This window comes from Cavia porcellus, unplaced genomic scaffold, assembly GCF_034190915.1.
Source record: "Cavia porcellus strain 051 isolate PalLab524CR breed Dunkin Hartley unplaced genomic scaffold, mCavPor4.1 scaffold_10, whole genome shotgun sequence".
Classification (NCBI taxonomy): domain Eukaryota; kingdom Metazoa; phylum Chordata; class Mammalia; order Rodentia; family Caviidae; genus Cavia; species Cavia porcellus.
The window spans coordinates 40,738,483-40,810,571 of NW_026947493.1; the positions used below are offsets into that span (position 1 = coordinate 40,738,483).

At 37.5% G+C, this 72,089-nt stretch overlaps 1 protein-coding gene across 4 annotated transcripts; it reads left to right on the forward strand.

Annotated features, from left to right (window-relative positions):
- Positions 1 to 11,362: 11,362 nt before the first annotated feature.
- LOC100718363 (uncharacterized) lies at positions 11,363 to 46,748 on the forward strand. 4 transcript variants are annotated; one of them, XR_010050145.1, is made up of 2 exons: positions 11,363 to 11,858; positions 16,257 to 17,044. XR_010050145.1 is itself a non-coding variant. In XM_063257381.1 (2 exons), the coding sequence occupies exons 1-2, from the start codon at positions 15,528 to 15,530 to the stop codon at positions 16,691 to 16,693; spliced, it is 624 nt and encodes a 207-aa protein (XP_063113451.1). In that variant the 5' UTR covers positions 15,131 to 15,527; the 3' UTR covers positions 16,694 to 17,044. The 4 variants fall into 4 exon arrangements, 2 of the variants coding, with proteins under 2 accessions (XP_063113451.1, XP_003479997.3); XR_010050146.1 differs by lacking the exon at positions 11,363 to 11,858 and adding an exon at positions 13,464 to 16,159 and having other exon boundaries at positions 16,257 to 46,748; XM_063257381.1 differs by lacking the exon at positions 11,363 to 11,858 and adding an exon at positions 15,131 to 15,714.
- The last annotated feature ends 25,341 nt before the right edge of the window (positions 46,749 to 72,089 follow it).

Genomic DNA, 72,089 nt, shown 5'->3' on the forward strand with positions numbered 1-72,089 from the left:
TCCAAGACAATTTGCACCACTGAAGCAAATAATCATGTGATCTCTGATGCTAAATTCTTATTTAAAAATTGCCATGTTCAATTTTTATAATCTTTCATATTCCTAACATTGTTGAGTAAATAATTTCAATTGCCAGTAAGAAATTTGTTGCCAGTTGCCAAAATTAAAATTGCCTTTTAAACTTTATATTTATTTCCTCTGAGTTTTCAGATCAGTGAAAGAATTTCTTACATTGCTACATTAAGTATGGATTTTTATAGAAATAGTTGTGCATTAAAATTTTTAATGCAAGAATCTTGAAATAAATTAAAGCTTTCATATGACATTATAAGGAAAAAAAGGATACAGTCAGTTAACACTCAATGATAAAACAAGTACACTACAAACGAATTTAATATTTTAACCTAGTATTTTTTTTCTATTTGATATTATTAATTTTTCTTAAAGCATTTTACCAATGTTGATAAATTTTCAGTTTACCTTAAAATAAAGTTTACTTTTCTCGTCTCATAGTATATTAAATATACTAAATTGAAGATCCAATATTATATATATGCCATAAATGTTAGATAACAATATATTCATTTTTCTTTCAGGTGAAAATTATGCACTAAACACAACACAGTAGTGAACCAAGGATTTGAAAGAGTTAATTCTGTTATTAAATGACAGTTACCCTCAATAAAGAACTAGGTTACACCCTCCAAGGTGCAAACTCATGAGTTAATTGACTATATTGTGTTAGGAAGTGAACTAGAGCAGCAAAACATTTGTTTTAAAATAAGAATCAAAGAACTAAACATAAAAAGAATTATCATATCCCAAAATTAATTTTCTGAAAAGCAAAATTGCTACTGCCTTTGCCTAATTTCTCTGCTTCACAGTTTAACATGACATAAAATTCTAATTCATGTACATGTCTATATATACAAAAAGGTTTGGCCTCAAGCCCATCAGTTTGTACACCCATGTGAATAAAAGGCAACTCAAGTCTACATCCTGGTGAAGACATAACAGACAAACTGAACAGCTGGAGACAGTCACTAGAAAGACTTTTGGGTAGGAGTGCTTGAAAAATTTTAATGTATCTGCCCAGGGACAGACATATAAAATAGCTACAGAGAGAAAAATAGAAAAATGACTCTGAGAAGATGCATGGTAGCTAAATTCTTACTTTGTCATGTGTGATGATGAGGAAAATTAATCATGTGAGATCATTCTGGTTGATGAAAAGGAATATAGATTCAGGAGAAAATTTTATCTAAGTTCTGATTTATATTCCAAAATACATTAGCTATGTGACTCTGATCATTTATGTAACCCTCTACAGCTTTTGTTTTCTAATCTCTAAAGTGAAAAATAATAATAATACCTTGAAATGTTGTGGTGAGAATATATGAAATAATGCCTGTGATTGGCCTAGTTAAGCACTTCACATATGATACAGTCAGTTGAGTGACAGTTCCTTTCTTTCCAGCTTTCTTGGGTCTTATTAGAGATAAGTAGACACCTCTGATGACTTTCCTTACAAACAAGCAAACCTACAGTATCCCAAGCAATTCATATATATTTTAGTTCCCCTTAAGCCCTTTGATCTATCTGTGTAAGAAATAGTATTGTAAAGCTGCCTGATGATTTGTTCTAATTTGTTTGATTTGTTTTGATGTTCTAAAAAATCCTTGATATTTATTTTTAGAGTTATATTCATACCCCAATATTAAAATAAGGTCCCTTTTCTTAACTATTATGTTCACCATGACCTGTCCCCAATCTTGAGAGAGAGAGAGACAGAGAGAGAGAGGGAGAATTAGGACATGACAAAATAGAATTAAGCAGGTAAGAAAACCTCATCCCTATCTTTATAGATCCTGAACTTCTAAATCCAGGTAAGTACTTTGAGATTGTCCTTAGGCATCCCAGAGATACGGTTCAGATCATTAAAGAAGCCACCCCATGCCCAATGAAAAGAAAATCACATCTGAAATTTTGCCCTCACCATAGTTCGGCCTACCTTAACTCTCTAAAAAGTGAGGCTCAAGCTTTCAAGTACACTAGTCTAGGACATGTAGCGTCTTTAAAGAGGGAAACATTCAGAATAAAGAAATAGAAAAAAAATTTAGCACAGGCACTTCATTTAAGCTCCCAAATTGACTAATTTTAAAGTATCACAAACGAAATAAGCAAATTAACAGCAGAGTATACATATGCCTGTGCAACTGATTCAATGCTGCTGCAGCCTAAGAAGGAACGGGAGGAAGAGAAACAGAATGAAAACAACAAGAGAATAAAGATGAGCAGAAAAAAATCCAGGTGAATGAAGAGAAAAAGAAACCTTGATCATGAAGCTCATTTTATTTACTCTTAAAATAATCATTAGGACTGAGGCCAATAAATCCAGGTTTGCACCAATTAATGATACTAATATTCTATCCTACAATTTTGGAGAAGATGTGTGCTTCCCTAAGGGCAAAGCCTTCACAAAGGTCCAGAGAGTCTGTCACATCAAGCTAGCAGTTTTTCTGATCAAACCCTGTATTCCCAATCTCAGTTCCTTCCAGGTAGCCCTGGAATGACTCCTCCTGGTAAGCTCTATACATATAAAAATTTGGTTTATCTCAGTCTCAGAGAATCCCTGAACCACCTTGGGATAAAATGATGCTGAGATCAAGTAGATCTGGCTGATTTTACAAGCTGTATTTCACAATAAACTGAAACATCAAGGAAAATCCAGAGGACATTCATAAAATACAGTTAACTATAGTCTTCAGGAAACTGAAGATTGATTAAAGCAATGCAGTTTGATTATATATTTCATGGATAAGTATCATAGATTTTCTTTTCGCATAGCTAAGACCTTTTCTTCTCTAATACTTTTTCCTTGCAAAATATGTTCATATAAATGTTCCTGTTTAGGGCTTTAATTTTAAATATAACCTCTACGCATCTTCAATGTACGTGTAACTACTGGGAAATAAAACATCACACATATCCATAAAATGTAACATTGTATTGCTACAGACCAGCATGAACTCCAAAGGGCCAGTCCTGATATGAGACCTGAGTCATGCACCTGTCTTCTGATACTTTTGTCAGCAGGTACAGAACAAATGATTTTTGCCAGAGCTCAGAGATCATGGTATCTCTCAAGCACTTTGCATTGAGAAAAAGAAGGACACAGAAACAGCTGCTTGAAAAATGGATCTTTGTCAGTCCCAAGGAAATTTGATGCCAGATCTACAGCATTATAACCCAATCTGTTTGGTCCACAGATTTTATCCCCCAGTCCGTCTCTTCTCTGACACTCCTTCCATGTTCGTGCTTCCCCAAAAAGCAATGAAATCCTAAAAGTATTCTAAGACTTTGAGCTACATTCTAATCCATAAAAACACATATACAAAAATTAAAATACCTTAGTTTTTGGCCATTTCCTACACACAACTTAGTTTCCTAGGTATCTCAAAATAGCTTCCCTAATTGAAAGACAAGTTTGTGTAACTTTATCAACTCAGCCAATGATTAGTAATGTAAAAAAATCCTGTTCAGAAGTGTTTCATTGTGCACATTTCATTTTGCAGACATTTCTAAAACTTACTTTTTACTTGACAAATAACTATCGTAATAAAAGGGAATATGAATACTTCCTTCTAAATGTCTAACAAACACCAGAAAAGATTGAGCTTTAATAATTTTAACACATATCTTTGGAGCCTTTTGTGAAATTATCTAGAATATTTTGCTTTGTCATAAGTGATTACATAAAGAGATGTTTTTATAGGTGAAAACTGATACTTAAGTAAAAATTTCTCTACAGTGCATTACAAAAATGCAGTCAGGTGAAAGAAATATTAAGCTAATAGGAACCATGGAAATAATTGAGAGGGTTACATTCAGAAGCCTGGTTTTCCTTTGTTTCTAATATGAGAGACCATATAATATTATGTATAGGAATATATCAAGGATGCAGTGCATGTAGGCCTCATGAAAATGTCTCATTAAAATAACTGTTAGTGTACTCATGAAGTATTAAAATCAAAGAATCAAATAATTACATATCATCTGAGGTTCTAGTTTCCTAAATATAACTTTGAATCTCTAGTGAGATAGAAATTTATAAATAAGTAAATACCAGGTTGAGTCACTCCATAGAAGTCTTAGATCTGTGAAACTAACCAGAATTCCCTGGCAGCAGATAAATCATAGGGGTCAAGTCAGATTTCTACCAGTTCCCTTTTACCTTCTCTCTTTCATGAAAACAACACTGGTTTATTTTTAGATAAAGAGGAAGTAGTGTGTATGAAGACAACATTCAGCAGAATTTACATTTATACTTCATAATAACCTATTGATACTATATTTTGTCAGATCGTGTTGATGTAAATTTGTACTAAATTTGACAAATTCTGTCAAGATAGAACAGAAGTCTGAATTACGTGCATCTGACAGGAAGAAATAAATGCAAAAATTGAAATATAGTTCCAAATAAATTCATGAGATTGAATATACATTTCATTTTATAGCCATACACTTTCCCATCTAACCTTCATCTCAATAAAGATGCACAAAGTCTATCAAGATAGTTGCTTCCTTTTGTAGCTGAGATTTATTTGAAAATTTTTTTAACCAAAAAAGCATCCAGGTGGCTTTTTTACAGACAAAAATGTTTCCCTGATTTTCTGATGGTAGTCAGGACTTAGAAACCTGTGAAGTAACTTTGTGATGTGCTAAATCCGTCATGTAACTTCTGGGTTTTGTTACAAAATATAAATATTTTCTCATTTTAGAAATTTCAGTGGTATGTATACACTAACCCAGAATCGATGGACTTGGGAATAACAAAGATTTCATACAGATATTTCAAATTTAATAAATATTTCTTTCACAGTAAATATCAGAAAATTCAATATTTCTATGTTTTAAATATTTCCTGAATATAATGTTTGCATGCTTTCTCCTTTGACAAATGTATGTTAGTCTAATTCTCACATATATTCACTGGTATGTTTAAAGGAATATCATTATGATGCCCTTTACTTAGTTTCTTGCAAAAGAAAAGAAAAAAGGTAAGTATTTAGACTCAAATATATTTTGAAATGACACGCCACGTAATGAAGTATACACACACACACACACATATATATATATATACATTTGTTGTGTTTTATGATTGAATATTTTGTCTATCATTTGGTTGCTTAGTAGTACTCAGAAGATAATTTGTGAAAGAGTAATGCATTTAGTATATGCCTTATACACAAATGAGATTCATACACAAATGAAATACTGCCTTTCTGAGCAAATTAGGAAGTCAACCAAAATGTCAAAAGGAAATATTGTAACATAAAATTGTCATGTCCCACAAACAAGTCTGTCAAATGAATACATTCTGTAAATCCATACCTTAATATGTTTTGTGAGACAGTTGCATTATCTATAGCAAATATACTTTTTAACACAGAGTTGTTTTTTTTTTTAGAAAAACATTTTAAGTGATACATTGTTGTGTGTTATACAGTTACCTGCTGGTAGTCCAACTAATCCTACTTCCTTATTTGGGAAACAATTTGTAAAATATTTGTTCATTTTTCCAATACTAAAGTAAAAAAAAATAATTCACCAGATTTGGCCAAATTATTTTCAAAATATATACAGAAAGAAAAGACCTAACTTTCCCCTGCCTACATGTGAGAGCTTGTCAGCATTCAGCTCCAAGACCTTTAATCCTAGGCTTTAAATAATTTAGATAACAGTTGATTACTCCATTGCAAGAACTGTTGAGCTCTGCAAAATCTGAGTAACATAATATTTTCTACATTAAAAAGGCAATCTCAAATAATAGGCATCTAAGGACAGCACATTTCTTGAGACCAAACCATGCAGCCTATCTTTGCATTTCTATGTAAAGTCTGGCAAATATCAGTGTAGTTTACTACCAAGTAATTCTGCATGCTTGCTTTCATTACCAAGTCATCTAGTCCTACAGCTTAATTTGCTCAATTTATAATCCCTCATCCATACATTTTCTGGGTCTAGAAGTTCCTTTGAATCATAACAACTAAAACTGTTGGTTATGTTACCCAAGAATCCAGAAGTGCATACACTCAAAATTTTAAACTTAAAAGTACACTGCTTTGACATTCACTTCTATTTCTTTAGTAAAATAATTGTTTTATGTTTCTTAACAACCAAGATTCAATATCTGCTGGCTCCATTCACTTGTAAACATCAGCCATTACAAAAGAGCTTTGCTCACTTGGCGAAATTACAATCTGAGTAATGTGAAACAGACAAAAATACAGCAAGAAACATTGGCATTCAATCCCAAATCAAAAAGTGACAAAATTTTGCAATCAAAAATGTCTAGCTGAGTTCTAAATGGATTAAATTCACCCATAAAGCTGACGTATGTAGCACTTTACTTTGATGTAGATGAGTGTCCATATATGTCTGACCATGTGTTCATAATTATCATGTAACCAGATAAATGAAAGGCACACAACTAGGTTACAAACATCAAATACGCTCCGTAATTATCAAAGTTAAGCAAAAAGCCCACTGACTTTAGAGGTATGAAACATTTTGAACCGTTTTCTCCTCTACAACTATTCATCACATTCTTTCCCTTCAGTCCTTAACTAAGCATAGGAATAATCAGTCTGTCTTCACTCTAGCAAACAAGTTTACTTTTTTAATATATTCAGGCTGAAACATCATCAAGTAGAAAATTTACAGACTGCATTCAATATTACCAATAAGTCCCACATTTGACTACTGCTCATACCATTTAGAAACCAGTCCACTTGATGACTGGCCTGACACCTCATCCATCAGCAGGGTGCCCAGAACAGTGGACAGTCTTCCTTGCACCATTTCCAGAGTGGAGGCCCAGCTGGGAAACAGGCTTCTCTTCCAATAGCAATTAGATAGATCTTTAAGATCAGGCCTTGGCAGTATGACCTAAAGCCATCCTTCCTGGCAATAACTTCTCCAGCATCTTCAGAGGGAGAGACTGAGAACAAGGCAAATGAAGAGAAATCCAGGCCTCCGTGGCCTGATTAAAAACTTTGTCCTGTCAAATAAACTTTGCCACCGGAGGAAAGTACTCTATGGTTGATCTGGCTTTAGAAAGATCTGTCCAGGGTTTCTCAATCTTCTTTTCACTCTCTCTCTCTCTCTCTCTCTCTCTCTCTCTCTCTCTCTCTCTCTCTCTCCTCTTGTTTCAAAAGAGGCCTCTGGTCAGCGCTGATTAATAAGTGTTTTTGTTGTGAAGTGTTGAATAAAAGAGGATGGCCGGTGACCCAGTAAAGACTAAACCTTGTGCTGGTTTATTGTGGCAAGCTGAGAAAGGGGCTTTAGGCCCGGGACCCCAGGCACTGACCCGCACACATCCCGCGGATCGCCTATTCATTCTCACAGTCCTACAGTCGCCCGGGCTCCCATTGTTTGCCAAGTAACAATGGAGATTTCGCAGGGAAAGTAAAGCTCTTTTCAGATTTCCCTCTGATGTTTTGCATTTAGGGAAACACCGACCTCCACTTTTTCCCCCGACATTTTCATTCAGGGCAGTTAAAACGGTCCGTTTTCCGGAGAGACTTGTGTGAGTTTGGCCCTTGTTCGCAGAACACCAATGTTAGGCAGAGGCGAGACTGGTGGAAAAGGAGACCCCAGAGATTTCCTTTTTTTTTTTTTTTTTTTTTTTAATAATGCATTTAGAGGACGGAAGCTGCCTGCAGGGAGAAAGAGGAAAGGGGGAGGGGGAAAGAGAAAGAAAGAAAGCTTCCCCTCCCCTGGCCTGGGCAGCGGAGAGCCGGGTGGCCCTGCCAGGGCTCCTCTTGGCTGCGGCGGGTGCAGCGCAGCTCCTGCTCACCGCCTTCCCCGCGCCGCTCTCTGCTCCCGGCTCCAGAGCACTGGGCTGCCCCGCAGGCTTTAGCGCCTCTGCCCGGGCACGCTCAGGGGCGACAGGGCCGCTCGAGGTCGCAGTTGGCCAGGGCCGATGCCCCTGGGCATCAGGCAGGTTCGTCTCCAAGTCTTCCTTCTGCTTTGCTCGCCTGAGCCAGGCCAGAGCTTGCTAACTCCTACCCCTGTCTGGAGAACCAGGACCTGCAGCACTAGCTCGGGGCAGGCTGCGTGTTTGGACCGCAGGGTGAGGCGAGGTCCACAGAATGTGGCCGGGCCTGCCCGGGCCTGGGCCGCTGCTGCTGTCTTGCCTCTGTGGCCTGAGGTGGGCATTTGGCTGACACCACGCGCCGGACTTGGGGAGCAGATCTGCGGCCTCCAAAGACACTGCTGTCTTGGAGCTGAGGGCCCCGGCTCCCCCCAAACACTCGCTAGAGGCCTAGGCGCCAAGGGAGGGTCGCTTGGCCAACCGGTCAGGCGTGCTGGCCAGAGGAGAGTGCGCGAGCCGGCGGCGGCCTGTGGGCAAAGCCGTGGAAAGTCATCTGGTCAGGCGAGGGAAATATCCAGGGCGGGCGAGGGACACAGATCTGCAGAGCTCAGGCCCCGGGAGGGGACGCAGTCTCTATCCCGCAGGCCTGGTTCATCCCTCGACACCACCTTTACTGGCATCTCTGGCCTCTGAGCCCCTAGCTGCGCCTATGGTGCCGGCCCTGGCCTTGGAGGCGGCTGCACCGCACCCTGCACCTGCCGGCAGGTCCTGCCTTCGGCGTGAGGCTCTCCAACCGCGCCTTCGCAGCCCTCGGGGCTGGAAGAGGAAGAGGAGGAGGAGAAAGGGCAGAGAGTAAGGGAGGAAAATGAGGAGGAGGGGGAGACAGTGGAGGAGGAAGTGGAGGAAGACAGGGAGGGGAGGGCTGCGAACCGAGGGGCTGCGGAACCCAGGGCAGCTCAAGGGGTGGAGGGCGCATTGTCTGCCCCCCTCAGTCCAATTGATATGCTAATCTCTTTTCTAATGCCATACAAAGAACACCTTTGCACTTTTAAAAGACTTTTGAACCCTGGCCACAGAAGTTTATTATCCACTAATTAGCAACAACTTTTGGCAATGAGTTGGGTTACATTTTCATAAGCTACTATCCCGGGCAACAAGGTGCACGGGGCTGTAGGAAGTTCGCGCTCGCGGCAAACCTCTAACTGGGGCCGGAAAGCAAAGGTTCGCTCAGGACCCCAGGTGAAGCTGAAGGCAGGTATCAGGAGCTAGAAGTGTGTGGAGAAAGACTTTTTAGGACTGCAGCCCTCTTCGATCCGGTCTCCTGATAACCATCGCCAGGAGCTGCTCGGAGACGGTGACTGCCGAGGCTTAGCAATCTTTTTGGGGTGGGGATGGGAAATGAAACACTACTGAAGGTTCCAGTCCTCGCCTCTGAAAACTTGGGTTTTTCTTAAGGGTTACGACTCAGAATAAGCCGCACCTTAGTAGGAAACGTCCCCTGAAATTCCAGGGCCCCGGAAGAGGAGCAAAGCCGGCACTGCTAGAGCAGCAGCTGTGTGTGTGCGCGCGCGCGTGCCTGTGTGTGTGTGCGTGTGTGCGTGCGTGTGTGTGCGTGTGCGTATGTGTGTGTGTGCATGTGTGTGTAAAGTGCCTACCCAGGGTGGTCTGAACTCGTCGCCCCCCAGCGCAGACTCTGATGGTAACCAGAGCAGAGAGATGCACCCTCCGGGTGGCAGGACCAAGTGCTCACCGCGTGACCTCGCCTCTTGCAGGCTTGGCAAGTTATTGGCGATCTTACACAGTCCCACATCCCAGGTCAATAAACTGGAAACCGATAGAAAGAGCGTCATTGGTGAAAAATAAAGGGCGTGGAGTGGGGGTGCATTCCTACAGTGGGAAAAAAAAAGTCCCTCTAAGCTAATAAAACCCCTGAGCAGTGAGGCCTTCAGTTTGGGCTCAGCCATGGAGATACAATTTTAAGCAATTCAAGTTTCCAAATCCAGCACTTTGGAACTGTTCCACTCATACTTGCACACACACATACACACGTATACTCTATTTTTTTTTTTAAATTCACCTCTTATTTTTCTTTTCTGCTTTTTGCAAATGACTCCGCTGGAAGTAATGTAGGGTATTTCACACCGATGTTACATGGATGCTGCCCGCCTATTAGTCCTCCTTAATAGCAGCTGATACATGTGGCTTGATACATGTTCAAGGTGAAACATGGTCCTACTCAAACCCTAGGTGATTTAGGGTATGAAAGGGAATATTCAGAGGTAGGAAGTGGTAAATTATTTTGTTCCATTCCCTTTCAGTGAAACTAAATAGTGTACATACATTTATCTGCAATCTTAGCATCTTTGTTATCTGAGTGTAGTATTTGTGAACAAGCACTGTTAGAACTAGAAAATGGGACAGGTAGAAGCCAATGGTCGACTTTCCAGAATACCACTGAAGGGAATACAAAGGTTAGACGATATTAATAATATCAGATCCCAGATAAGAGGCTCCAGGACAACAAAATCCTCCGAAAAGTCTCCTCAGCAGTAGCCTGACTGGAGTGAGGGAGGAGATGGGTGGTGATCCTGGGATCCTGCAGAAGCAATTTCTCTTTAGTCACCCCTGGCCCCTTCATTCTGGAGGAACAATGGCGTAGCCTGGGGTTCTTTCATAAAGAGAAACTGTGGGAAGGCAGAGTTGCTCTTTGTGCCCCAGCCATTTAAGGGAGGGAGAGCCCTACAGATGCCCCCTACCACCACAACTGCACAGTGTCTGTGCCATCAGGACCCCTCAGAGACTCACTGAGAGCCAGAAAGGCACCAGTGTGGTAGTCCCCAAAGGCCCACTCAAGCAGCCAGAAGAAACCTGAGCAAAACTGAGCGATCTTAGAATTCTCCAGGGACTTGGGGGAAGCAGAAAAATACACTCACAGGACCAGTCAGTGCCTTCACCCCACCAACCCAACATCTGATCAGAGGTGGTTCCGCTCAGCATGTACTTCACATTAAAGATGCATTTATTTATTTATTTATTTATTTATTTATTTATTTATTTAATCCTTCAGATCTCTGTATACCAGAAAAAGACTTGATTCCCTTTCCAGGCAAGAGTTGATAAAAAGGCTCCATTTTAAAGCAATGAGGAATAATATGACTGTGACCTTGACGTGTGAAAGGGCGAAGGGGTGGTGGATCTGGGCTCAAACCTTCCTCCTCTCCCTGACTGCTGGGGTGTTCTAGGTGCTAGCTAAGAACACTGGCAAGAAGCAGGATTTATTTTCAAAGGTTACCATTAGCGGTTCACTTGCTAAAGTTCAGAATTCACTATTTTTATATATTACGTGAAATTCATGATTTAATTATACTCCAAAAACAAATTAAGGACAGGCCTTCTTCACAAATTGGAGGCAGCTAAATGCTCTTTTGTGCCTGCCGCCCTCGGGTTGTTAAAGAGGCTGCTGATGCGTGAGAAGTAAGTGACTGATTTAACTCATTGGGATGCAGGAAGCGACCTGCCCTCTTAGAGAGAGAGAGAGAGAGAGAGAGAGAGAGAGAGAGAGAGAGAGAAGAGGAGAGAGAGAGCGCTAGAGAAGAGAGGGGAGGGGGAAAGGGAGAGACAGAGACAGAGAGAAAGAGAGAGAGAGAGAGAGAGAGAGAGAGAGAGAGAGAGAGAGAGGATGCAGAGGGAGGGAGGGAGACCAAACCCCTGCTTTACTGCCTTGAAAGCTTCTGAATTTCAAGCAGAAAGTAGAAGGAGCCCTGTAAGGCGCTGAGCGTCTTTCCTGAGCTGCAAGCGCAGAGCGTAGACAATGAAAATCTCCATCCCCCTCCCCCAGCCCCGCAGACTGCAAGATTTTGGTTTGCCTTCCTTCTCAACAGTGGACCATAACGTAGAATCAAATATGTAAGAAGTGTAGGTATTTGGGGGGAAAAAAGCCGGACTGAGACGCGGATTGCCCAAACGCCCGCTAGCTGTGAGTACCTCTTTCCTTCCTTATCTGGGCTTGGCGTCGCGGAGGGCTGAGGGTGCTGGCTTTGTGAGCAGGGTTTCTGTGTGTATCACTTTTCACACGTGAGCGCTAGTGTTCCGCCCGTGGTGGGCACGCCGGACCGGGCAGTATTTGTCTAGGATGCGGTGGCTGGCAGCGGCGGGCGGCGGGCGGCGGCCTGCCTCAGTCGAGGGCTTCCCGCGCAGCCTGCACTTTGCAGAGCTCAGCTCCTGCAGGCTGCAAGCTTGGTTCCCCGCACTGCGTGGAAAGCAGGTCACCGACACCCCTAAACTCCTGAGCTCCCAGCCGCTCAGGGGAGTGGCACGGAATTAAGAGTAGGAATCTCAGGAGCAGACCTAGAATGGAGCCATAGGAGGTCCCTGGCCCTGTCCTTGACTTTTGGGGACTGAGTCTGGCTGGGGTTAGCTACCTCGGTAGTCACACCACGCCTCGGTGTGTCTTTATCTGCATCTCAAATAAAGCACCTTCTTGTGCCGAGGGCCTAGGAGAATAGCACGGAGTGTGCATGTGTCTGAGAACGCCCAGGAGGCCAAAATCGTGCCTCTGGGAAGGTATTTTTTTCGCCTCTTGAAAATGTGTAAGAATTCCGCGGGCTCATGCTTTCTTTGTGTGGCGGGCAGCGCCAAGCGCTTTGTGCTTCACAAGGAGAAAATGGCGAGTCCTATTGTGGTTAGGCCATTTTCTTTCGGTACAAGGATTTTCCAAGTTCCAAATACTTTTTTGGAAAATAGCCTTCTCTGGCCGGAAAAAGTGCGAATCACTAAGGCTCGGTTCCGTGGACTGCTGTGGGCCGACCTCTATTTGAAACCAAGAGTCTGTTTTCTGGCTGCTAGAGCACTAGTATCAGAACAAAAAATTGTGCAGCGCGGTCCCCTCCAAAGGCTCCGTAGAGGTTTCCCGGGGTTTCGGAAAATACACGTCGTCTGTATGTGTTTATGGACACATGTATAAATTACATCCTTGTCCTGATAACCTGAAGGGGAAGACAAACGCACAAAACAACTAAAATTTGGGATGGAGAAGAGTAATGTCCCCACCCTCTTCTCCTTTCACTCCCTAGCTGAAACCCTAGGACAGGTTAAACCTTACTGCCTTGGGGCAGGCTTTTGTTTCATAAACAAAGATGAAATATTATTTTAGATTGAGGAATTATGAGACAGCCTTAGCCACTAGAGTATATCAGTTGATTGCTTTGCTTGAAAATTATAGGGTGTTATGGAGTGAATCCGTTTAATGGTCTTAGTGTGCATGTGTGCCTGTGTGTGTGTGTGTGTGTGTGTGTGTGTGTGTGTGTGTTAGCTATCTCTACATTGCCTATAGATAGCTGTAGTTGCATGTATAATGGAGAGAGGGAGATGCTTGAGAAGGATGTTGTTTGGGTTTTTTTTTTCTTCATGTGTCATTTCTGTAAAAATTTTGTGTACTTGTGAAAGTGAACAAAGATGCCTGTACAAGAATGTCTCTGTTACCTTTTGACTGCAGAGGGAGGGAAGGAAAGAGGGAGGGAGAGAGAGAGAGTGAGAGAGAGAGAGAGAGAGAGAGAGAGAGAGAGAGAGAGAGAGAGAAAGAGTATAAGAATGACAAATATTATTTTCTATCTACTACAACACTTTGACCCCTCCATGTGCTGATGATTTTGTCAGTTTAAAAATAATGAAATGCAATGTAAATTTTCTCTTTCTGCTTTCTATATTGTTTGGTGGCAAATACAGGAAAAAAATTGAGGAAGACAATTTCAAGCTGTAGACATTTCCTCCTTTTGCATCATCTTAAAAATGAGTGAATTATATTTGTGCAGAAGCCTTGTGACTTTCATTTTCAAAATGCACACTAGTGTGTCTCCCTTCATGGAGCTCAAGACCATGGACAGCGAACTAATATTAAATCATTAAATACAAAGGGCTCCAGTAAAATTTTGTGAAAGCAGAATATAAGTTTGCATTTAAAATATGTTAGGAGCAAAGACAAATTTTATAATTTTAAGATGGTTACATCTCTTTAAAAACATGGCATTTCAAACTTACTCTACCAAGTTTCAGAGAAATAATTTTTGTGTTCAGGATTTACCTTGTCTCAAAGAGTACATATTGTTTATCCAATTAAAATAAGATGAAGTGTACCTTTTGTTACTGCTAATAACACATTTAAATGCATCCACTTTTACAAATGGACTGTTTCTTATAAGGCTTTCAAGCAAAGTGGAACAGAGAAATTCTACTATTTTAGGCCAGCATTAGCTGAATGACATTAGAGCAAATTAAATTGATTTTTATCAGTAACTGAATTTTTTAATCCTTAGAATTGGAAAAATTAAATGCCACTTTGATAGACAGGGATAATATGAATAGAGATATAATCCAGCTAGTCCTTTTGCCTCTAGTTAGACATTTTAGTTTATAACTGACAGTGCAATGTTGTAGACAAATATTCATTTTATTTGCCAGTAAGTTACTGGGGTTTTTTTCATACATATTAATTCAATTTGGGACACAGGATTTCTTCGATGTAACTTCCTATTAGATATCCATCTATTTCGTTTTGAGCAGTATTTGAATTGTCTTTATTCCTTTTTCAGGAGGAAAATTAAAGTCATTTATTTTATGGTTTATGTAATGCATTCAAAAATATTCATTCAAATTTCCAATTTCATGTTCTTTTGGCTTATTTCATAACCTCACTTCAGTGTGACTGTAAAGGCCTGGAAAATCATATAAAGCAAAAATAAACATGCTACAGAAATTAAGACTGTTTATAGTTAAGAATAAACACCATCAATTTAAAGCTATGTTGATATTTAGAAAGAAATTCTTGATATGTATCCACCTATATTTATATGTGCCTATAGAATTCTTTGAATTGCAGGTTTCTAAACTTAGGTGCTAGATATGTTTGATTACACACACATATTTTTTAAAAATCAGCATCTTCAAGTCACCTGAAAAGAATATGCAATGATGTTTTAGTGTGTCCTGATCAGGACCATGGTGAGGTCCCCTGACTCGAAGAAAGGTGGCCCAGGGCTCTGTCTGGGATGCAAACCAAGGTGAAAAGACGTTATTGTTCAGGATTCCACATTTCTCGTCATGGTATTCCTGATAAAATGAAGCATAAATCTAGAGCTTGGCCTGAGGAAAGGGTGGCATCGAGATTCCTGAGAGAAGATGCTTGCGCACATAATTATAAAGAGATCTCTTGTCTAGAGCTGGCTATCTATCTGGCCTAGCATGCTTATTTTTCTGTTAACCAAGCAAGAGTGGGAGAATCAGAAGAACCCAGGCGTCTGGACGAGGTTTCTAGTTGAGATGCTGGAGGGCAGTGGGCTCTCTCCATTTTAGGGCGGCACATCTGAGAATAGTGACTTCCGCCTGCTTGGAAGGAGCCTGAGCAGGGAGGCGAGGAGGATGAGAGGATATGGGAAGGTGTCTCCGGGGCTGTCTGTGCTGACATCAAGGGGAGCCCAAGCAAGGGCGAGCACTTGCCCTTCGCTGTACCCTGGCGCGGCTCCTGGGGGCTGCGATCCTTTTGCGGCTCTTGGGTTTCAAGGACACAGCTTGCTGCTCAGGACTTTGGGAGCCAACATCTGTCTGACTGGTGACGTCAGCAGCCCGTGTAATCCTCTTGTGCTGAAGGCAGATGCCTTATTTGTTTGGCTGGAGCGAGCCATTAATCCCTAATTCTGGATCAGCAAGCGAGGGGGAAAGACCGGACCGCTCCGACCCACCCCTCCCCACCCCCACCTCCCACCTTAAAGCACCTTATACCACCGAAGCCTCTCAGCCTTCTCTTTCCTGGGGAACACGCTGCGGAGAGACTGAAAACGGTTTGGTCCTCTGCAGGTTTGAGCAGGGCTGGCAGGTCTTTCTCCTTCCTATCGCTAGGGCTGTGTGTATACGTAATTCTGTCTCTCATCGATCGTTTCGATTTTCTGGCTGGGACTCGCGGATCTTGCAGTTTTCAGGGTCCTGAGCCACGAAGGGATGGAGACTGGAGAATGTGGGCGCGACGTGGTCTTGGGGAGGGCGCGAGGCAGGGAAAGGGGCGCGGGATGCGCGAATGGCTGAGACCGCGCGCGCACTGCTGCAGCTCGGAGACCCTGCTCAGGACGCGGCGAGTCCGAGGGGCCGGCTCTCCTCATCGCCTGCTCTGCCTGGACCTGTGCTGTCCTCCAGGCGCCGGCCCGACTCTGCGCACTGCGGGTTCGTCTCAGCACGCAGCTGCAGCTTGAGGACGGAGATCCGGAGCCGGTGACCCTGGTGCTCACCGAGGTCCCCTGCTCGGTCCCTCCCTCCTCGAGTCCTTTCTCTGCAGACTCCCCCTCTCCCTCTCACCTGTCTAACTGTACGGTTTGATTCTGTTTTTCAGGGGCGCCTTGGAGTCTCCGCGCAGCCCCGGCTCTGGGCGCCCTCTCCGGTACTGGGATGCAGCGGGAGCGGCCGTTCCCTCCGGGCCACCGTGCCGCCTCCCGGGGACGCCGTGAACAGAGCCGCGGCCCGGCCGCCTCCGCCCGCAGCGCACCGGGCTCCTCCCGTAGAGGTCAACTCCCCTCACCCCGTCCTTTTTCCTGTCTGCACCTCTCTCCGCGGGCCCAGCACTGCCCAGCACTCGGGCCCTGCCGCAGTCTGAGGACCGCGTGTCCGCTGCGCTGCGGTGGCCCGGTCCAGTCCCCCGGCCCGCCCAGACCGCGGTCCGCACTCTGGGCCGGTGGGAGAGTTTTAGGAGAGGCTTTTCTCCAAGCAGCAAAACCGTACCCGGACCAGATGGGCGGCCCAGCTCTCGGGGGACCAGGCAGGTGCCACTGAGTTAATTTTTCCGCATTATAAAGAAAGACGACCCAGAGCGCCCCTTGGATTCTTTTCTTTTCCCGAAATTTCCCCACTAAAACTGCGGCAGGGTTCTCAGAGGACCCAAGAGGAGGCGGGTCCGTGGGTCACTCTTACATACGCTCGGACGTATTTATTTTTCTTTTCTTTTTACATGCTCGATATCCTCAGAAGCAGGAAATGATCGACGAAGTTTTGAGCAGCAGCTCATGTTATGTCTGGGTCCTTAAAAGTCTGCTGTTCTTTACCAGTGTCTTAGGAGAGATTCAGGGTAAAACGACGTGAATAATTGCCTTCAGTAAAATACACAATTACAAAATTATACCTCTACCTGAAGAGCAATTAACTTCTATCCATGCCATCATTTGAAAACTGGATTTACAGGCGAATATATGTTTTTAGGTGTGCTGTAAGTGGCATGCAGATATATGCACATGTATAAGCAGGCGCATGAATCCTCTGCATTTCCACCCAGCAGACTAATTAGCAGCGGCTCGGGCAGATGTGACTGCAGGCGAGCTGAGACGGCAGACTTGTGAGATAAGTAGGGACCCAGAGCCTGGGGGTGGGGAGGGCGAGAAGAGAAGTGTGGTCATTGCAGTGGGTCGGTTCCTTTCCGGATCAAGAACAGAGACTCTGCCCTCCGTGTTCACAGCGGACCTTGATTTAATGTCATACAATTAAGGCACGCGGTGAATGCCAAGAGCGGAGCCTAAGGCTGCACCTAGAGAACCTAGAGCATTTCAGAGACAGAAAGGGGGAAAGAGGCTTGCAAGGGAGTTTGGCGAACGGTGGCATGAAACCACCCTTTGCCACAGGAAGATCATCACAGTAACTTCACAACGAAGCTGCTGTTTCAAAGTGAAAGAGAGTTACTTTTTAGTAAAAGCCTCAGAAATCTGCAGGCAAATTCCAACGGTGTCTTTAAGGGCTTCATTGACACCTGTCAGGGCATTAGTGGGTTCCCATTTGTGTAAATATTCTAAAGCTTTTAGAAAGAATTTGTTTTTCAAAATAGGAGTCTACAAGTTGGTCAAATTGCAGGAATAAAATAGAAGAGAGGGGAGTATGGCATATATGACGCCATAACTACCTTAAGCAACAAATCTAAAATTGGTTAACTGTGGAGTGAAGATGTAAACAACACCCTGCCTCTATCTGGCCTTGACTTCTCCCTTTCTCTTTGCTGTCTGGAGTCAGCCTCCCTAGGGTTAACACCCCAGGATAGTTTCCTTGTTTTCCTACAGTGACAAAGGCTAAAATCAGTCCAAAAAAAAAAAAGTAGAGTATGGTAAAAGGGACAGTTCAGGAACTTTAGAAGGACACGGCACATTATTTGTAAGCCTGTAAAGTAACTTGTGTTGAGGTAGGTAGTTCCATACCACGGCCTTGGAGCCAAAGGAAAACCTAGGCTAAATTTTTTAAAACCGAGTGTTGATAGATGTCTTTGTTCTGCCTTGGCCTGCAGGGGCTGGGAACAAAGGAATGGATCCTCCAGGGTGCTCCAGGGTGGCCGCGCCCTCCCTGCCTGGCGCTGTCCGTGGTGCTGACCCTCTATTCGCTCCATAATTGAAGCAGAAAAACAGTACTTCTCATCCCTACCTAAAAGAGTTAACAAGATGTTAGGTAACCTGCTAAATAAAAATTTAAAAGAGGGAAAGTTCACACATAATGAAACAACATTTTACCTAAATCGTATACTCCAGCTATTGCCACACTTCGCTGGGTACTTTTCCATCTTTAGTAGGTACTCATCTTCAGACAGTGTAGGTAGATTGGGAAAAAATTTCAGTTGATTTAGGTTGAAACCAAAATATGTATAAACAATGAGCCAGACTTGCAAGAAAGAGATGGAGGGAAAAACTAAGACTTTTATTATTATTTTCTTTCATAAATAATCTCCCTTAAAACCCAGAAACAAAGTTTTCAGCTGTGGATCTTAGTGCTGAGGCTAAGAACCGGCTCAGGGTGAACTTGAAGTTTATCAGGGAGGAATGGGATCGGGAGTGATTAGGTGAGACCTGGCAGTTGTCAACGCAGCCTGGAACCACTCTCCAAGCTCGCACCAGGACAGCCTTCCTAGGTGGGCCCAGAAGGTTAAGCTGCTCCAGAGGGCTGCACTGGTCGGTGCACTGCATCTGCGCCAGCGGGAGGCATTGCAGCATCCGGAGGCCTAAAACCCGCACTGCGGAAAAACCAGCCACAGCAGCATCATCCTATTAGTCCTTGGCGACAGGAAATAGGCAGAATGGCTTAGTAAACCCCATGCAATGAAGATTTACTGGAGTACTTCAGTAGTCAAAGGCGGATGTGCGGGTATTGACATTTTCAACAATTTAAAATTCTCAGCATATTTTCGACAATTTAAAATTCTCAGCGTATTTTCGACAATTTAAAATTGTCAGCGTATTTTACCATCTTGGCTTACACACTGAGAGTATTAATATAAACCATAAAACATAAGCACCCTAATTAATGAATCAAATGGGAAGGAAAAAAAAGAAATGGCAAATAAATATGTACCTAGTCTGGGTTCACAAAAGAAATCATACGTGTTTTGTGTTAGCTGATAAAGTCACAAACGTAAACTGTGTTAAAATTAATAACAGATAAATCAATACAAATTGGGCAATAGAGGGAGCAACACTGATTTTTTGATCCATGTGTGGAAATGCATCATCCACTGACAATAGCCAAAAAAGATGTTTCCATTACATTTGTTGTTTTACACCTGAATGATGACGAGACATCAAATGATTCAGGAGACGAAAGCATCCAAGCATAACGTTCTCAGCGGTCTACTTCTGTGCCCCCACCTTCGGGCAGATTTTATTTCCCTCTCATTTCAAAATTCTGTGAGTTAGGTCCTCTGTTGCAATAACCACTTAGGCTATATTTAATTTTATATAACTTGAGCGGGAATGAGTAATCCATGTTGGAAAAAAAAGATCTACCAAAAAATTTTAAGAAAAAAGAAAAAGGTTAGGATTATTTCTCTTTTGCCAGTTCAAAGCAGCAATTGGCAAGTGAAATGGATTAAAGCAGCACAGGTTATCACAGACAGCTCCACCTCCTCCCAGCATTCATTTGGTTCTCTTGATACCCTGCATCCACTCCCCATGTGAACTTCACAAAGCAGGTTCTAAGGCTGCAAAATATTTCTGCCTGCATTGTTATAATTCATATTACATAACAAGAGCACACTTAATCCTCCTCACCCTAATCCTACCTGTTTAAGGATGTCCTAAACTCTAGATTTAAAAAGCTTAATCACTAAAAATTACTTTCTAAGAGAAATGAAATATATGATATGAGCGGTAGTGCTTAAATAAGGGAACAAGCACATAATACAGTAATTTAGCTGCCAAGGGTAAATCCAGAGTGGTTATTGATCCATTATGTCTGAAGACTTTAAGACTATTTATTTTGAGTTTCATTCAAAAATAATCATCCAGTTTAATGCCTCTTCCAAATTGTCCCTGGTATGAAATTCTACGCTCAGCAGTTTTGCGCTAAAACGACCCAAGCTTTGCAATTGGAGAACTTCTGCACATAGTGTTGTAGGAGGCTTTTGACAATCACAACTTTCATCTAGTGGTCTGAAATTAAAGCTCCTTGGAATAATTTAGAAACAGCTTGACCCGTTGAGATACTCAACGACAAGTCTCTCGGGAAATACGTAGTATTATTTCTTTCCTGGGAGCAAGGTCTAGCGCAGTGCATCAAGAAGTATCTGTTGTCAACAATACCAGAGCGCCCTCTGCTGCCCGTATAAAGGCAGCACACAAGTTACAAAAGCCAGATGGCACTAAATCTCAATGAAAGGAGGAAACATTAAGCTCTTAAGAACATTTAATCTGTGAAATTTAAAAGCTCTCATCATATTCTGCTTCTGAAAAGGCCACCGGATTTTTATTTTGAGCACTTCTTGGGTGATTTCCTCCTAATCTGTAGGGTAAAGTCAGTATCTTGAAATTTACTGTGTCAGTTCTGTATTCGTATTTTATGTCTTTCTCAAATCTTATTTGGAAACATAAAATAGCAAATCACAGTGAAAAATCTCTGTGCTAGGAGTTGAATGGAGAAAGATTTTCCTATTTTTTCCATTCCTAATTAAAATAAAATACAAAGCATAGATTAATTATTTTAAAACTATAATTTCAAAAATTAAGGAAGTCGATATAAAGAATTATCTTGTTGTTTTGCTTTGATAATTAACTGGCATTTTGCTCAGTCTTTAAATTTGGGAATAAAATGTTCGTGTTTAAGGAAGAAGTTGAGAAATTTGCATTGCCCTTATATACGGTATTTTGCTCTGGAAACCTTCCTAATTTACATCCGTACTCAGTTCACAAAGAAATACTCAGAGATGTAGATAAGGTAACAGAACGCACAAATCCATAAGAAGTGTTATTTGCATTAAAATGAGTTTTTCTTATTGAAAATTTGTTCTCAAGTGAAAAGAATATTTATTAAAAAGTTAAACCCCTTTTTAATTTTTATGTATTCTGGGGATTATATTGATTAAAATAGTGTACAGCTGTATTAATTCAACAGAGTAAAATTTAAAATTACAGCTTATTTTAAGACACACATTTTTTGCATACACACTGTTATTGACTATATCGGTGCTAATATAATCAAATGTGCTTATTAAATTATTAATGATGTGCTTGTAAATAAATCTTATAAAATAAAGTTCTGTTTATTTTATGATAGCAGAGTGAAATAGCTGTCTAATATCCCTTATTTTAATCTTAGCTTCTAAATGAATTTCAACAAAGATACTAAACTATACAGTTCTGGCAATATTGAGCTAAAATTAATAATTATTTGATTTTACAATTATCTGGGATAGAAGAAAAATCTTGGTTAAATAATAAAGCAACTTAAATATTTGACCAAATATGTCAAATTCTGTATAACCACAGAACATTTGTCTTCAGATATTTACTTTTTGAAGAATGTATTTGCAAATTCATGTTATAAGAAATTAAAAAAGAAAATTGATAAAACTTTTATGATTTAAGCAATCTTTTATAAAATATTACATTTTATTTACTAAGTTTAAATTTATTTCTAAGAAAATTTATATTTACCCGAGATAAAAAAAACACAGTAACATACTTTTATGATATATTCCTAACAGTTTTGATATTTGAAAATAATTTCAAAATAGATAAAATGCATAATATGTGTTAAGAACCCTTCTTATTTTAAAAACTGTTTGCTATATTCTAAAAGAAGGAATGAAAACAACCAAACAAGAATGTAAGAAAGAAAAGGAAACAAAGGAACAAAAGAAATAAGAGTTTCTGAGATGTCCAACAAATGCTGCCTGAATTGAAAGCCTCCCCAGTTTTCACCAATCAAATTTGTATTTAAGATTTTTTAAATTTTTTATTTATTTATGTATTGGGTGGTTTTTTTTTTTTTTTTTTTTTTTTTTTTTTTTTTTTTTTTTTTTTTTTTTGAGACAGAGTCTCACTCTGCAGTTCAGACTGACCTTGAAACTCACTTTGTAGCCCAGGCTGGCCTCAAACTCATGGTGATCCTTCTGCCTCAGCCTCCCCAGTGCTGTAACTACAAGGATGCACCAGCATGCCTGGTTACCTTTTTTAAATTTTACATTTATGCAAGAACAGCATAACTGTAACTTAAAGATCCCTCTTAATTTCCTCTACCTATTGAAAACATTTGCTTCTATAAGAGTAATATTCATAGAAACAGTACATTTATAGGAAGCACAATGTAACACAAACAACTAATTATTAAAGCTTTTACTTAAGAATTGTAAGCAAGAACATTCACCACAATAATTAAGTATTTTCTGATGTGAAATTAACATAGAATGTAATACGTAGAGCACTCGTATGTATGAACATACAGCAGCAGCACACATGCACACACATGTACACATCCATATCTTCCCTAATCATAGACTTCAGATTAGATGGAATGGGCTTTAAACTGTTCAACATCTTTTTATCATGTGTTCAAACTCAGCTATCATCACATTTTTCATCAACTACTGTTAAATAGCTACTACCATATAGAAATATGGCTAAATAGGAATTGAAAATGGAACATTTAACATATAAAATAAAGATGTCAAGAAATCGAAATTAATTATCTTTAAAATAGAAGGTTGGTGGCTTCAAATTGCTTGGCAAATATTTGTATTGAAGAACAGTAAAAGAAGTTGAAAGCCTAGTTGTTAGCAGGTGGGTGAAATAAGAATCAACTAAGTTGCTGAAATTCATGTAGAAAGAAAACAAGAAAATAATGGACGTCAATTTTCTTTTTGATATTCTAACAGAAGTTGCTATATTGATGCAGGAAAATCTTTGGAATTATTAAGTATTATTTAAAAGACTGTTTCTTCATTGGAATGTGGTGCAATTTTGGTCTTGCTGAGGTAACAAAGACAGAGAACATACTGGAAATCAAATTGTCAAAATATTTATTTTTATCATTGTACTTCACCCTATAGATTTGAGAGAATTTTGATTTTGCTTTCCTAGTTATTGGTCATACTCTTCTTAATTATAAAATTGTATGTAAGTGCAGTTCTATACATATATAAATGATAAGATAAGTATACCTATAGAATATATTGGGTAAAATGTTCCTCTGCCAATTTGCTTAAATAAAAAGTTCAGTGCTACAAGAAATAAAAATGCGGTTTAGAAAATTGTTCTTTGCTGATTTTAGTGTTCTAAGTAGTCATCATCATGATATATTTTTAGACAGGATCTTTAATTTGGGCTCAATTACAATGCTTTTTAGGAGTTCACAGCACTGAAGATGAATGTGAGGAGTAAGAGTCCCACACCAACGTGATAACCGAGAACACTGAGCAAGGTCGATTCAAAGGTGATGAAGTTTAGGCTGCTATGAAACTCTTAGGTGGAGAAAGGCATTCTCTCGCCTAAAGCTATATAATGTCAATTTTCTAGTTAGAGGAACTTCTCGCTTCCCAGGACATCCTTGATCTGACTTTCTCCTCTCAGTTTTTGGAACTAAGCTATAATAATTGTCTTTTAATTGTCCAATCGATATCAGGTGAGTAGAGACTGGTGGCAAGAATTTCAAAAATAAATTACTCACTATTTGAATCTTACAAACCAGTATTTTTAAAAGGGATTTTAATTTCACAAAAGGGATTATTTTTACCTAAATTTTCAATTCAGAAAGGGTAAATATTTGTAAAAGCCCAACAAGCATCAAGACGCTGTTAGTTGGGTAGGGAAAAAGGATTATGATGTATATATGAAATATCTACTTTAGTGATTATGTTTATTTAACACAAAGTTGTGAATAATTAAAGTCAACTTTAGCTGTAACTTGGAAACACCTCTTCCAAAGTTACCTTACAATCAAGATAATCTACCTGATGAAATTACATGGGACAAGAGATTACTAATAATCATTTAAAGTGGCTGATAAAATAAGAGACAGTTCTTCATACCTACTCCAGCTGTTAATAGAAAAAAAATTTCTTCAATGATTAGTGTTTTCTAAATTCCCTTTCAGTGAACAAAATATTTTTACACTGTCTTTCTCGCCCCACCTTCTTTCTCTTCTTCCCCTTAGTTGATAATGGTACTCAATATGGTAAGTGATTAGATCAACAACACTGAACATATCAAGCAATCTTAGAGGCAAAGTTCAAATTTACAGACAGAATATACATATGAACTTGAATTTATTTTTATTTTGACATCTCGTGTCCATAGCTAATATCTAAGCTTCCTGAGATTTCCAAACATAGAGCATAAGTTTGGTACTCCTTTTACTTACTGTGTGCATACTTACTGAATGTCCAGATCCTTTCCATATGTTAACTACTTTATGATAAATGCAAAAGATGTGATTCCTATTGTGACAGACCTAAATTTCCTACCATATTAAATTTCCTGCCTTTTGAACTTACTTTTTATAACTTAAATTCTTTTATTTTTAAGTGTCTCCACACCAGCAACTGAAGTATTTTGTGAGTATGGTAAGAAAAGATTTGCATTTTCCTTTACTACTAAACAAAACCAGTAGGTTACATTTCCCTACTTCTCTACCACTCACTTAATAATGAATGCATTTTGTTATCCTCTTTCAAATCAGTTGAAAAAATATTGTTATAAGCTGATTTATATTTATATAAGCAGATTGGCCATACAGTAAATTGAGACTTTGCCTCATTTGTGATTTCTACTTTTTTTACTTATTGACTGTAAACATTTACTTATATTTTGTCATACATTTTGACTTCCATATAATTTGTACTGTATAAGTGTTCATTCAAACTGTAATTTGGTTCTTATCCTTTCTTTACACGTTTCTGTAACTTTGTTACTTTCATTATTTCCCTTTTCCTGTTTGTTTGCTTTGTTTCTTGCCTATTGTTTTGTTTTGTTTGTTTGTTTGTTTGTTTATTGGTACTGGGGATTGAACTTACGACCTCCCTGGCACTTACCAGGTAACTACTTGTGCCCTGAGCTAAATCCCCAGCACTCCCACTTAGTATTTTAATAAGTTATCTTTTTAATTATCAAAATTTCTTTCAATGTATATCCTATTTTCTACAGGGCATTGAAGTAACTGATTTATAATAACCAAATGGTTAATTGGTTTTCCCAAATAGAATAGCAGTGCATTTCAAATCTAATGTAGTTATTGAAATCATCAAAATAACTAGACCAACATTTTCATGGTTTCATTATTTCACACATTTATGATTAGTTTTAAATCAACTGATCACTCAAATATTTGACCCAAAATACTTCCACAGATATAATTTGCAGGCTCTTCATTATACCACCTAATTAACTGTGAATATTTTAGATATTTGGCACCTGAAAAAGTAGTCATATCTCGCTAATTTATTGTGAAATTGTTGGTCACCATCTTGACCTATATCAAAATAGTCAGAGGTGTCCGATTTTTTAAGGCAGTGATAGACACTATGTATACCAATAGGGGTCATATATCTTTGCTGTAAATTCTGATTATTTAACTTATTAAAAGTTACAAGAGTTAGAATTTCTACAACTTTGGAATACAGCTGGTATAATAGTAAATATTGAGTTCATGTGCTGATAATGTAGTCTGAGAATCTATATTTTAGCTGTAACTCTTACATTAATTAGTTAAATAATCTGGTTTACTTACTTTCCTTCACTGGATACTGGTTTATGTGAACTGGATTCAAGATTCTACATAATATGACATAAGTGTTAGCTGGAAAGTTAGTTTGCAAATTTAGGTTTTTAGGTCCCAACCTCTAAACTTCATCTGGTCAGGTCTAGAACACATTTCAACCAGCAACATAGCTGGTTCTGAAGTAACTGGTCTGTAATTTAAAAATTATGAATCAACTCTTCAAACATATTTCTAACCCTAAGCCTTTTAGCTATAAATTAAAGAAAATTAACAATTCTAAGACAATGAATTTTATCACCAGATAAGAAAGTCCAGAAATAATTGGTATCAGCAAGTCTTGTTTTGATAAGAATAGTGTGTAAGTTTGAATTCTTAAAGAAGTAAATGTCAAACTTGGGTTAAATTTGCACTCACTATATTATGGAATACTTCTCTATAAGAAAATGAGGGGCCAAGCAAGCTGTCAGATAGCACAACAGGGCCGATTTCTAATGAGAGACTTGAAAAGAGGGATACCAGGGTCTTCAAATAGCATATAATCTAGGCAGTCTTGGTAAGGCCACCAGAAAGTCCTTGAACCCATGCTGTCAGATGAGTGGACATATTCTTACAAGAATATATCTATTATCTTTACCATAATTAGTCTCAGGTTAGAAGCTTATGGGAAACATGGCCTCTCAACATACGTAATCATGAATTTTAGTGTGCAGTGTTTAGGCCTTTAGTTAATTTTATTCCCTAAGACAAACATCTACAACTTATATTTTCATGCCCATTACAGAAAGGCAAGTCACTAATATTGTGAGAATCAGTTACAGGGAAATTTAAGAGACTTGTCAGTCATCACATGGAAAAAAACCCACAGATTTTATATGAGTAGGATCAGCTAGCAGTAAAAGAGACAGGCAATTTTAAAAGTATAGAACATTTTTTTTTTGCTCCCAAAACATAGTTAAGATGGCTAGGTCACTCTACAATAATGAACTAGCCATAAATCCCACTGGTTTAAAACAAAACCAAAAGAAAAAAAAAATGGTATCTTGCTCATGCTGTATGCTATTTTAGGCTGGAGAGGTACTCTATTTGCCCTAATATTCCAGAAGGTCAAATAACTAAACTTTTATGGCCTATAAATGCCATTATTTCAAATATGTGATCCATGACCTCCAACAATATATTAGGAAATAAAAAGCCCAATACGTTGATGCAGAAGTAAATGTTTTGTTCCAGATATATTTGTCTATATCTATCTATCTATCTATCTATCTATCTATCTATCTATCTATCTAACTAGAATCAGTTATAGAATATTGTAAAAATTTAAATTGTATATGTATTTTAAATGTTTTTTTTTTTTTTTTTTTTTTTTTTTTTTTTTTTTTTTTTTTGGCTTTTTCGTTTTTATCGGTACCGGGGATCGAACTCACGACTGGCTGCTTTCAAGGCAGGCGCTTATGCCGCTGAGCTAAATCCCCAGCCCCCGTATTTTAAATTTGACAGTAATAGACACTGGTAAACACTAATATTGACCAAAGTAAGATTTCTTGCAAATCGTACCACCAGTGCTAAGCAGAAATCGACTATATCATCTTTTAGGATCCTGAAATTTAGGTATCAAATGTAAGTGAGATAGACTTCAAGTGCTATTTGCATTTTTTAAAGGCAGTGAAGTATGACAGACCAGAAAGAATTTTTCAAATAAACGATCAAGAAGTCTTATTTAAAAGTAAGCTCTTTCTTTGAATTGCTGTATGATTTTGAAATTCATCTGAACTTTCTGAACCCTTGTTTTCATATCTAAAAAGTGAGAGAATGAAATTACATATCCAAATTATATTTCAGAAACCAATTAAGTCTAATAATGGTCACATTAAAAACAGTGGAAATGCAATAATATCGTAGTATTTGTTCAGAGGAAAGCTCTGTGTTTTTCTTCACATGTAGCAAATGAATAACATCACTGTAAGACTAGATTCTAGTCATTTGTTTCCAAGTTATTCACGTAATTTGTGAATAAGGTCTCCGTGAGAAGTCTAGGGGAACACGCTCAGGATGTCTGCACTACAGCCTCATCCTCTGAACAAGACATCTTCTACTCAGCTCCTCATAAGTTTCCATCAGGATCAAGCTCAATACAACCAACTCCCAGATGCTACTTTGAATTCTCCCCACCCTCCCCTACTCCAGTCCAGTTCCCTGAACTCATTCTCCAGAAAAATTACCTGCTGGCAAAAGTGTTTGCCTTAATCAGTGCTTCCTCAGGGAACCTAGGCTAAGAGAGCAAAGTGATCTCTATCAAACAAGTGATATAGGATCAAAGACCACTAGAAACTTGAGTTCTTTTATGTTTAGCCCTAACTCATTATTTATATGTCTTCCCTGTCAGGTTACTTCCTACTTCTCAAAAGCTAGCAAGAATTCTTCCTAGGGATGGGTTGTAACTTCTTTAGTTACTACATAGACAAAAATCAAAAATATGAAAAGCCCAAATAGTAATGGAGCTGCTAATTAAGAACTGGGAAACATCCCAAAGCTCCAGTTCAGTTTTCCTGTCTCTGTGCCTGTGATGGATGGAGCTGGGAGGGCAGGTACAGTGAAAGGGATCCAGGTGCTTGCAATTCTGCAGCCAACTCTGCACTCTTTATTTGTTAATTTAATAAAAATCAATGTGTGCCATTGAGGAAAGGAATAAAACACTCCTAAAAATATAGATAATTATGTATTCAACAAGTAATTATATAAACTCCAGCACTGCAAAAATAAATATAGGGTAAACATACACTAAATATTAAATATATTAAGATATAAATTAAAATATTAAACTACAGGTAAATGCACAGAACATATATCCACATATACATGTAGGAATATTATAGACATAAATAATAGCCTTGAGGTACAACACATACTTTGTGAAGCTTTCTTAACAAGCAGGGTCAGAGTCAAACCCAAAAGCTGAGATTTTTCTTTCTTGTCCTTCTGACCAATCAACCTTAGACACAAATTCAGGGGAGAGTAATAACAACAGCATCCAAACTATACTGAGGAGTAGTAAAGAAAACTGAAAAGCCTTCAGAGGGAACACGAAGAGACATGTCACTTGCAAAATACTGAGAAAATTTAGAGAATCCAACACTGACCCAAATGGATTAGTCCCCATTTAGATAGATGTTCATGAAAGTTGGTAAATATTTTTTTTTATTTTTTAAGGAGGCATTCTTTAATAATGGACTTATTTAATGCAGTGGCACTATGTTTTTAATAAAGCAGGCTATGTTCAGCAAATTTAATATTCACTGGGTCTTATTGGAATACTATACACACCTCTTTCGCATTTGATATATCAGTGGTATAAACCACAGCATATAGTTTACTGCATAATAAAATATCAGTGTGCAGCAAACTTTTACAATGTGCTTGCAGGCTCAGGAGAAAGTTTTATTAGCCTTAGTTATAAGAGATAATATACAATTACTTCTTGGAAAAGTTGTATTTTGTTTAAAAATGTTCAGCAAGTTCTCAGGACATGTGCTGTCAGGGTTAGGAAGGAGCCATACAGATTCTTCAGAATGATTTGAAGCTCTTTAAGGATGACTGTATGTGAGTTCATCATTATACACTCATATGTGATAGCAGCAAAAACAGGAATATAAACCCAAAAACAGTATTTTTAATGATCTTTTCTAATATTCATTTTCCAACTTCCATTAAGAGGTAAGAATAGTGGGGAATTTCATTCAAATCTATTTACATGTTTAACACAATGATATACGATAATTCATCAAATAACTAAGAAACAGATTCCATGTGATTTATCTATTTTTATTCTTATATATTTCCATACAGCAGCTCACCTTGGTGTTCATGGGACACTTTATCTTTGTGTAGCCCTAGTGTGTAAACAATGTGGGTATGAGCATTACATTAATTTTGAGACTGAAAAACTAAAATATGCTACATGAATCAATTAATGATATAATCTAATCATCAATAAACTGTGTCCTCTAAGAAATATAATTTTAAAACTCTCTAAAGTAGTAAAATCCATTAATGTTTTTTAACCCTGCTGTTTTTGATAGTTGGCCTCAGCAGTTTTTCCATCAGACAGAGGCTAAGGATGCTATCAATTCTATAATCACCAGGGTTGCCTACAGTGGTGATTCAGACACAGTTCACTTGAGTTCCTTTCCAATCAAAACAACATTAAGCTTCATTTGCCTACCACTTACTAGATTTCAACACATTTTCCCACTTGAGACTTCCAGGCTTCACAACTGTACTCTGAAGTATCATTCTTGATTCATACAGAGTAGGAAACGGTGGCACAGAGAAATGGTAAGAAGCCAAGCAACAAGCAGTGGTAGAGCAGAAGGGGTGCTCAACTATTTCAATGCAATTTTCTCTCCTTGAATTATGCTAAATTGAAGTTTCCTACTGGTATTATCCCAGCTACTCACCAACCTCCACTGTCCAAGACATATCCAAGTAGCATGGTCATAACTGTCCTTGCATATTTGCTTCTGTGTTTGTGAAACAGTGTCTTATCCTCAGTTTGATCAGATGTTGAATGTTATGTATGATATAGAAAACAATCTCCATAAGAACTTCTCAAAAATATAATTGAGTCTCCTTGGAGTATAATTATATTTTAGAAGTTTTTATGCACATTTCTCTGAAAGTAATATTAAGGAGTAGCATAAGAACACGTTTGACCCATAGGCACAGATTTTCTTTGCTATTTTAAGGATCATTTTTGAGGTCATAGGGCAATGAAATGCAGTGTAAAGAAGACTCAGAAATATTCAGAAAGTACATTCTCTTGGACCCTTCATTTAGTTTCATGGTGAAGTCATCAGGCAGTAGCAAAAGAAACACAACCATTATCCTCCAATAATCACATTCTTTGGTGGTGTATATTTGAAAATACAGTAATCAGCACTGCCCACAGAAGATGGTATTTCAACCATGCCTCATTAGCTTTTGTTTCAGAGTAATACTTTTATTTAGACCTAGGTGCTGAAGACCAGCTTGATGCAGTGCAGAGTAGGCAGTAGTTAACATTAGTAAAGTGACACAAAAATAAGTTGAGAGTCTGTTTAGGCCTGTATGACTTGTGGTAAGACCCAGAGCTGGTGCACAGGCTGCTTAATCTTTAAGCCATGGCCAGAATTGAACTCAGAATAGGGTCTGTGAAGTTCTGGTACCTCAAACATGGAAGCTGAGGACTTGAATCTTACAAATCTCTTCTATATCAGGAGTGGCAGTTAGCAGATAATCAGCTTACTAGGAGCTTGTCCTGTGTGCTTTTCCAGAAATGCATTATTTTTCAATCCTTAAACCTTGTGTCAGCAGTTCATCATCACCTCCTGCAGCCCATCAGCACATCCTCCAATTAGGCTGCCACCTAATAAAGGCCAAAGACTGGTGATTTTAGCCCTTACTGGGCTTTGACCACCCTAGTGCCACTTGTAACTAAAAAATATATATCTCATCTGTTTTACCCTGTCAGAGTGCCCCTAAGCAGAAGGTAGGTGGTCACTGGCCAAGGCCCCAAAACTTAAAAAAAAATTTAAAGTTTCATTTTATTCGAGTAATGATCACAAAGTCACACCTCCAAATAATAGTGGATGCTAATGTGCTGGGGGTTGACATATTTTTAAACATAAATTAGAACACATAGCTCTTTTTCAAGCAAATTCTGACTTCATCACAGTAGGATATTGATCTTGGTATTGAATTTTGATTTTTCTCTTCTGTTTACCCAAAATGCATCTCTTCCTTCCTTTTTGCATATCTATAGCTTATCATTCCATCAATACCCTGATCAAATTCATCCCTCCAGTGCTGCATTGGCCAGACTGCGTTATTAATCTTTTTTTAAGAACTATAAAATTTAAAGCTAATCCGATGATTTCTACCACTTAGGCATATTGTAAACATGCCTTTCTACACGTGTGTTATGTTAGGACATACTTTTGTGAACAACGTAGGTAAACAAAGTGTACTCACTGATTTATTCCACAGATGGACAAAATAAATACTAGGTATCATTAATTTTCAGTATTTATTTTGCTTGTAGTTAAGTCAGCATACATATGAGTTATTATTCACTTACTATGTGAAAGTAAATTATGTGAGGTCCAAGAGTCTCATGAAATATTCCTGCCAATGACTGGAAATAATATTATAAAATAACTGTGTGTCAATTTCCTTCTCCCTCGTCTCCAAAATACCCATTACTTTTCAGAGAAAGCTTACTGGAAGTCCTCCTATCACAACTCAGCTTCTCCCAGAATGCATGCAAACTCACAGAACACAGAAAGTATAGGGGATATTAGGGTTGGTAAACCTAGGCTCACTTCTGACTTGTGTCATTTATTAATGGCAAGGCCCAGGGATTTAGCTCAGTGGCATAAGCACCTGCCTGGCAAGCATGAGGTCATGAGTTTGACCCCCAATACCAAGCAAACAAAACAAAAAAGTAATATTTGTTAATGGCGTGAGTGTGAACTACTTCCTGACATCTCTGGCCCTCAATAGAAACCCCCAGTTAGTCTGCTGGAATGGAATGAGGTCATCATGTCTAGCACTGTGCCATGCACACAGTGAATCTTAAATAAATGCTTCCTTTTTCACTCCTCCCCTCTTTCCTCACACCTTTTCTCCTAGTTTTATCCTCTTATCTCAAAATTTAAATTAATTTTATTTTTCTTTCACCCCAAATCCTGCTTATATAGATGAGAGTGTGTATTCAAGGAAGTGGACAAGCCAGGGAGATTATAGGAAGCTTTCTAGGAGTTCTTTCAGCAGCCATTTAACTTACACATTAACCTGAGCTTGGTTTGATAAAAGCACAAACAATGCTTTGCAAAAAAAAAAAAAAAAAAAATACTGCTGCCAATTGCCCCCAAGGTTCAGAATTTCCACATGAAAAACAAAATACAAATTCTAAATTTTCCCCCTTCATCCTCTCAATAATGGCTCTGAAAGTCAAAGCAGCCAGTATGAGAATATTAAGCTTTCAAAACAGTTAGACAGGGGCTGGGGATTTAGCTCAGTGGCATAAGCACCTGCCTTGCAAGCAGGCAGTCGTGAGTTTGATCCCCGGTACCGATAAAAAAGAAAAAGACCAACAAAACAAAACACAGTTAGACAAAAAACTTCTGTAACTGTAGTATACCTAAAAGAGAGACAGTGCCATGTCCAGAGGCTGAGCAAGATATAGAAGTCTCAGGAAGTAGAGCAGAACACAGCGAACAAATGTTCTGACATCCTATAAAAGAAAAAAAAAAAAAAAAAAAAAACAGAAATTTAATGTGGTTTGAGACCTGATTCGAACAAGTAGCTGAAGCCAAAAACCTTGAAACAGATACAGAAAAAACAAGGAGTCTAAAGATAATTGAAACCTATAATTTTGTACCTGGTACATTATTTCTAGATTACACAAGCAACTTAGGATATACATTTAAATCATCACATCCAGGATAAAGGAAAATTTCACTGTATTTTGTGTGATGTTTCTAGTGAGTGTAGAATAACTAATACTTATTGCTAGCAAGAACCAGTGAATTCTTCAAGCATGTACATACATTAATTTATTTATTCACAGCTATAACTCTCAGAGGTTACACACCCATGTTTATAGAAGCACAGTTTATGATAGCTAAATCTTGGAAATGGCCCAAAGGCCCATCAACTGACAAATAAATAAAGAGATGTAGGTTTCTTATAAAATAGAGTACTATCAGCCATAAAAAGGGTACATTTGAGACATTTATAGCTAAATGGATGGACTTTGAGACCAAACTGTTAAGTGAAATAAATAGAATATATACTAGATATTATGAAATAAGAAAGAAATGCTCAGTTGGGAAGGAGAACAATGAAGAGGAAAGAAGGGAAAGGAAAATTGAGAATAACTCTCAGAAATACACACTTTGAGTTTTTTCCTGTTTTATTGGAAAAAGAGACATATTGTACACTTAAGTTTTCAGTGTCACTCATTTAGTGATTGGTAAAATTTAAATTAGACATAGATCGAAAATAACATAGGTGATGAACAACTGGTTTTTATTTTGTTCATATTCTGTTTGATCATGGGCTAAAATCCTTTAATAAATCTGTCAATATTTTTCTTTCTTTCTCTGAGTATATTTTTAAACATGGTCTCCTTTGTAAAGCTTTGCGATTATTTGTTTTGTATTTCTCTCATACACTAGATTGAGAGCACAGTGAATATCTTGTATGTATTTTGTTCTAAAACACTAAATGAGTGCATATTCAGATGGTACTATTTTTACATGTCAATTAACAGTTAAAATAAAACTACACTATTTAAAATTGATATTGTGATAACAGTTGTCAATAATCCTACCTTATCTAGATTCTTAGTTTCTCAATGACAAGATAGATAATCTAGCATATATCTGTATCTTTCTACCCTTCCTAGGAATGGCCATATGATTTGTCCAGTGTAGGTGACACAGTAGTACAGGCATTCAAAATACCCCTGACCTATTGTCTACTGGTTGGACTTCATCAAGAGGGTGCTGGAGAGATAATGCAACTTCCTGCTACCATTTCTTTCCAAAGCAGAATTTAGAGACCCGAGGACAGAAATAGAGCTATAAAAATAACAGAAATATTCTTATAAGCAGTTTCTTTCCTCCGGGGCTTAATCTTTTACTGTGCCAAGGAAACATTGCAAACTAATAGTTGGAGAAAATATGTAGTAAACAGAGTCATCCCCAAATTATCACAACTTGAAGATCCTAACACAACACAGTAGACACTTTTGAAGATGTACATACCCATGACCAGTATTAGGTGTATGCCCCACTCTCTTACTCGTGCATGAACAAGAAAGCTCATATGGTATTATTTGTGCTACAAAAAATTGTAAATAAATTAAATGACCATCAGCAGGAAAGTGGATACACTGTCAAATATTTATGCACACTGAAAATAACATATATTGACACTCATGAATCTCAAAAACAACTTTCATTGACAAGCAAATTGTAAAAGAATGCACACAGTATTTATATGAATGTTAAAAGGTCATTAAACTGTATTGTGAGTACATTCATATGTGATAAAGATATAAATAATTGCATGGATAGAAACTTTAGAGAAAGGTTGTCTTTAGGGGGAAAAAAGGGAGTTAACTCATAAAGTACACATATATGACATTATTCTTTTTATTTAAGGCATGCAGAAGGTACATCAATGTCACCCTATTAGTTTTTACATTCTTTTCAGTATCTTAAATCAGTATTTCTACAAGCAAAAGACACTGTTGCCAAAATAGTTCCCAGTATTAAATTTAGCAACTAAAATCACTGTTTTTAAAACAAACACAATGGGCCTAGTCTACTACAGAGGGAGTGTTCAATAAAGGAATATAGAACAAATATTGTAACAAATATATTTCCCCTCACATTCAAATATATTCAAATACAAGTTAAATGTTGCAAGTACATTTTGGGTCCAGAAAATGCCCTTGGCAATGTTGTGAGAAAACTGTAGTCAACAACATGCAATTATTGAGATAGTCGTTTCTTTAACTCTACAATTTCTGACACAAAGGCAACTTAAAATTTGGGAGGAGATGACAAAAAGAAGCCTGAGACTGAATTGTTCAGGGAAGTCTAAGTGCTCCTCCCCTGCTTGAAATTATGGGCAGCTAATTTTAGTCTGCACTGGCAGTACTTATTATAGTAAGAAAATGAGCTCCATAGATTTATTATGCTTTCTGCTTACTATTTTATTTTTATTCTCTTTCAAATGTAAATCTTTGGTCCTAGGCTAACTGGAAAAGCATTTTTTAAAACTTTGGTACAAAGAAATGCCTAAGTACAAGCCAGCCCTGAGTAAGACATTCTACTAGAATCCAAGGCGTATGAAACTTTGGCTTTCATTTGGGTTAAACACTTGTCAACTTCCTGATGAGATGCAATTATAGAAATTTAAGAAAGAAGGACTTGTGAGGAGCTTTCAGATGATTTTGCTATCTAGTATCTTCTTAACAGTATCTTTTAAAACAAGAAGTCTATGATGAGCACCTACATTAGAATAAATTCTTCCCACATTACATTGTCTTTAGTTCTCCATCACCCAGACAAAAAAAGAGAGAAGACAGTCATTGAATATTTTTTTCTCACAAAAGGCGTATTTCTTCATGAGGCTTGGTAAGTGCTTTAATCAAAAGAGAAATTTTCAAAATATTTATAGTCCTTAGCCTTGGAATGTTTTTAAGTACTGTGAGAAATACTTTCTAAATTTAAAAATATGTAATTCTAATGAATTTAGCAACCATATCAATAAATCCTAACTTTTTTATTGTAATGTGAAACTCTATTTTCGTACAACTCTACCAACTATATTAGCCCTTTGACATTTGAGTTAATCACTTAATAATGTCTCGTATATCTTTGCTATATGTTTATTACATTTCTTCTAGGTTCTTCTATGGTTTTGAAATCTCCTTTAGTTTCTACTGCTTAAGGAAGTACAAATATTGACATATTTGAGATATTAGTAGCCAACTGAAAATTTCTACAAGAAAACTTGGTGGAGAGTTGCCAGTGGATGCTTTATCTTTTGAAATACAAAATAGCTGGATCAATTAAAATAAAATTACAATACCCTTTGTTTATAGTCAGAAAATGCCTGGCAGCCTCTGACAAGAAGTAAAAGTCTTCATAATGTTTATCACTTAAAATAAGTTTAAATTTCTTACAATCTTAAAATGTTGCAGGTAAATGCACTGGAGGATAAGTGCATGAAGCTCAATTGGTAGAAATCTTTTGAATCAAGTCTTAAAATCTATAAAAGGCCATGAGATACTTTTCAATATGAAAACCAGAGTTGAATATTTTTATATCTATTTCAAAGCATATGATATTTGCCATAAAATATGTAGTTAATTGCAAATTTTATCATAGATAAAATAGATAAAAATTATATATACAGAATTTCAAGAATGTGTAAAATATACTATTATGCATCTTCCATCATTAACCTAAATAGGTAACTATACTTGTAACAGACATCACCAGTACCCCACACAGCTAAAAATTCTTCCTCAATACCATTCTCTTTCCTCTAAATCACAGGCAGCCACCATCCCATCTTTCGTTTCAATCATTCCCCATTTTCATTCATAATTCTACTATTTATACATGTAACCCCAAGCAGTATGCAGCTTAGCTTTAAAATAGAGAAGGAAGTTCAAATATAACTGTGTGAGGCAAAGGTAGCATTAACTCAAACAGATGGAGGATTTCAGAAAAAGAGAAACTATTTTGAGACTGAAAATAGAGTTTTAAGACAATTTATAAGAACTCTTTGGAGGAAATCAGTGAGCAAGTTCACAGGTGAGTCCTAGGCCACACAGGGGTCACAGCTGTGGTGATCTGGCAGGGCTGAAGTGTATGGTGGGTTTTAGGTGTCAATCAGGAACATAAGCTGTTCTGGATTTTCCATTTATAAGCTTGCTAGGGTCCATCTCTTAGGAGAAATCTAACTCAAATTACTTTGATACGAAGATCCAGCAAACAAATAGGGAAGAACCAAAACTTCACGGAGAGCTTCAACAAAAGCCTGATGTGAATAGGGATCTTGGCCCAGCTTGCTGGATATTCTGTCTGCAGGATGTGAAGTGAGTACAGCGATGTCTCATAACGGGAGGTTCAGCCTCACCTCAGGCCCTCTGTATTGTGTATTCCTGAGATCTTGGGGTCCCTCTTCCATTCTCCTGGATTTCCACTAAATCCTCTTTTGGATATCCTCTTTCTTGTGTCCCTTGAACTCCTCTTGTTTGCCTTTTCTCATACTTAGAGTTATATATCTTACGCTTGTTTCTTGCCACACTAATGATGAGAGCTTTTAATCAGATCCCACATTTTGAAACTGTCTTCACTTTCATGCTGCCATTGGAATAATTTTAAAATGTAAGTCGGAAGTAAGATTTCCATGAAATTTTGAAGGTATTGTTCCATTGTTTCTGTGCTTCATGTGTTGCTGAGTAACCCAAAATTATTTTTATTTTCTGTGTTGACTTTTTCTTTCTAGAAACTTGTAGAACCTTCTTTCTTTCTTCTTACTATTGTAAAATTTTCAACAATGATCTTTGATGTGTATCAAGTTTACTCAGATTTTTTAAATTGTAGTATTTTGGGTACTTGGTAGACCTTTCAAAACTGTTCATTCGTCTCTCTGGTCTAGGATATTTCATATATTTTCTATATTCTTTTTCTTCTGTATTTGTTAAATTTTGATATTAAAAAGTTATTTAACTATTTTTTGTCTCCTATCATCATTTAATTATTTATTGCTCTACCTTCAGGAAGATTAAATCAGCATAGTGTTTTTCATTTTGATTTTTTTCATTTCAAAGCATTCTTTTATTTCTGAATAGTTCCACTTTTGTAAGGCTTCTTACTTTTGTTTAATGCATGCAATAATTTCCATCTTTCTGATATGTTAGATATTACTAAAAGGTATTTAAATCAATTTAATTAAAGTATAGATTACATACACTATTGAGTTTTCACAAAGATATAATTTTGTGTAATTACCATAATCAAAATATAAATAATGTGTCTCCCAAAAGTTCTCCTGTGTTTGTTCCACTCATTTTCCCCCCACACTCTTGATCTCAGGAAAATTTATGTCTGTTTTATGGCACTATGGATTGTGTTCATATTTCTATAATTAATAATAGAGTATTAGTTTTCCCCCAAATAATTTGTTTCTTTCAAATTGTTATTTTTCTTTGGTGCATATGTTTCATTCTGTCTTTCATATAGAGGCTTTTCAGAAATGCTGGTCACTCAATCTATTCCAAACAAAAGAGAGAAATTAAAAGAAGACTAGATCTGAACACATGAGCTTTTTGCAATATTGACTCCCGTGTGGTCAAAATTGGAATTCAGATATCTGAAGGTAGAATGATGGATATTCCAGTTCTGAAAGAAGGACTGATTTTATATTTCCTGCATTTATTCATCCTATCTTAATCCTCAGTGCATTGAATGATGCCAACTCACACTGGAAAAGTAAATCTGCTTTATTCAGTATGCTAAATCTAATGCTACTACTCTCTTTCAAACACACCAGGAATAATTGACATAATGTTTTCCATTACAGACTTTTGAGAATCCTCGTATAAATTAGGCTAGTCCCAATTCTCTCTCTTGTCAGCTTTCTGAGTGCTGCTGACTCAAATTTATCTTTCAAATTTCTAAAACTTTATTGCAATTGATCTCTTTATTTTTCTTCATTTCAAGGACTTATGTCTGTCTTTTTTTAATCCTTTAATTTTATTGCTACATATGCTTAGAGAGGATAGAATTAGATTTAACTGCCAATCTATTATCTTAACCCAAATTTCGCATTGTTAGACATTTTATACTTTATCACATGTAACAAAAGAATCAGTGCAAATTAATGAAATACATAAATTCTGATTGAGTAAAGCGTGTCCCTTTCGATTTCTAATTTGGCCAATAGATAATTTTCATAAAATTTTATATTGTTGATATGTCATTTTCCTAATATAGATTCATTGGCTTGGCATAAATTTTGGAGTTTTATATTCAGTATGGTTTTAAACACCTTAAAATTTTAAAATACAAATTAGATAAGAATTTCTAATTAGGATTTTGAGACAGTGAATTCAAGTGCTCGGATATATTACTTTTAGATAAAATATCACTATGTTTAGATTTTGTATTTGTTTATGAAGCAGTAAGTTTTTGTTCAGCTGTGAATACCTGAAAAGATAGCAGGAAGTGGCTAGTTGGGATTTTACTTCTATGCATGATGCCTGTTGTACACAGGTTAAACACAGCTTATCAAGGAGAAAGACCCTGTGAGCATTCTGAGAGTAAATGCCAGTCTTTAACTATGAACCTTCTGAGGGCATACACTCTGCAGAGCAAGGCAAATTGCTGCCAACATAGGTTGAAAACATTCACTGGGGACAAAAGCAAAGGCCACGTGTAGTGTTACTAAAGTGTTTAGTCTAAGGTTACAGATAAAATAGAGACTATCAAAGTTAAATTTGAATTGTATATGAACAAGAAGTATTTCATTTTTTTAAATTTTATTTAAGGAGGAAAAAAAAGCAGAGAAAGGGTACAAGTTATACAGATTTATAGAAAAAATAAACAGTAGGAAATCACTAGTTAATGGATTACATATTGTCATCTTAGAAATAATTGTTCAAGTCACAAAGTTAAAGCTTGTAAAGTGGACATTCCAACAGTGAGACTGCAAACAGTTCTGTTCAATGATCCAATAAAACTCAGTGATATCATTTTCTATCTTATACACTTAAATATACATGCAGTTATATCGTTTAGAGCACTTTCTTTTCCTCTCTTTTGTACAATGACAATTACACATTTTGGGTTTTGTTGCTCCCACAGTTCTTACTACTTTTTTGGAAGGGAGTAGAACCAAATGTGACCTAACAGAACAGAGTCAATCAAATCAAAAGGGTGGACATAATAGATAATGTAAAAGCATAATACAAGGTGATCAATAATGGTTACCATAATGCCTCCTGCCATCTCTAATAGAATTGCCTATATCATCAGTTATAATAAAATTGAACAAAACAGTAAAGAACAAAACTGACAAAACCAAAACATTGGAGACATTATAGGTCTTCAAAAGTAGATAAAAGTCAATGAGAATGGGTGTCATAATGAATCTCACTATCTTCACAGCTGTTGCTTAAACTTTCGAACCTGGTACTATCAAGCAAAACAGAATAGGGGGACATCAGTCAAAAACAAGATGGTGAGAGTAATACAGGACTTTAAATCAAGATAATGGAAAGTCAAAGTGGGTTACTATAATATATCCTGCTATTTTTTATTTATTTTTCCCTTAATTAAAAGGATAAAAATAAAAAAGTAAATAATGAAGTGGAGATTGAGATAAAAGAGTACATAACAGCGAAACAGTGCAGATCAAAACATAACCATTTAAGCAGAATAGTGTTTCACCATAAGATAATCCTGACATAAAAGTAGTTACCATATTGTCTCTTTCCTTGAAATTTTTGAGTATAACTTTGTATACTGTAGCATCAAATATATCAAAACAATGTAAAACTATTTAAGAGAATGACAGCATTACAGGATATTTAGAATCAACTAACAGAAAATGAACAATGGTTTCTGTATAATCTCCTTGTCTTTAAAAGTTTTTGCTTATACTATCGTACATAATAAAATCCAATAAGATACAACCTGTTTAGACCAATGGAGACAGAAGGACAAAAGCTTGATGAGACTTCAAAACAAGATGATACTAAATCAGTATTACCTATTAAGATGTCATTTTCTCCAAAATAGCTGTTCCTATCATCCAATCTTCTCTACCTCTTTTCTGTTGAGCTCTTTTTCTGTCATTAGTTGTCAGTTTGTCTTCTTCATTTTGTTTTCTGTTCCATTCATTGTGGCCTCTATGCCACTGTTTCTGGATTCTTTGTATTTTTCTTTTTTAGAATATCCTGCAGTATTCTCTGTATAGTTGAATTGGTGGCTGCAAATTCCCCTAGTTCCTCTTTATCCTGGAAGCACCTTGTTTTTCCATCAATTTCCAGGGATAGTTGTGCAGGATATATCAATCTTGGCTGGAGATTATTATCTTTCAAAGCTTGAATTATTTCCCCCCACACTCTTTGTGATTTGATGGTTTGTGCAGAGAAATCTGCTGTAATTCTGATGGGTGTTCCCTTGTAAGTGGTGTGTTTCTTGTCTCTGACAGCTTTTAATATTCTGTTCTTGTATTGAATTTCTGGAATTTTTATTATTATATGCCTGGGTGCTGCTCTGTTTGGGTTGTAGGTGGCTGGGGTCCTGTATGCCTCATACTTCTGAGCATCTTTATCTTTTGCTAAATTAGGAAAATTCTCCTGGATTATTTCTGTGAGTAGCTTTTGTAGCTCATTTGTTTGTGTCCCTACTTCTTCTTTTATGTTCTTAATTCTTAAGTTATGGATCCTCTTATCATCTTCTAGTCTTTGTATTATTGCTGTTTGTTTCTTTGTTACTTTTAAGAAGTTTTTTATTTCATTCTCCCATATTACAAATCTGCCCTCCAGTTCAGATAGTCTGTCCTTAGTTTCTTTCAAGCTGTTATGCCAGTTTTCTATAGAGTTTTTTAGTTTCCTGGTAGTCTCTTTGAACCTGCTTCATGTATTCTATGCTTTCTCTATTTTCTCCATCAAACAATTCTCCCCTCTTTTTCTGTTCTTCCATTCCACCATCTGTTTTTTCTTGGGTGGTGCTTAGCATTTCTCTAACTATTCTGCTTATTTCTAGCTTCAGGTCATTAATAACTTCATTCCTGAACTGATCTATGAGGCTCTCTAGATGGCGCTTTATGTCTATTGGTGCAGTGTCCGCTATTGCCTGTTTCTTAGGATTGGGGGCCGAGGAGCCTTTCTTGTTGCTGCCTCTTCCCATATTCTTTGTTCCTTATATATGCAAGCTTATATAGGAGGCCCAGCTTCCCTCCCTGTCAGCCACAGCCTGATTGAATTGCCCCGGCTAGGTTTTCCCGCCCACCGCAGCACACCAGGAAATTGTAGACCAGGCAGCCTACTCGAGGCCCACCCCTCCAGGCCACCCTCAGGCTCTGGGATCTGGGTTGTGCTAGCCTATTGGGTCTCCACCAGCAGCGTCATGTAGGCTAGGCACTTCTCACCAATCCCGCTTGAGAGGGGGGATATGTGGCTGAAGTCGCTGCAGCGCCCCACTCCCGCAAGTCTGCCCAGTCCCAGAATGTCTTCCGCTGGGGTCTCATTAAACTGTGGAAGAGTGTCAGTTTCTCTCACTCACCTCACCGCAAGTTAATGCACAGCTCCCCGCCCATCCTGTTTTCAACTCTGTTCACCGATTCCCGTTCTCAGGTCTCTCTCCCTGCAGAGCCGATGTAGATGCAGCTGCCGCGTGGCGAGAAACCCAAATCGTGGCTTCCAATGGTGCGGGCTCCAGCCTCCACACTGAGGCCCCTCTGTTCCTGTTCTAGCACCAGGACTGCATTCCAAGTTGGTTTCTCTCAGCCCAGTTCGTTCCTGGGTCAACAGAGCATATCTCCACCTGCTTATGACTCCTTATTCCGCACCATTCCTGAATTCTAAGCCGAGTCTTTCAGAGATCCTCCGTAGCTGCTGCTATCTGTCCGCCGTGCTCTCCCAGAAGTCACAAGAAATATTTTAGTGAAGCATGCCCCATACAATAATTACAACATTCTCATACTGAAAATATTATTTACCATCTATCCAGAATTAAAATTTAACTGATGAGGTGGGCTTCCAAAAATCTGGTTATAAAGGTGATGACCTTCAATTTAAAATCAGAACATCTAATGAAAGTTTGGACCAGAGAAATAAAAATTATAAAACCTGTAGGAAAGGTAATTTAGAGCTCAAGGTGACCAGCTGAGTATTCAAGGATCGATAAAATAAACATGAAGAAGAGAATAATATGTTCCATAGGGCACATACAGAAAACATCATGGCTACTCAGTAGGGCATAGGAGAAATCCCAGTGTCTCCTTAGTCATAGATAAGAACTTCAAAAAGAATAAGCTCCTTCAAAAGAAAGCTTTGAGGATGAAAAACACAAGACATGCCTGACTCTTCCTTTTTATATTATGACTATATGACACAGGCATGGTTAAGCTTGGTCCTGTCACTTGCCATAGACTTCCTGTTATGGTTTGTGTTTTAATATCCTCACAAAGCCTCATACAATCATGAAGGAGCAAGCATTTTCAAGGTGGCTGAGTCTAGCATTTCTGATTGATTAATTGTCTAGTGCTGCAATCCACAGTGTGAGTGCCACACTCACTGAGGAGCTGGTAGCTGGCATACAAGAGAGTTGTTGCTTGCAGCCACCATGAATGATTGTCCCTTAGCCATACCACCTTGCCTTGGATCTAACTGATTATAGACTAAAGCCTTCCATGAATTGTGAACTAAATAAACCTTTCCTTCCTTAATTTTTGATGTAAGGTATTTTATCTCAGCAAGGAGAGAAAAGTAAACAAGACAGAACTTGATACCAGTGGAATGGGGTCATTGCTGACTGCACCTGACCATATGGTTTAAGAGCCTTTAGGAATGTCTTGTGGGAAGAGTTTGGAAAGGTTCTGAGATGTCACTTGAAAAGAGTTCTACTGGAATGCCTTAGGCTGCTCTGTATGGGACATTCTAGTCAGAACTCAGAAGATCAGAAGGCTAGCAAAAATCCTGCTGGTAAAGACCAGGCTTTGAAGGTTTCTTCTGGAAAAAGGACTACATTGCTATTGGACTCCAGGCAATATGTGTTATGGCTTGACAGATAGTGTATCTGAATTTTGCTCCTGTCAAGTGACTTTGCCTGAGACTGAGATTAAAGGAAGTGTGCTAATTAATCTAGCAAAGGGATTTCAAGGCAGTCAAGTGTTAAAGCCATGGAATGGCTATTGTTGGAAACTTTTCATCAGGTTTATGTAATGAATTAAGAGCAAAGATCCCAGCAGGATTATTTAAAACATTGTGAATTTGGCCAGAAAGGAAAGTCCAGTAAAACTGTGAACTGTAATGATAGAACTGTGATCTTGTTAGCTGAGAAATAATAGAAAATCTGGCCTATAGGGATCACAGGAAGTGATGACTTTCCACCCTTGCCACTCAAAACAGAAGGGAAAGACTTTGCTTTGAGGAGAAAGTCGCAAAATGTCATGTTCTAGAATGGTGATGGAGTCTACACAAGTTTCCAAAATGATGGCAGCCAAACTAGGTCCCAGAATGGCAGCAGTTTAGAGAATTTGTTCCTCATAATTGGATTCAGAGTGTGCAGTTATTCAGGCACTCAACCCCTAAAGCCAAGAGAGAAGAAAACCTGGCTGCCACTACAGCTGGCATCAGACCTTGGCATCATCCATGTGGCACTGGTCTTAGATGCGTACAACATACAAGTGTTCTGAATTTGAAAAGGCTTTCACTCTGATTTCAGAAGGCCTAGGAGGTCAGGCTGTGTGCCCCTGTGAAGGCATTGTGTGAAACTGTGTGAAGCCGAAGGTGCAATGGAGAACCTGGAAGCTTAGAAAAGTCAGGAATGCAGATCATCTGGGAAATCTGTAAGGAGGGAGCAAAGTCAGTCCAAGAGAAGTTTTTAACTTTGTTTTAATTTGTATGGGGTTTTCAGATAAGAGTTTGTCTTACATCTCTCTTGGGACTTGGTATTTTCAGCAAGGAAGTGTGTTGGTTACTTTTTTGTCATTGCTGAGACAAAATGCTTGACTCCCAAAATGAAGTAAGGAAGATAGAGTCCATCACCATTCTGGAACAGTTTCAGCTAAAGCTGTTAGGACTTTGGCAACTCTTGGAGATGGACTAAATGTCTTTCATATAAAGGATATGCATGAGTCTTTGGGGGGCCAGGAGTGGATAGTTATGGTTTGTGTTTAGATGTCCCCCCAAAGCCTCAAGCAGTCTTGGGGGATAAGATTTCCAAAAGCAGCTGAGTAGCATTTGTGATTGGTTCACTGACTAGCTCAGGGATTGTTAATGTGAGTACTGTACCCACTCAGGGGCAGGTAGCTGATATAAAACATAAGGAAGGGGAAAATCGTGCTCTTGCTTTCTGCTCTTTTCACTCTTGTTGCTTGTAGTCAGCCACCATGAATGCTTGCCCCTTAGCCACATCACCCTGCTTTGGAGCCAGCTGAGTAGGAACTGGAATCTCCAAAACCTGTAAGCTGAAGAAACCTCTCCTTACTTCATTTTGGGAGTCAAGTATTTTGTCTCAACAATGAGAGAAGTAACCAACATGCTTCCTTTCACTTCCGCTCAGTCTTCTCAGTACCCACCCATTCAAGGATGCACTAAGATAACTTATCTAAGTGTCTTCAGTTGGTTACTTAGTGGCCATTCTTTGACCTACAGAAGGTTCAACTTAGCCATCAGCTATGTTGCCCTCCCTGCTCCATCCAACTGCTCCAGACATTGGTGCCTCTTTGAAGAAGTGTCAAGAAAACCACCCGTAATGTGACAGAGATCAAACAGGGATCTAGAACCTTTATTCCCAGCCTCCTCATTGTGAATAAAGTTAGCCTTTCTGAAGATTTCCTAGTTTGAGCCCTGCTATTTTTTAGAGATGAAACAGCTGTTAGTAAAGCAGTTCACATTTCTGATGTTCCCATGAACTACTATTATTACGGTACTAAACACAGGCCTACATTTGGGCCAATCACAAGCCTTCATCTATTGTATAAGTAGCATTTCCCTCACACTTCTTGGATTAATATGGGGGTACTCCCTCTCCTACACTGATCCACCTGTGCCACCTCACAGGTCTCGTTCCAATAAAGTCTCATTCTGGTAGGACTATAAATCAGGTTGTGATCTATTTCTCCTATAATCTGGACTCAAAAAGTTTTGTAAATATACTTCTCAGGATTGTTATCTTGAGTAGCGAGGACTGAGAAACTGATTTAGAAGAAAGAGCAATAAAAGGTTTCTGTTAAAACACTGCTACTCCGGAGCACTCCAGAGACTAGCAGCCAACAAAGATCTGTGACAGAAAATGACATCCAAGTGAATTGATTGATGGCATCCAGCATTAACTGTTGAAGACTAGTGATATTATCACCCTTAGCAAAACTACAGTTTGAAAACTCATGATTTTTATCTGAATCAAGCAAAAGAACCCTCAATTGATTGGCTACTATATCTTTGCTTTTAGCAATAACAAGTACAGAAAAAATGTTTGTATTGGGGTTATCCAAGTTTAAAGGAGAAGACTTGCAAAGGGATATTAAAGTTAAATTATTATATTTGAAATAAAACTTTTTTATAAAACCAGATCATTCTTAAGTACTTTTGTGCTCTTCCAACTCAGTATCTTTCTGGCTATTATGTTTGAAAGTAAGGATTTGATGTGGACTTTTGGAATAAATTTCTTTAATATTTTAAAATTTCTTTAAGAGTATGCATGATCAGATGTCAATGTCTCTTGAATATTCTTCCCCAGGTTCTTCATTTTCATTCAAAGACTGGTTCCATAAAAGGAGTTTCTCAGCCTATCTCTATTTCTCCAGAAAGTTTCCATTCAAATTATGCTAGAGAGCTCTGATGCATCTTGTGTTTTTAAAGTACTTCATCACCTCTAGTTACTCTAGAATTCCAGGTTCAAAAAGAAAGGAATTCACCAGTATAAAAGTACCAATAGTATACACACAGATTCATAGGGAATTCATCATGGAGACTAATGATTTATGGAGGCTGAGACTATGAAAGCCTACGAGCTGCTAGTATGGAAATTAGTAATGTCCCTCAGTAGGAGTAATAAAAAGATTTTTTATTGATTTCTTTTTGTTATTTTCATAATTCTTTCAGCTTGGAATTGAGATGTTTCAATTTAGGTAAAAGGAGTGGAAGTTTTTAAAGAAGAAGTAACTACATGGCTAAAAGTATGGGTTTCATTATCTTTGACTGGGTGGCCAAGATATCCAGTCTTCCAATTGATCACCAAGCAGAGATGTAAAACAGCCTCGAGTACCCTTTTTCTTTCACCTTAAATTATGTATAACTAAATGTTCCTTTCAAGTTTGGCATTTTGTAAAGAGAATTTTCTGAATCAGTAATGGAAAGAAAATGTAAAGGAATAAAATTTTCATCCATTGTTAACTTTTAAATTAAAAGTTTTATGTGTATTAAATTAAATGTAAAATATAATTAAACATTAAATAGATATTAAATATAATGCATTAAAATAGCTGTATGCAAAGTCAACACTCAAAAATCAGTGTCATTCGGATACACAATTAACAAACTCACCAAAAAAGAATATTTGGGAAACAATATCTTTTATAGCAGCACTGAGAAAAATGAACTACTTAGTAATCAATCTAACAAAAACAGTAAAAGATTTCTGTTATGAAAATCACAATACTATAAAAACAAGGAGATCAAAGAAAATAATAGAAAATGGAACAATATTCCTTGCTCTTGGTTAGGATGAACCAACATAGTAACAATGGCTGTATTCCCAAAGTTGACCTTAGAGATTTAATGCAATCCAAACAAAATAGCATTAGTATACTTCATAGTACTAGAAAAAAACACTCCTAAGATTCATTTGGAATCAGAAAAGACCTAGAATGGCAAAAACAATTCTAAACAACAAAAGCAAAGTTTGAACATCACAATCCCTGATTTGAAATTATACTACAGAGCTACTGTGATAAAATCAGCATGGTACTAAAAACAGCAACAAAAAGGACAATGACAAAAAAACAGATCTGAAGAATGATATAGATTAAATGATGCAGAAACAACTCCAAACACATTCAGTCTCTCTAACTTTGACAAAAGGGTCAGGTCACTGGAAGAAAGACAACATCTTTTATAAATAGTGCTGGAAAAAACAGAATGTCTATTAACAAAAATCAATCAACAACAAATGCTTCTGGAGCTGTGAGAGAAAAGGAACCTTTCTCTACTGTTGATGAAAGTGCAGACTGGCACAACTGCTTGGAAAGCAGTGTGGAGATTCCTAAAAAACTAGACCTAGAGATCCCATTGGACCCAGCTCTTTCCTTTTTTGGTTTCTTCCTGGAAGGATGAAAAGCATCAAAGCATCATATCAAAGCAATACATGCACACCCATGTTTATAGCAACACAATTTATATTAGCTAAATCTTATAAACAGCCCAAATGTGCATCAAAAGGTGAATTGATAAATAACGTCTCTCTCCCTCTGTGTGTGTGTGTGTGTGTGTGTGTGTGTGTGTGTGTGTGTGTGTGTGCGTGTGTGTGTGTGTATGTGTGCATGACTGCTTCTCAGCCATAAAGAAAGACAAACGAAACATTCTTAGGTAAATTGTTCTTTCTGGTTGCAGAGAAATGGCTATTAATTGAATTTAATGGACAAAGACCAGGGATGCTGTTAACAAACTTCTCCTTTAGCAACAAAGTATTATCCAGTCTGGTAGTCAATAGAATCACTCTCTCAATTAAATTAAGAGAGATTAATATGGCTTTTCTCCCTCATCTTTTTTTAGGTGAATTCTCCTATTTCCTTGTTATTTCTCCAAACTCAGAACAACAAGCCCTCAGTTTCCGCAGCTATAACAAATGTATAGCCCCTAAAACAGATTTTAGCTCAGAGACAGGTACTCAAGAAATGATGATTTCATCTCAGCCTTTTACCAACTAAACTCATCCAGGATAAAACCAGCCTAATGTGCACAATCTACCAAAGTACATGGCCTCTTGGATCTTTTCCTGGGTTCTTTTCCATTGCCATGCATGGAAGACAATTGGAAAGAGTTTGAAAATCTATTTTATGACTTGAAAAAAAATGAACAAATTATAAGAGCAAAAAAGAAATTAAAGCACACCCTCCTTATCACTGTTCAAAATGCAGTCTCCTGTGACAAATATCAAACTGTTAGTGCTGTGCAATCTTAAACAGATCAAATATAGTAACTATATGTTACTTTTATCTTGATATTACTCTTTTGTTTATTTCTGGTATGTTAAACTTCAGAGGTAGCGCTTATGCACCCAGAAAACATTCAGGTCAAAATAGAGTATGCAAAAAAAGGCCATGCCTTTTGGCATTCCTCTCTCACTTGATTATCTCAGTTAAGTGGGAATCAGATAGGGCTTTGTCAGAAAGGGAATTTTCCTTGAGATTTTCTAGTAAAAAGAGGCAGAGTAGTATCATAGGTTCTGCTGAGGTGGTCTAGGCAGATTACTCTTTTATATTTTTACCTTTTTTTTAAAAAAATAAAAATAATGATACAGAATTTCAAAGCAGAATATTAGGAAATTAATAATGGTTAATACAGTGTGTATTTTTTAAGTACTTGCTCAGATTAACAGAAATATGTATGATAAATGATCAAACAATGAAATCACAAATTGTACTTTTTGTTAGGCTAGTGAAAATTAATAGTATAATTATCTATAATATACATATATATATAGCTTTTTCTCTTCTTTCTTTTTTTATTATGAAGAGAATAAAACCAAACTATTTTACTTTATTTTAAACAGAATAGAGTTAATCAAAACAAAAAAATGAATATGGTACAGGACTTCAAGACAAAGCAAGATAAAAGGAAATCTAAAATGGCTAACATAATGTCTCTTATTATCTTCAAAATAACTACCAATACCAATACTACCAGGTACAACAAAACCAAATAAAACCAATCAAAACAAAACTATGAAAGCAGTACAAGACCTCAAAACAAAGCAATAGGAAAACATCAGTGGCTATAATTATGCCTCTTGTTAACCTCAAAGTAGCTGCCCATATCATCAGACATAATACACTCAAATAAAACAAAATAAAAAATAAAATCAATCAGAAGAAAACAATGAAAGCAATACAGGGCTTCAAAACAAGACACTAGGAAATCAACAATGACAACCATTATATATCTTGTCATCTTTGAAATAGCTATCCATGCCATCAAACATAAAAAAGTAGATTACAACCAGGCTAATCAGGACAATTAAAACAATATAGGGCCACTGCATTTCCTTTTTAGAGATTTCCTCCCCTTTCACTTTCACAATATTTATTGTGCACTTTGGATCCCACTAATTCCTGTAGTTTTTTACTAGGGAGACAACAGGGTGTTCACCCATGTGACTCTGAACCATTTCATCCATGAGCATAATCTTAAATTGTATCCATTTACCTTCAAGAGCCTCAAGGTTATCTTTCTTTATAGCTGAGTAGCTTTCCATTGTATAAAAATGCCACGTCTTTCTTATCCAGTCTGCAGTTGATGGGCAAGCTACCCCCATTTCTTTGTGGTTCCTTGTCACATAGAGTGTTGTTCTCCCCCTCTTTTGACTTTCAGTCCATGAATCCCCTTTTGAGTTAAATGTGTTTCTTGTATAAATTATATTGATCGATCCTATCTCCTGATCCACTTTGCCTGTGTTTCTTTTTATTGGTGAATTCAGGTCATCTACATTAATGGTTATGGTCAGTATGCACAGGTTTGTCTCTGCCATGCTATTTTCCTGCCATTGGCTCCCTACTTTTCCTCTCCATTCAACTATCTACCCTGTTTGGTGATCTCCCTCTACCACTATTCTTGGAACCATGGTCTTTTTATCTCTCTCTAGAATGTCTTTCAGTATGTTGTGTAGAATTGGTTTGGTGGTCATAAATTTCTTCAGTTGTACATCTATCTGGGTTGGAAGTTATTTTCTTTTAGGACTTAAAATGCTTCACTCCAAGCTCTTCTTGACTTGATGATTTGTGTTGAGAAGTCTGGCATGATTCTGATGGGTTTTCCTTTATAGGTGATCTGTTTCTTTGCTCTAACAGCTTTTAATATTTCCATTCTTGGTTGAGTTTCTGGAATCTTTATTATTATATGTCTGGGTGTAGATTTATTTTGGTTATGGCTAGCTGGAATTCCATATGCCTCACTTATCTGTATATCACATCCTTTTCTCATGTTTGGGAAGTTTTCTGCTATTATTTCTGTAAGTAGAATTTTAATGTCATTTGTGTTGACCCCTGCTTTTTCACTGACATCTATTTTTCTCAAGTTAATTTTCTTTGTGTCATTTTGAAGTCACTGAATTATTTCCTGGTTCCTTGTTATTTCCTTTCACATTTTTTTTAAATTAGTACCAGGGATCAAATTCATGACTGCCTGCTTGCAAGGCAGGCGCTTATGCCACTGAGCTAAATCCCCAGCCCCTCCTTTCACATTCTTAAGCTGCATGAATGTCCTCAAGATCTGAAGGTCTATCTTCAGCTTTTTTCAAGCAGGTTTGCCAGCTTTTAATGGAGTTTTTAATTTCCCGGATATCTCTTTGAATGTGTTGCATTTATTCTGAATCTCTTTTTATATTGCTCATTCAATATTTCCCTCATTTTCTTATGCTCCTCTATATTTTTATCTATGTCTTCTTTGCAATTCTTTTATTATGTTTTTCATTTCTTGTTTTACCTGAGATAGTATTTCTATTCTAATTTCTTTTATAATATCACGAAATTGTTTCTTTACTTCAGTTGCCATCACTTCAGAAACTTCAGGTGTGTGACTCCTGATCTCTTTCATGTTTATATCTCCTGGACTTGCTCTCTTTGTTTTGGAAGCCAGAGACTGCCTTTTGCTCCTTCATCTTGACATATTCCTGAGTTCTTCCAGACAAGTGGGTAGTGGGGTCTCGGGTACTTCCTGCATTGCCTATAATTTCTCCAAAGCATGACTGATTTTCCTGGCCAGTGTTGCCTACGGGTAACTGGTGGTGGCTATTGGATCATGGGCACATAGCACCAAGGCTGCTTCTTCTCCTGGCCCAAAATAGCTACCATCCAGTTTATTCTTTTTTAAAGGACACTTTTGTTCATAATTTCATAAAAGAGATTGCAAGTTTACCTAGATATTATGAACAAAAATAATAGGTTATATGTATTCAATTATTACCATATGACAAGCACTAGAAGTACTTTATAGCACTTTTATCAAAATTAGAATCTACCATATTTAACACTTAACAATTATAATGTAAATTATGTGAATTATAAAGCTAATTTAAACTCAATGATATGTGTCAATTAACAAAGTACAGAGTGAAATTCTGCTATTAATTGTGTTATTGGTAAAAACTTCAACCAAGAGAGACTTGTGTACCTTCCTTTTCTATTGGTCTAGATATGTAACTTCCAAAACATAATCACACACACACACACACACACACACACACACACACACATTTACATTTAAATTTAAATTGATTAAAATTTTTTGATTTGATCTGTCACAATGCTTACCTGTAAGTTATTCCATATTTATGTGACCAGTGGTGATTGTACTGAACATGGTAAGAAACAGTTTTATATTTTCCAAAGATTTCATTGGACAAGATTGAATATAAGATTTTTATATTTACATGTCTTTAGTTCTAAATCATTCACCACTGTTTCAGTCAGAGAACCAGATACAACACAAGATATAAAAATGTGTAAGAAATTACAAGATTGTCTTATGACAGTCACCCGCATAGTTGGATGAGGAAGCATGCAGAGGGTGTCTGCACACTGGGGACTGAAGATTTCAGTCCAGGGACTGGAGTTCACCACAGTGTCTATGCAAGTCTATATCAGGAGGCTGATGGGTCTGTGATGAAAGCCTGACAAGTTATGCTGGAATGCTGAAAAATTCATAGTGGAAGTCAAAATGTCTGCACTGGAAACCAGGAGATAATGTCCAAAATAAAGGTGAAGACTAGACTTCCTTCAAAGAATAGAAGCAGATTCATCCTTTCTCATTTTGTCTTTATACTACCCAGGCCACATCCCCTCTAGTTTGGTTCTTCAACACCCTAGGATGTAGAATTGCTGAGTCAAATTAGTTAAGCTTCTAAACTTCTCAAATTAATAAAACCAATTGTCAAAATCCACCCCTCATCAACGTGACAACCATATGCATTTATTTAAACAAATAAACAAATGCAATGCACTAATTCCCTCCCAACAATAGAAGGTATGTTTCCTTTGGGTGGTGCTTACACTTAAAGTTTCATTATTTGAACATTACAACACAGATTTAACAATCATTAAAGGCCAGTATTAAGTCTGCCAAAATTATATTTAATTAGGAGAGAAATACTTCAATTGCAGTTCTCCTTTCAGTAGGTGTTCATGGAGTCATACCTGGTATTTAGAACTATCTTCTTCCACTGCCCATTATTTTTCACCATGTCCTTCAGCAAGCCCTTCAGCAGGTCTTGATTCTTTCCCTGGTAGAATGGACCATATCATTATTCCTGAAGGCTCTGGACCATATATCATTTTGTCTGAATTAAGTTACTTTAGTTTCTCATTCCTAGTAACATGGCATGGTATATTAAGTGGTGCTTCAAGGGATCACCTGTACATCACATATAGTCTTTCTTTCCCTCCTTGTGAAGTAGTAGTCCAGTTTCCCTGTTACTGTCTGTGTTAATCATGCCTGGAAATACTGTGAATCCTATTCACACTTGTTTGCTCAGAGAAATGAGATCAAAATGACCAGGGAAAAGTCTTTTTCCAGTTCAGTTGCATCAATTTCTTGTGTTTTCTGGTACAAGTCTTCCACCCTCTGGAACTAAGAATTCTAAAGCAGAATAACATAAGTTTAGGGGAATAAGAAGCAAAAATTTTAATTGTAGATCATTGGAGGTAATGAAGAGTAGTACTATTTCTATTTCTATCCCTTGTATCCTGGACACATGAATTCTGGCTATTGTAGACACAGTATATTATAGTGGACACTGATTTAAAGCATATATAGCATTTTGAAGAGCTTCATCCCACCCCTGCTAGGTATTGTCATCTAGTTGGCACTGTAACTGTGTCTTCAAAAGACTATTCTACTTTCTATCAATCCAGTAGCTTTTGGAGAGTGAGAAACATGGTAAAACCAGCATATTATATAAACATGAGCCCATTGACCCTTTGGCAATAAAAGTGGCCTGATTTAGTAATGACTCAATTCCTTAGTTAGATGCAAAGCTATGTGGAATTCTGTGATGATAGATAAGACATCTGTGAGTCCATAGGTGATATTTAAGGCAGAAACATTGTATGTATGGAAGGCAAATTCATATCCAGAATATGTGTCTGTGCCAGTGAGAACAAAGTTCAGTTCCTTCTATGATTAAAGTGGCCATATATAATCAACAGTTTTTACACTTGGTTAAGTACTTCTTTTCTTTTAAAGACAGCCCAAAATTGATCCATCTTCTCTAGACCTTTTAAAAGATTTGTCCATACTCTCAATGCTATCTTGATAACTTCCAACAGCTTCACTGAAATATTTTCTTTATGTTTATATTTATTAACATATATTATTCTTACTTATCAAAGGGATGCATTGTGGTATTTCCATACATACACACCATAAATATTGAACATACACATCCACTCCCAATGTCCCTCCACTTCCCAATGGTGTCCTTCCCAGACACTGTACTAAAATGTTTCATTTAAAAAGCTCAATTTTTCAGTATTCCACTGAAAATGTCAAGTACTTACCTTATTTCTCATTTCTCTGCAGTACCTGATATCATAGAACACTCTCCTGTTGTGCCTCTAATAAGAAATAGAAATTTTCTCCAAAGAATAAAAATTCACAAGAACACAAAGGCACATACTTTGTAAGCAATTTCAGAGGTTTAATAGATATCTATGTCTTAATTATTTTTCTGTTATTGCTAACACAAAATACCTGACACTCCAATTAAAGAAGCAAAGTTATATTTAGCTCACAGTTTGTAGAGATTTCATTGCATAATTGGCTGGTTCCAGGGCAAAGTGGCTTGGCTGAGGGGCAACACAGAAAACTACCAGTTCATAGCAAGCAGAAGACAGAAAAAACAATAAGGAACGGAGAAGACAATCTTCTTTATAGCCTTTATACTGTATGCATCCATGCTACTCGGCAGTGCCAAACCAAACAGTGGTTTGATTTAGTAATACTCAGCTTTAATTCTAGCATCCTTTTTCCTAGCATTGAACTATGAATCAATCATACACTCTGGATTCAGCCACCTCTAAAAACTTCACCTATGACTGTATGACATTTAGTAGGAAAATCTAAACTCAGTCATATTACCCAAAATTTCCAGACTTTATCTTACATTTTGATAATTCCCAAATAGTACTTTCATCCCAGAATTCACTGAGGTTCATACAAGAAGATCAAACTGGTTACAATGTAATCTCTACCTAGCTATTTCCTACCTATGTGCTTTTAAATTACCAAGAACACATCAAAAGAATTCATGTGTCCAGGATACAACATTTTCCACTCATGCCTATCTTTGTTTATGCACCTATTTAAATTTATGAAAACTCATTTCATCTGGTATCAGCCGACCAGAAGTTCGAACATCATCATTGAGTACTTCTTTCCTTTCATCACATTCTACCATTGGCACAACCTGTTTCTTCTTCCTCTTCATTGTATCCATGAGCTCTCCAGTCCTCAGCCTTCCTACTCAAATATTAACATGGACTACTAGTCACCCACTGAGTGGAGTGACTGTTTCCAGCTTATATCTGGATATCCCTGCAAAAGTTTTATGTGCTCTTAGGTAGGACTTTTAGGGAGTAATTGGATCAGGAGTATGTGATATTAGCTTAGACCACGAATTGTTTTAGCATACTTCTGAGTAGAGGTGATTTGTTTACTAAAGATGGAAGATCCACCTTGGGTGTGGGTGACATCAACCAACAGACTTGCAGACTTGATGCAATAAACAAGGTAAGAAAGAAGGCTCTCTGCCTCCTCACTGCCCTACCATGAACTGTTTATCCTCTGTGATGCCCATCTGCCATGTCACTGTGCCTTGAAGCAAGCTGACTATGGCCAAAACCTCTACAAGTGTGAGACTCAACGAATCTTAGTTCCTTTAACTTTTGGGTGTTTCATGTTTTGTCTCAGCAATGAGAAATTAACTAACACGGAATCTCTGTGTTGAAGTATAAGGAATGATTTAATGGTAAGTAAGCAATAATAAGGCCAACATGAATCAATAGACAAATAGGAATCAATGCACAAAAACAAGAAGAATCAATACACAGAAACACTCAGATTAAATATGGCAGGATAAGGGAAAGAAAAGATAGATCTGGAGATGAATCTTAATCATTGAAAGGCAAGTTTTGTCCTTATACTTGTTTCTTCTTTGTAAGAGATTTTTTTTATCTACGAGTTGTACTCTGAATAATATTTTGGTAATTCTTTTAAGAACATGATGCACAACATATCAACTGTTGCTATTTTTTGTTTTATTTATTTAATTTTTTTTTTATTTTTAGAAAGCAAAATAGAAAAAAGGGTAGAAATAATGCCAAATTTCAAAAAATACAAGTAAGAAATCAACACTAGTTGATATATAACGTATTGTTATCGTAGAAGCAATTGTTCTGTACTAGAACAGCTCAGCAGGTCTGAGGTGCCTGCATCCCCCTCCTCTTTCCCAGCTGTGCTTGGAGGACTGTGGAGTTCTTTTTTTTTTTTTTTTTTTTTTTTATTTAAAGAAAAGGAAACGAAAAAAAAAAATACATGGAGATTAAAAAAAAAGGGTAGAAATAATACTAAATTACAGACAAACAAAAGGTAAGAAATTGCCAGTTGATAAGTTACAAATTGTCATCTTCGAAATGGCTGTTCAGGTTATAGAATTAAAGTATATAGAATGACATTCAAAAAAAATGACCCTACAAACCATTCTGCTCTATGGCCGAACAAAAGCTCCATAATATGATTATCAGTCCCACCTATTTGTTTTACATCTCTAAGAGGATAAGGTTAACCATATCAAAACAGAACAGAACATTTAAAAAAAATAAAAAACAATTTAAAGAAATACAGATTTCAAAGCAAGTCCACTGGAGATCTACCTTATCTAACTGTCTCTAGCTTCTTACAAATAGTTGTCCCTAACTTCACCCACTTTCTATACTTATTGCATATTATAGAACTAATCAAATCATTACAGGATGATGGAGTCTTTTTAGGTCCTCAAGTTCCAAATTAGGGAAGACAATACCAACTACCATCGCATCTCTCATTCTCTTTGTGATAGCCGTCCCCATCTCTGCATATGCTGAAGTTGAGCTGAAGAAACCAGTCCAGAGTCATTTTAATCAGCAAGCAATAGATTGCTAGAATTTATATTATAATGCTACAAAATAAGCCTCGGGTTTTTCAGGTCTCTTCCTCAGAGTATTTGTTCCTATCCTCTCTGTATTATAGGGAAAACCAAGTCATAACAAGACAACGAAACAATTTCCTAGATAAACATGCAATGGATAGGACTTATAAAACTATAATATAAATGATCTTCCGTAGCTACTATGTTTTCTCTTGTTATTTTCAATAGATTTGTCGACAACACTGGCTTATTATAGTTAAACATACTATCACCTATTCTTATAAAAACTTATCTTTGACTGCATTGTAGTATTTGAGAGCTGTTACTGATTCATACCAGTATGGATATCCTTTACATCTTGTCATGCTCAGAGTAGTTTCCTCTACTTTTAGGGTTGATTCTAACACGCATACCGATTTCAAATAGGATCAGTCAAGGGCAACCAATAGTCTTATGATTCAGATACAATTAAGATCAGTCATAGTAAGACAATGTAAGTAATACAGAATTTCAGCCTAAGTCAATAGGAAAGTAAGGATAGTTACCGTGGTATAACCTGCTATTTTTGGTTCTAGAGGTCTGTGTCCTCAAATCTGATATGAGTGGACAGACCAGAACAAATTTAATTCAATCTAAATATGGCACTAGGACTACTGTGTCTTTTAAATCGTTATACACCATTAGCAATGACCTCTGCTTTTTTTTTAAATATAGTTTCAGAGCTGTCTCTACTAAAGACTAGCTTACTGTCTCTGCCTCATGTCTGCTACTCCACTTTTCTGCTATAATTTGTCCACCTTATTCCCTCATTCCATGGTCTGCCCCATTCACTGAGGGTTCTCTGCCACTGTAGCTGTAATCCTGATATCTCTTCCTCTCTTTCTCTGTAATGTCCTTCAGCGCTCTCTGTAGGGTTGGATTGGTGGCCACGAACTCCCACAGTTCCTCCTTGTCTTGAAAGTATCTTATTTCTTCATTAATTTTTAGAGAGAGTTTTGACGGATATATGAACTTAGGTTGCATATTTTTTTCCTTCAGGACTTGGAATATTTCTCCCCACTCCCTTCTTGACTTAAGAGTTTGTGTTGATAAGTCTGCTGTTATTTTGATAGATTTCCCGTTATAGGTAACCTGCATCCTTTCTCTGGCTGCTTTTAATATTCTGTTTTTTTGGTGGATTTCTGGGATCTCGATTATTATATGCCTAGGCATAGATCTGTTTTGGTTGTAGGTAGCTGGCGTTCTGTATGCTTCTTTTATCTGGATATCATTTCTTTTTGCTATACGTGGGAAATTTTGCTTTAATATCTCTGTGAATATTTTTTGTATTTCATTTTTGGATGTTCCTGCTTCCTCACTCACATTCTTTATCCTTAGGTTATGTATCTTTTTATCATCTTCCAGTTTTAGAATTGCTTCTTTCTGGTTCCTTGTTATTTTTAAGAGGCTTTTTCTTTCACGTTCATAAGCCCTAAATCTCTCTTCAAGTTTCAGAAGGTTGTCTTTAGTTTCTGTCAAGGCATTTTGCCAATATTCAATGGAGTTCTTAGTTTCCTGATATTCTCTTTGGATCTGTTTCATGTATTCTAAGTTATGTTTAAATTCTTCTTCAGATGCTTCTCTTTCTTTTCTGATTTCCTCAGTTCTTCCATCTGTGTTCTCTTGGGCGGGGCTTGTCATTTCTTTAATTAATCTCTTTATATCTTGCCTCACTTGGATCAGGAGTACATCTTTAAATTCCTCTATGAGATCATGTAAGTACTTTTTAATTTCGGCTGATGCTGTGTTGAGTAGAGGATGGTTACTGTGCTTGTTCTCTTCAGTGTTTAGTTCTCTTGGGTTTAATTTCTCCTGTTGAACAGCTGGAGATTTTTTTTTATTTTTATCTCTTGTCATGTTTCTGGTTTCTTTCAGACTGTCCTGGAGTTCTCTGGCCCTCTCCGAATTGCTTAGGGCCTTTCAGAAGTGTGCTGGCTTGAGTTTTTGCTGTCCTCCCCAATTTGCTATTATCTGGGGTAGGCTGGGATGTAGGGGCGGTACAGTCTAGTCTCTAGCCTCTGTGTCAGTTAGTTCATAAATTAGGCTGTACTTTCTGGTTGTCACTGAGTTGTGACTATTTTGTATCTGCTTATTGGGCCCCAAGCAGAGGCTTGGTTTAGCCCCAGTAGCTCCTGCCAGTTCTCTTTGAATCAGAAGCAGCTGAGTAATGGCACAGGATTCTGCCCAGGTCCCAGCCGTTCTCTTCCAAACCTCTCTGTGATAGGAGCACCAGAAAAGCAGATCTGCCCAAAACCAAGATGGCTCCCACTAAGTTCTCTGTGTGGAGTTGAAGCCAGCAAGTAATCAGGCTCTGCCAGGACTCAAGATGTCTTCCACCAGCCCTCCCTACAGGGGGACCTGGTGATGTCACCAAGCTGCGGTTTCTGCCGCCAGGCTAATATGTCTGCACCAGACTCTGTGTTATTGATTTCCCCGTGGTGGCGGGCCAGCTGTTCTCTGGCCAAACCCAGCAGCCGCAGGGTTTTCTGTACTCACCAGAGTCCGGTGCAAGTCCTCGTTCCGGGACTGCCGCACACCAAGCTGTCCACTTTTCCCCCACTCGCGGCTCAGCGCTGACCGGTCAGATTTCTGTGCACCGTTTAGATTTGAATCGCCAGAGCTTTGTACATCCGCTCTGGTGCAGCGGTGCAGAACTGGCTGCTACTTGGAGTCTCGATCTGGGTCTCAGTTTCCCGCGGTCCCAAAAAGCAACTCAGCTTTTCGTGCTGGGTCCACGAGTCTGTTTGTTGATTTAAGGGCACGGGATTTGCAGCCTCCGGTCTCAGCACGACTTTAAATCCTCCAGCTGTACTGTCTTGGTTAATAAGAATCGCTATCGATTTGTCTGGTCCTCTCCATGCTGTCTTTTTTTAGCTTTGAGTTTGAATTCTCTGGAGAGACTCTTCGCTCGATCCCCTAGCTCGCCGCCATTTTCAGCCCACAAACGTATCTTGAGCATCTAGTTACCAGCGGACTGTGGAGTTCTAAGCAAGTAGGAAAGCGCCACCGGATCCTGAGGCCCAGTGGCTTAGGGTAAGTGCCCCGTGTACTTTCCCCGAGTCTAGCTTGTTTGGGGCCCTCACAGCTTTTGGGTGCACTGGAACAGCTCATCAGGTCTGGGGCAAACTGCATCTGCCTCCCCATTCCGCTGTGTTTGAAGTACTATGGAGTTCTAAGCAAGCAGGCAGGCACCACAGGTTCCAGAGGCCTGGTGGCCTGGCTTAAGTGCCCTACGCACTTTCCCCCAATCCCAGGTAGTTTTGGGATTCTCTCTCTGCCCGGCCAGGGAACCACGTGGCTTCCAGGTGCACTGGAGTAGTGCAGCAGGTCCCAGGAGCAGGTATCAGCCTCCCCACTCCCAGCTGTGCTTGGTGGACTGTGGAGTGCTAAGCAAGCAAGATGGCACCATGGTTCCAGAGGCTAGGCTTGAGCCGGACTACTCCACCCCCAGTGACCCTCTATCAATCCAGGGAACTGGGTGCCCGAGTCCCAGGAGCTGAGGGCATAGAAGATTTCCAACAGTCCCTGAAGAAGCCTTAGAATAACACTCGAAACACTTGAAACACAGAAATATAGGAAAATGACAAAATGAAAGACCAAATTACAATCTCAAAGCTCCAGCCCATCCAAAGAAACCTTAGGAGCGATGTATATAGAAGAAAATATATGCCATACACCTCAAATATCAGACATAATAGCAACTGAAATAAACAAGCAACTCCAGGAAGCTTTAAAGGAATTCAAACTAGAAATAATCTTCCAGATAAAAGAAGAAATGATAAAAGAAATGAAAGAGATGCTGAATATATCTAGAGAAAACACAGTTTAAAAATTGAAGGAACTAAACAAACAGAATTGCTAGATGAGCAATATAAGAAACAAAGAGAATACATAAAGCAGATGCACAAAGATATACAGGAAATCACACTGAAAGCTATCAAAACCGCCTCAATGAAAGTGAAGATAGAATTTCAGATCTTGAAGAAAAGATTGCAGCTAGTGAACAGGAAAGAAAAGATCTTTTCAAAATAACAAAGAATCAGGAAATAACAATTCAACAACTGCAATATGATGCAAAAAAACCAACATAAGATTGATAGGGATTAATGAAAAAGAAGGAGGTGACATAAAGGATATCAACAGGATATTTAGAGAAGTAATAGCTGGAAATTTTCCAAACATGAGACCAGAAACTGACATCAGGATCAGTGAAGCATATAGAACTCCAAATAGTCATAACCAAAATAAAACTACACCCAGACATATAATAAACACCATCCCAGAAATCCAACACAAGAATAGATTATTAAAAGCTGTCAGAGAGAAAAGACAGATCACTTATAAAGGAAAACCTATCAGAATTACAGCAGATGTCTCAGCACAAACAATAAAGTCAAGAAGAGCATGAAGTGAACTATTCCAGATCCTAAAGGAAAATGATTTTCAATCTAGACTGATGTACCCTGAAAAACTGTCCTTCAAAATCAATGATGAAATAAGATACTTCCATGACAAAGAACAGCTGAAAAACTGCATGAACACCAAGCCAACCCTGCAAAAAATATTGAAAGACAGTTTAGATACACTTAGGAAAAACCACTAAGCAAAGCAATTAAACAGAACAGAAAGATAAAGATGCAACAGCAGAAAGATAACATGTCAACAATAAACTGACATATAATAGCCATAACTATTGATGTAAATGTTCTCAATGCAGCAATTAAAAGAAACAGACTGGCAGAATGGATCAAGAAACAAAATCCAACAATATGCTACCTACAAGACACCCATCTATCCCAAAAGGATACTCACAGACTGAAATTCAAAGGATGGAAAGCAATACTTCACGCAACAGGAAACCAAAAAAAAAAAAAAAAAAAAAAAAAAAAAAAAAAAAGCAAGAGTAGCCATTCTGTTTGCAGAAATTGTAAATTTTAAACCAATAATGATCAGAAGAGATAAAGAAGGTCACACTACACACTTGTTAGGAGAAAACTTTAAGAGAAAGAGATAACTATCTTAAATATATATGCACCAAATTCCAGAGCACCCAGTTATATAAAACAAGTATTAACAGAAATGAAAAATCAAATTAGCAGTAACACAATTATAACAGGAGACTTTAACACACCATTGACACAAAGGGACAGATCAATTAGACAGAAAATCAGCAAAGAAATAACAGAACTGAATCACACATGTGAATAAATGGACTTGATAGACATATACAGACTGTTCCATCCAACAACATCAGAATACACATTCTTCTCAGCAGTACATGGGTCATTCTCTAAAATAAACCATATATTAGCTCACAGAACATATTTAAATAAATGTAAAAGAGTTGAAATCATCCCTTGCATGTTATCGGATCATAGCGCTTTGAAATTAGAAATTAATGATGAAAGATACTGCAAAAATCCCACAAACACATGGAAACTGAACAACACACTTTTGAGTAATCAGTGGGCCACACGGGAAATTAAAGAAGAAATTAAACAATACCTACAAGCAAATGAAAATACAAATACACCTTACCGGAATCCAAATGAATTTTCGGAATATTTTCTCTAGGTATGTACGGTATGTTAATGGTATTTTGATTGAGATTACATTAAATTGTACAACAGTTTTGGGAATGTGGATATTTTCACAATGCTTGTTCTTCCTCTCCATGAGCAAAGGATATTATCTCATTTTCTAATATGCTCTTCAATCTCTTTTAAAGTAGTATAATTTTCAGCATATAGATCTTTTATGTTCTTTGTTGATTCCTAAGTATTTCATTTTTTAGACGCTATTGTGCAAGGCATTATGCCATAATTTCTTTCTCAGTGAATTTGTTACTTCCGTACAAGAATGCTATTGATTTTGTACCCAGCTACACTGCTGAATTTGTTTTTTACCTCTAGCAGTCCTTGGTGAAGTTTTTAGGATCTTTTGTAGAGAGTATCATGTCATCTGCAAATAATGACAATTTAAGTTTTTCGTTTCCTATCCTTATTTCTTTTATTTCTCTCTTGTCTGATTGCTCTGGCTAATTTAGCTATATTGAATAGGAATGGTGGCTGCAGATGTCCTTGTATTGTTCCTGATTTAGAGTGAAAACTTTCAGTTTTTGTCCACTTAGTATAATGTTAGCTGTAGGTATGTCATAGATAGCCTTTAGCAGATTGAGGTAAACATCATCTATTCTGAGTTTTTGTAGGATTTTTTCTGCATTTATTGAGATGATTATATAATATTTGCCTTTGGCTGTTAATGTGGTGCACTACATTTATTGATTTACATATGTTGAACCATCTCTGCATTCCTGGGGTAAATCCCTCTTGGTCATGATGTATAATCTTCTTGATGCTTTGTTGCATTCTATTTGCCATTATTTTATTGAGAATTTTTGTGTCAATGTTCATTACTGAGGTTGGCCTATAGTTCTTTTTGGTTGGGTCTTTCTCTGGTTTTGGTATCAGGGTAATACTTGCCTCTGGGAATAAGTTAAGGAGGATTGCTTTTCTTTCAATTTCATTGAAGAGTTTGAGGAGTACTAGCATTATGTCTTCTTTAAATTTCTTGTAGAATTCATCCATGAATCCAACAGGACCTGGGATTTTTTTTTTTGTTGTTGGTAAGTTTTTAGTCACTTTTTCAGTTTCAGTACTGATACTGGATTACTCAAAATTGTAGCTTCTTGATTGAGCATTGGTAGTTCATACATTTTTAGAAATCTATCCATTTTCTCTGTGTTTTCCAGCCTATGTGAGTAATGAGTTTCAAAGTAGGTATTCATGATTTTCTTCCATGAGATCTATAGTAATTTCCCCCTTTTCAATCTTTATTGAATGAATTTGAGTTTTTTCTTCATAAGTTTGGCTACAGGTTTGCCATTTTTTATTCTCTAAAAAACCAGCTCTTAGGTTCATTAATTTTTGTGTTGTTTTCTTATTATCAGCTGCATTAATTTCTGCTCTGATCTTTATAATTTCCACTCTTCTATGAGATTTGGGTTTTACTTGATCTTCTTTTTCTAGAAGCTTGCAATGTAGCATTACTTTGTTTATTTGTTCTTGTTCTGTTTTCTTGATATGCCAATTTGTTGCTATATATGTTCCCTCTTAGGACCACTTTCACTGAATCTCATACATTTCAGTATGTTGTATCTGCATTTTCATTAAATTGTATGTATTGATGAATTTCTTCTTTAATTTTACCTCTAACCCACTGATTGTTCAAGATTTTGTTGTGTAATCTCTATGTATTTATGCAGGTTTTGCAATTTCTTTTGCCATTTATTTCTACTTTCAGTGCACTATGGTCAGATAATGTACATAGCATAATTTCAATCCCTTTACATTTATTTAAGAATGTTTTATGAGCTAGTGTATGATCTATTTTACAGAATGCCCCATAGGCATCTGAGAAGAATGTGTATTCTGGTGTGGTTGGGTGGAACACTTTGTAAACATGTACTAAAACCATTTGTTCATGAGTTTGATTCACTTCTGTCTTTTCTTTGTCAACTCTTTGTCTAGATGATCTGTTTATGACGATGAGGTATTAAGATCTCCTATTATAATTCTGTTGTTGCTTATTGGATTTTTCATGTCTATTAGTATTTGTCTTATATATTTGGGTGCTACTGTATTTGGTGTATACATATTTGTTTGTTAACTCTTTCTCTAGAATTATTCCCCTGATAAGTATGTAGTGACCTTCTTTATGTCTTTTGAACATTGTTGGCCTGAAGTTCACATTGTCTGCAAACAGATTAACTAACACTGATTTTTTTTTTCTGCGTTCCTGTTGCATGGAATACTGTTTTCCATCCTTTGACTTTTACTCTATGAGTTTCCTTTTGAGTCAGATGTGTTCCTTGTATACAGCATATTGTTGGATCCTGTTTCTTGACCCATTCGGTCTACCTCTTTCTTTTAATAGGTGAATTGAGGCTATTTACAATGATATATATAAGTGATATGTGCTGGTCAACTTTGTCGGGTTATTTTCCTGTTTTTGGTTTTCTGCTTTTCACCCTTATTTAATTGCTTTCCCTGTCTGGTCGTGTCTTTCTGTTGATGTTTTGGGAATACTAGTCATTTCTATCTCTAATATGTCTTTCAGTACTCTTTGCAGGGCTGGTTTTGTGGACCTGAATTTCTTCAGTTGTTCTTTGTCATAGAAGCATCTTATTTCTCCATATTTTTGCAGGGCACATCAATGTGAGTTGAATTTTTTTTTCAGGGCTTGAAATTCTTCACTCCAACATATTCTTTTTTTTTTTTTTTCCTTTTTATCGGTACCGGGGATCAAACTCAGAACTGCCTGCTTCCAAGGCAGGCGCTTATGCCGCTGAGCTAAATTCCCAGCCCCCACTCCAACATATTCTTAACTTGAGGGTTTGTACAGAAAAGCCTGTCCTGATTCTAATGGTCTTTCCTTGATAGGTGAGTTGTGTTTTTTCTCTAACAGCTTTTACTATTCTGCTTTTATTCTGTATGTCTGGGATCTTAATTATTATAGGTCTGGATGTAGATTTATTTTGGTTATGATTACTTGGCATCCTGTAGGCCTCACTTATCTGAATATCAGTTTCTTTTCCCATGTTGGGAAAATTTTTTGCTATTACTTATGCAAGTAGTTTTGCTATGTTGTTTTCACTGACTCCTGCATCTTTACTGACATCTATCAGTCTTGTATTGTTTCTCTTTGCATCTTGAAGCTGGTGAATTGTCATTTCATGCTGCCTTATCTTTAAAAGTTCTTTCTTTTCATGACCATTAATTGCAATCCTGTTCTCAAGGCCCAAAATTCTATCCTGAGCTTCATTCAAATTATTTTATCAGTTTTCTATCATCTTTTTTTATTTCTTGAATATATCTTTGAATTTGTTTCATGCATACTACTTCTTTTCAATATTGTTCATTCAATGTTTCCATCATTTTCCCATGCTCTTTGGTTTTTTTTATCTATGTCTTCTCTAGCTATGCTGAGAAACTCCTTTATTAAGATTGTCATTTCTTCCTTTACATGAGAGATTGTTTTTAACCTCATGTCCTCTATATCCTCATGGATTTATTTCACTTGCTATCTTTCCAGAATTTCAGGTGTATGACTTTGAAAGCCCTTTATTTCAATGTCTCCTTTACTTGTTCCTACTGGGCTGGATGTTTGGAATTGCACTTTACTTTTTCATTTTGTCATTTTTCACATCTTGGGCTAATATTTGGTCTTTCAATCCCATTAGTCTCAACTGTCTGTAGTACATGTCTTAAGGTCCTACTGTGTGGTTGATGTTTGTCTAATTGCTGGGTCCCACAATGAAGGGGAAGTCCAGTCACCTGATTTCCTCCTGCAGGCCTGTTGGGTGAGTCTTACATTCTTCTGAGGTTGACTAGCCTAGATATATTGATGTGATTCAAGCCTTAGTTCCTGCTGTTACCATGCTTCAGGTTGCTCCAGGTCCCCAGATCTGTCTGGCTGTAATGTCCTCATCTGGGACCCTACTATGCCACTGGGTGTCTTTTTTATTTCCTCCAGATTAGGGGGACCTTAGGTGCACTCTCCTCCACCCACCTGGTTTTCTCTGTATGAGGAGGGACTCACCCACACTCTTGTCAGGTTTGCCAAGGTCCTACAGCTGGGGTTTGGGACTTTTTAACTGCTCCAGTTTATCCACTGAGGTCCTCTATTTGAGGAGGAAACTCACCACACTGTCACAAGCCCACCAAGGTCCTCTGTGCGCATAGGAGTTTCTCAGTTTCTTATCAGCTCAGCAAGGTTCTGCAGGTTGTGGAAGGGATCACTGATTGTCAGTGGGCTGCCAGCCAGTGATTTAGCTCAGGGGCACAAGTGCCTGCATGGTTTGTACAAGGTCATGAGTTTGATCCCCTATCCCCAAAAAAACTCTGATAGGTCAATGGGCTGCGGCTGTCTTTTGTGTGAGGGGAGGGTGACCTATAATGCACAGCTGCCGTAGATGGGGGGATGAAGAGGGGCAACTAATGATCCTCAGGGCAAAGAGTAGCTAAGAGTAGGGGCAGCCAATGATCTGAAGAGTAGGGGTAGCCAATGCCTCAGGTAAGGGGGCAAGGTGGAGAGGCAGTTGATGATCTGTGGCCATCCTACATCTTGGGAAGAAGGAGGAGCAAAACCAATGATCCTGCAGCCATCGCAGGTCTGGGGCATGAAGAGGATGGGCAGACAACAATACATAGCAGTCCCAGGTCCAGGGTATGAGGAGGTACAGCCAATGATCCAAGGCTGCTCCATGTTGGGGAGGGGAAGAGGAGGGGCAGCCAGTGATCCCACAGTAGTCCTAGGTTTAGGGGCCAAGAAGCAGGGGTAGCCAACAGCCTATGGCTATCATAGGTCCAGGGAGACAGGAAGAAGGGCAGCCGATGATCCGTGGCTGTCCTCGGTCCCTCAACTATTGTTTTATTTTTGTTTGTTTTTTGTTTTTTTTAGCCAGTCAAATTTAGCAGTGGGGGGGGAGTGATATACCAACTTTAGTGACACTAATGTTAATAAGTTCTGATAACCCATTGCCATCAGACCAGCCCCCTCAACTATTGTTATCTAATTATTTTATTACATTATTTTTCATAGAAAAATATTTTACTATTTATTATTTTATTGAAGACTGTGTCTATATTATTTACTCTTGTAATTTTAAAATAAAAAAGCATTTAGAAAAGAAATTGATGCATGTTGGAGAGTAAAGATTAGTCCAGGTAGGGGGAAAAAAATCAAAGGTAAAGAGGAAAGGTTGGGCATGGCATGATAAGGATATATGTCTAACTGAATTAAAGTGCTACTTAGGATAAAGACTAGGGAGAAATGATATTGAGGTGTATTCTCTTGATATTAACAGTGTAGGGTGATTAACCTTATTTGTTGAACCAGTTCCCCAAGATAAGGCAGAATATCATGGGTGACAATTACAGGAGTTCATGGTAAAAAGGGAAACCATTTATGAGTATGTAAGGGATGGACCTTGAATAGATTTCTGAAAGTAATTAATTCTAGCCCAAGGGTTTCCCAGTGCTTGCCTAGCTGAATCAGTTCCTCTGGGATATGCAATGGAAGCATGGCCACAGCAATGTCGCTGTACACAGGATGGCCGCCACTCACTTGTGCATGGCCTGCACCACATTTCAGTCCCTCTCCCACCATATCCAGAGGACTGCAGAAGAGGTAAAATTCAAAAAGTCTCTCACAATGAGGAACCAACTTAGAAGAAAGCTGAAGACTGAATTGCTTGATGAATTCAACATTAGAGTATGATTTTTGCCTTGAATTATTTTGACTAGTTATATTTATTAAATTTTCAATGAATATAATATAGAATCTTTTATAAATGGAGGCATAGATAACCATTAAAAACCGGGCCTACTGACATAAAATGAGTATTAAGACTGGGCAATATATTACTTAGAAATATATGGCAATAATTATTGCAAATTAGGATTATAAAAATCATTTTTCTACTAGAAAAAAAAAAAACAAAAAACACCCATGTCATGATCATGACTCTTTTTGCCAGAATTGGCAGTGCAGATCTTTAAAAAAGTATTTTTCTTTCAGCAGCTTAGCTGCTGGTGCCATCTAGTGGCCAGGCCAATTGATAAACAAAAATGGATTCAGAAGCCATTCTCAGAAGAATTTGATAACTCACTCTTTCTTTAATATTATCAATAATTACACTCCAACCAAAACTTAGCCATTCATAAAATGTATGCTATAGTTTTAATGCTATAAAAGGACCCTACGGGAAAAATTACAAATGTATGTCAAGGGAAATATATTTGATGATAAAATTGTTCAACATTGAGATAAAACACTGATCTATGAAATAATTAAGCAAAGATTCTGGAATAATAATTTTTATATTAAAGATTAAACATAGAAATAATGAAGATGGTCAAGTGTTTTTACTCTGTGATTATTTTACAATATGAAGTGTTAATATATTTTTAATTGAACACTGCAGTGAGATGGAAACACTAGCAAGCACCCCAAAGTATCTTGTCATCCTGTTCTTCAATAACTAAAATGATTCAGATTGAAAAACCTAAAACTCATGGCTTTCTTCTTTAAGACATTTTCTTCCCCTAGGCTTCAGAGTGAAAATACAAGTTTGTATCTATGTAATGATTTATTTGCAGAAGTTTCTCCCTTCCTAACTGAATCCCAATTTAGTACACATGATTTGGTCATCACTAAGGGCCACAAAGAACTAGGATTTCAGGAAATGGTTTGCATTGATGCTATACTTGGGTTTTTGTGCATGAATCTGAAGTGGCCCTGGGGGAACCCCAGGCTTCTCTAGAAGGTAAATTTTCATGGACAGCTCTCAGAGGAAAGCTCTGTCTAAACTCTAGACCATTACAAGAGAACTGAGGGCTTGTGATCCTCCTGGTTTTAAGTCACTAGGTTGCATTGTGCTGTTTTGTTGTTGGAGGGTATATGCTTAGGGTGTGTATTAACATAGTTTAATAAATAAACCTGTCAAACTTTGATAAACTTTCAATAAAATGAGCAAATTATACTCGATAATTTTTCATTGAACTAGTACTTAGGATGATTTTCCTACATATAGCGATATTTGTCCAAAATCATTGCCTAGAACTTCTCTCACTCTTTTTATAAACAATGGATTTTCCAAATAGCCAGTTAAATGGTCAGAGTCACCCATGAAAATTAAAACTTTTTACCACGCTGTAATCCCCAAATACTGTTTTTATAAAGGGCACTGAAAGTTAAAAGAATTTCATATTTGCTCACTTATTCATCAATGATTTGTTCTTTAAGTATCTCATAACTATTTGACAGAGATCCTGTGCTCAAAACAGTGAAAATCAAGAAAGCATTTCTCAGTAAAAGACCACATTTACCACTAGAAAGCTACGTAGTGGAAATCTAAATAAGGATTCTAGGATTCCACAGGCAAAATAAATATGAGAGATCGGGAATGAAGTGTGGACATTTTAAAGCACTGAAGAAATGCTGCTAAGGTTTCAGTGTGTTCCTCAGTGCTTTGTGTTTTAAAAACTTGGTTCTCACTACAATTGTGTTGAGGTAATGATGTGGGGCCTAGCTGGGTGCAGTGTCACATACCTATAAACCCATTCATGGAGGAAGCTGAAGCAGGAGGATCACAAATTTGAGGAGAGCCTGAGCCTAATTTTCAAAGATTCTGCTCATATATATATATGACTAGAATTGAAGCTTGGTGGTGGGATGGTTGCCTAGCATGTGTGAGATCCCAATACAGGGGGCGTGGGGAGGTGGAAGAGGTGGAAGAAGGAAGGAGGGAGAGACATAAGAAGACAGGAGGGGGAGAAAGAGAAAAACAGGAAGAGAAGAAAAATAGAGAGAAGTATTAGAACCTAGTGTGACATAATTAGGTCACTGAGCTGCTGATCCTGTCTTGAGGGCTCAGGTGTGTGCTTCTTGCCATTCCTCAAGAAACACGGGAAAATCTTTGGTGAAAAAAGAAAACAAAATTCACTCAAAGTTAGCTCTAAAGGAGACAGAAGATTTTTAATGCCCCAGAAATCTATCTCCTGATGTGCAAGTATGCAAGATTTTTACTGCAAGAAACATTTGTGCGGGATACAAGACAACATACAAGGAAATGTGTGTGCTGGGGATGCACTCACTGTCTAGAAGTGCTACTTTTCAGTCCATTTATCTGAGCCAAGAAGACAAAGAGTAGTAGCCTACCTGTAAAAGAAAAAAAAATCCTAAGTTTTAAGAATCTATTTTACTCTTATGACTACAGTCTCATAAAATGAGTTATTATAACGGTTTTATAAAATGAGGTCAACCATCAACTTTGTTCATTCTGCACATTACCAATTCACTTCCAGCCTCTCTTTCATGTTGTGTTACAGAATAGAATAGATGGAGCAACCCAATTTTGGATTTTCAGCCTCCAAAATTTCTTTTTTTTTTCTTTTTAAGGTATGTGGCCTCAGCTATTGTATTATAGGAATAGACTCGCATACATGGATAAAGTTTCAAGAAATAAATGAGAGATAAAGGTATTTGATCAACTATAAACATGGTGTGCCAATCAGTGATAAATATATCTAAAACATAAGTAAATTGTCTGGATTCAAGTGGAATAATGAAATGTAAAATTAGTTTGATGGAGAGAAGTACTAATACTTTATGTGAAAGTTAATGGAGTGAGTGGAAATTTGTAAACAAAATGTGAACTTATTAGACTATCATTTTAAGAAGTTAATGGAATTACCACATCCATCTACATGATAAATGGAAAGGTGAATGAAGGACAGAACCTAACAGTGACATGATTAGTACTAAAGAGACTGTCCTTGTTAGACTAAACCAGGAACATAGAAGAGAAACCTGGTGTTGCAGAGGTATGGTTTGTGGAAATTTGAACATTTAGTATAATGATTAGGCTTAATTGCCAACCTGGTTGCGTTGGGAATCATCTAAGGAACTAG

Excerpts from the sequence above, each read along its gene's own strand:
- LOC100718363 (XM_003479949.5), top strand. The coding sequence starts at position 15,886 with ATGTGGGCGCGACGTGGTCTTGGGGAGGGCGCGAGGCAGGGAAAGGGG. Across the intron at positions 16,091-16,256 it reads CCCGACTCTGCGCACTGCGG|GGGCGCCTTGGAGTCTCCGC; the intron begins GTTCGTCTCAGC and ends TCTGTTTTTCAG.